The sequence below is a fragment of the Trichechus manatus genome, unplaced genomic scaffold, assembly GCF_000243295.1.
Source record: "Trichechus manatus latirostris isolate Lorelei unplaced genomic scaffold, TriManLat1.0 scaffold00023, whole genome shotgun sequence".
Classification (NCBI taxonomy): domain Eukaryota; kingdom Metazoa; phylum Chordata; class Mammalia; order Sirenia; family Trichechidae; genus Trichechus; species Trichechus manatus.
Genome location: NW_004443959.1, coordinates 16,327,686 through 16,399,774, shown reverse-complemented (window position 1 = coordinate 16,399,774; position 72,089 = coordinate 16,327,686). Strand labels below are relative to the sequence as shown.

The 72,089-nt window shown below is 42.3% G+C and overlaps 1 protein-coding gene across 4 annotated transcripts; it reads left to right on the top strand.

The window, feature by feature from the left end:
* Positions 1–16,301: 16,301 nt before the first annotated feature.
* On the top strand, positions 16,302–71,756 carry COLEC11 (collectin subfamily member 11). Of its 4 annotated transcripts, XM_004373083.2 has the most exons (6): positions 16,302–16,440; positions 34,227–34,298; positions 60,739–60,810; positions 63,748–63,801; positions 71,063–71,158; positions 71,365–71,756. In XM_004373083.2, the coding sequence occupies exons 1-6, from the start codon at positions 16,302–16,304 to the stop codon at positions 71,754–71,756; spliced, it is 825 nt and encodes a 274-aa protein (XP_004373140.2). The 4 variants fall into 4 exon arrangements, with proteins under 4 accessions (XP_004373140.2, XP_004373141.1, XP_004373142.1 ...); XM_004373084.1 differs by lacking the exon at positions 34,227–34,298 and having other exon boundaries at positions 16,311–16,440; XM_004373085.1 differs by lacking the exon at positions 60,739–60,810 and having other exon boundaries at positions 16,311–16,440.
* Positions 71,757–72,089: the final 333 nt, after the last annotated feature.

Genomic DNA, 72,089 nt, shown 5'->3' with positions numbered 1-72,089 from the left:
TAGGCTATGGTGCCTCGATTGATCAAACTCTAGGCTAGATGTGGCTGTGAAAGTACTTTGTAGATGTGATTAACATTAACAATCAGTTAACTTTAAGTAAAGATTACGCTCGATAATGTGGATGGGCTTCATCCAATCAGCTGAAGGCCTAAAGGACAAAACCTTAGGTTTCCCAGAGAAGAAAGAATTCTGCCTTAAGACTGTAACATAGAAATCCTGTCTAACTTTCCAGCCTGCTGTCGGGCTGCCCTGCAGATTTTAGACTCAAGATTATAACATCAGATCCTGCCTGAATTTCCAGCCTGCTGACCTGCCCTGTAGATTTGGACTTGCCAGTCCCCACAATCAAATGAGCCAATTCCTTAAAATCTCTCTCTCTGTCTCTTTCTCGCCCACTCACACACACACTCTCCCTCATACTATTGGTTCTATTTCTCTGGAGAACCCTGACTCACACCTGTGGTTTGTAAATGTTTTCTCCTATCCTGAAGCTTGTCTTTTCATCCTCTCTTAAAAGAGGATCTTTTATTTTTTTTTTATTTTGTTGTTATTGAGAATATACAAAGCAAAACATACACCAATTCAACAGTTTCTACAGGTACAATTCAGTGACTTTAATTACATTCTTCAGGTTGTGCAACCATTCTCACCCTCCTTCTCTGAGCATTTCCTCCCTCATTAACATAAACTCACTGCCCCTTAAGGTTTCTATATAATCTTTTGAGTTGCTGTTGTCGATTTGATCCCATAAAGATGGTTTGTAAAAGAGCATAGTGATCAAGGCAGACATTTTTTTACTAGTTAAGCTAAACTGTTATTTGGTCTTAAGAAGACTTCACGGAGTATTTTTGGTTTAAGGTTTAAAGATTATCTCAGGGCAGTAGTTTCACAGGTTCATCCACCCTCTGTGGCTCTAGAAAGTCTGGAGCCCATGAGAATTTGAAATTCTTTTCTGCATTTTCCCCTTTTGATCAAGATTCCTCTATAAAATCTTTGATCAAAATGTTCAGTAATGGTACCTGGGCACCATCCAGTTCTTCTGGTCTCATGGCAAAGGAGGCAGTTGTTCATGGAGGCAATTAGCCACACATTGCATATCCTCCTCCTATTCCTGACTCTCCTTCTTCCTCTTTTGCTCCAGGCAAATAGAGACCAATTGATGTGCGTTGGATGAGCACTTGCAAGCTTTTAAGACCCCAGGCACTATGCAACAAACTAGGAGGTACAACAGAAGCACTAAACACCTTTTTAGACCAATTAACTGGGATGTCCTATAAAACCATGACCGTAAACCTCCAAACCAAGGAACCAAATCCCATGAGGTTTTTAGTTGTACATAAGCAGCCTCAACAGCTACCCTCTTTTCTTTTTTTCGTTATTGTAAATATATCACACAACTTTTGCCAATTCAACTTTTTACAGTTGTACATCTTACTGATAGCGCTTACAATAATCAGCTGTGCAACCCTACCCTTAATCAATGTGATTTTTCCATTATGGTAAACCAAAACTCAGTACTCCATATGCAGTAACCTCTACTTTCCCCTTCCCTCCTGCCCCTGGTAACCACTAATAAATTTTGGTGTCTATACATTTGCCTTTTCTTGTCTTTTTATATAAGTGAGGTCATACAATATCTGTCCTTTTGTGATTGACTTATTTCACTCAGCATAGTGTCTTCAAGTTCCATTCATACTGTAGCATGTATCAAGACTTCATTTCTCCTATGGCTGAGTAGTATTCCATTGTATGTTTGTGCCACATTTTGTTTATCTATTCATCTGTTGATGAGCATTTAGGTTGTTTCCACCTTTTGGCTATTGTGAATAGTGCTGCAATGCACATTGGTGTACAAGACTCTGAGTCTCTACTTTCAAGTCTTTTGGGTATATACCTAGGAGTGGAATTGCTGGGTCATATAGTAGTTCTATTTTTAGTTTTTTGAGGAACTGCCACACTGTTTTCCACAATGGCTGTACCGTTTCCCATTTCCTACCAGCAATGGATAAGTTTCCAATGTCCCCACATCCTTGCCAACATTTTTTATTTCCTGTATTTTTTTAAATCTTAGCCATCCTAGCTTAAGAAGATCTTATGAGAATCTTTCACACAGCCAAAGTTTCTAGTTTTTTTTTTTTTTTTTGCATAATATTTTGTTACTTCTTTTTATAGTGGTTAGATTTGATGACTTTTGTAATCTGCTCTTCCTAAGAGCCATCAAACTTTGGACACATCTAACTATAGAGATACTAAGGCTGCCTCCTCAGTCCTTTACCCACAACCTAAGCCCACGGGAGGTAATAGTCATAGAAGTGCCAGAGACATTAGAAAATTGAACAGTTTCCTAAGTGTCAAGTGATTCAAATATTTTGAAATTATTGGCTAATTTAGGGATAATTGAACCATCGTGGGTAAATGAATTTAAAAGCATTAAATAAAAGTATAGTCTTAGAGGAAATACTTGTTATAGATCAAAGAATTACAGACATGGCTCCACAGAGATCTGGAAGTTGTCAAAAGTTTTTAGCTTTGATGATGGCTAATTTATTCATTTATAGATTGTGCTTTTGGTTTTATGTTTAATAATTCTTTGCCTAACCCTAGATTTCTAAGATTTTTCTCCTAAATTTTCCATAAGTTTTATCATTTTACATTTAATTCCATGATATATTTTAAGTTAATTTTTGTATAAGTTTTGAGACTTAAATTGAAGTTCATTTTTTTGCCTATGAATGTTCAATTGCTTCATCATCATTCCTTGAAAAGACTGTTTTCCTTCCATTTACTTTCTTTTGCATCTTTGTAAAAAATCAGTTGGGTATATTTGTGTGGGTGTATTTCTGGGTTCTGTGTTCTTTTACATTGTATAATACGTCTTGAAATTGAGTGGACTAATTATTCTTACTTTTTCTTTCTTAAAATTGTTTTGGTTATTCTTGTTCTTTTCCATTTTCATATAAATTTTAGAAGAATCTTGACTATAAAAATTATTTTTTAATCTATAATAATCTTATTTACAAAAACTATTGCTGGGATTTTGATATCAGTTGTGTTAAACCTGTATACCAATTTGGGGAGAATTGACATCTTTACTATGTTCACTCTTCCAATCCATGAACACAGTATGTCTCTCCATTTATTTAGATCTTCTTTGATTTTTTTTTTGTTGGCATTTTCTAGTTTTCAGCAAATAGGTCCTGTACATGCTTTGTTAGATTTACCCCTAAGTATTTCTTTTTTTTTTTTTAATGATTGTAAATGATACTGTTTTTTAGTGTCCACATGTTCACTGCTGGTGTATAGAAATACAATAGCTTTTTGTATGTTTATCTTATATCCTGTGACTTACTGAACTCAATAGTTCTAGGAGTTTTTTACAGATTCCTTGGGATTTTCTAAACAGGCAATCATGTCATCTGCAAATAGGGACATTTTTATGTTTTCCTTTTTGATTTAAATGCCTCTTATTTCCTTTTCAAAAACCTGTTGTCGTTGAGTTCATTCCAACTCATAGTGACCTGTATGACAGAGTAGAACTGCCCCATAGGGTTTCCAAGGAGCGGCTGGTGGATTCGAGCTACTGACCTTTTGGTTAGCAGCCAAGCTTTTAACCACTGTGGCACAAGCCTCTTATTTCCTTTTCAGAAGCCCTGGTGATGCAGTGGTTAAGAGCTACAGCTGCTATGAAAAAGGTTAACAGTTTGAATCCACCAGCCGCTCCTTGGAAACCCTATAGGGCTGTTCTACTGTCATACAGGATCGGTATGAGTTGGAATTGACTCAATGGCAATGGGTTTGGTTTTTTTTTTTTGCTTGTTTGTTTATTTCCTTTTCATGCCTTATTGCACTGGCTAAAACTTTCAGTACTATGTTGGGTAAGAGTAGTGTGAGCAGTCATTCTTAGGGTGTCTGATCTTAGGTGGTAAGCATTCAATCTTTAACCATTAAGAATAATGTTAGCAGTAGACTTTTGTCAACGCTTTTTATCAAGTAGAGGAAGTTCCTCTTCTTCTCATTATAGAGAGTTTTTATCATGAATGGGTGTTCAGTATTGTCAAGTGCTTTTTTCTGCATCAATGGATATGATCGTGTGATTTCTGTTAGCTTGCTAATATGGTGGATTACATTGATCGATTTTTTTGAATTTTGAACCAGCCTTACATTCCTGGAATTAAACCCCCTCTTGGTCACAGTGTATAACTCTTTTTATATATTGCTGAATTCTATTTGCTAGTATTTTGTTTAAGATTTTTACATCTATATTCATGAGAGATATTGATCTATATCTTTCTTTTTTGTACTTTTGTTGTCTATTTGTAGTATTAGGGTAATACTGGTTTCATAAAATAAATTGAGACGTGTTTGGTCCTTCTGTTATCTGGAAGAGATTATGTAGAATTGATGTTAATTCTTCTTAAAACATTTGGTATAATTTTCCAGTGAAAACATCTGGGCTTGGAGATTTCTTCTTCTTTTTTTTCTGGAGATTTTAATTTACAGATTTAATTTCCTTAGTCGTTATAGGGCTATTCAAATTATCTATTTCATATTGAAAGAGTTGTGATAGTTTGTGTTCCTTGAAGAAGTAGTCCATTTCCCCTAAGTTCTTAAATTTATGTGTGCTATTAGGCAGTTTTAACAGCATTTTTTTCATGGATTTTGTAAAGCGTATAGGATTTGTCAGTTTTTAAAATTTGTAATTTGTTATGATTTCTTGCAGTCTCAATATTCACTTTTGTACTACCTTTTGGTCATAATTTTGTATGTATCTTTTTTCTTAAATAAGATCCCCCAAATTGTATATGCTCCAGGCTACAAAAAACCAGGATTCACTTTGGCCCACTCATCCCAAAGACTGTATTGCATTTGATGAAACTTAAATGAATGGAGTAAATTTTGGGTCTCACATGGGTTAAATCTAGGCAAGCAGTAATTATGTAGTTAGCGCTTTTTGAAGTGAAACCCTGTGGGGAGAAAAACTGAAAGGACAAATGTCAGCCGTATTTATTTCTATCTGATTTGATAGCATGTGTTTGTTATGATTCTTTATACTTTTCTGAATTTTCACAATACTCTTGCTTATTTTTTTTCAAAAAAAAAAAAAAAAAAAGATGGAGGACTGGGGCATTTGGGTTCGAGTGAAGAGGGCACTCAGGAAGTGTCCCGCACATCTTCCAGTGGGGAACCCTGACATCATGGATATTTTTCAGCTTTCCCACACTCTCTCTTTACTATTGCCCAGCAAGACAGCTGATGTATTTCAAACAGGAAGCGGTTTGCTGATAACACTGCAGCCGTCCAGCCTGATTTGGTGGGCTGTCTGACAGCCCAAGGCAGCAGCTTTCTCTTGGCGTGGTGGACTGCAGGTCAGCCTCTCTGTAAATAGCAGCCATGAGGCTCCTGGGTGCAGTGTCCCCACAGGCCGGCGACGGTCAGGACGCCCCCTTCGCCTAGTGTGCCGCCTCAGGTAGGAAACACTTTGCCCGGTGACTTTTCAGGCCCAGAGAACAGAACTGTTGGTTTCAGTAGTAGTAAGACACGAGATAGGAAGTAAGGTTGCCAGCAGGGCGATAGCAAGGAATTACGATAAAGTGGGGAAAGATGGGGATTTATTCTCAGATCCAGGCAGAAGATTTGATCTGTCACATAAATCAGTCATCAGAATTCCAAGACTTTGATTAATTCAAGATAGTGGAAAATTCCTGGAAACCTACTGATGAGCTGCATTTAGGTTTATTAGAGTTATTTGATGATTGACTCAAGCTCTCTTGGTTTACATAAAATTTAAAGAAACTGAGGCCCAGAGAGGTGAAATATTTTTTTCCCTAATTCCAAATAGCAGGATAAGAAGTGACTGCAGAATGCAATCAATTATTTTTAAGCATCTTGTGCAGGATTTCAAGTATGGGATGTTAACTGCCTGAAGGTGAGGCATGGTGGACAGAAGTGACCATTGGCTACGTTTTGGATTCAGTAATGGAAATCGCAGGTGAAGGAAGGATGGGACTTGGGGAGGCAACTTCCAAGAAAAGGACTTTTTGAGTTCAAACAAGGTTTTCTTATACAGCTGGGGGCTGAGGTCATCTTATCTCCAAAAATTGGATAAGAAAAAAGTTGCATAGGATAGGCACCTCTCGCCTTGATACCTTGCAGTTGGAACTGGCTGGCTTGTTAGAGCTGAAGTTATGTAGTCTAGATTTAGAAGATAAAGTCCTAAAGCCATCACACAGTCATAACTGTGGCTGTTTAATTGGATGGGAAGCACTTTGCCTGCTGGTAGGCTGAGCAATACTCCAAACTTGCATGGTTATTTGATTTTTACAATTTGCAAATTTTTACAATTTAAAAAAAAAAAATCTATATGCCGAACAAGAAAACAAACTGATGGTTTGTTTAAAGCTAGGGAAAGATAACAGGGAAAAGGCTTTTTCTACTTTGTGGTCTTGGTAAAGAGATATGAAAAATTTGTGCTGTTGGAGTAGGAATAGGAATCTGTTCCATGCAGCAGCCGCTGGAGAAGACACAATGTCACTATAGGAAGTAAAATAGTGGGTGTGCTTGTGTGTGTACGTGTGTCGGGGGGGCTGTTGTCAGTTTGTCAGTAAGACAGGCTCCTTAATGCTGCCATGGACGTGGTTCTTGGTAACATGTTTATAGCGACCATAAAACGCTCGGCCCTGCTGTAGATATTTAATGAAAATGTGGAATGTGGAATTTTATATTTGGCAACTAAGTCACATTTTTCCCCCCTCATTGTCTTTTTCATTCTTATAACATATTTCTACAGAGAATTCCAAATTTAATCCCTTTCCCCCCGTTTGTAAAATGGGCCTCTTTCATTGAAGGGAGGGCCTAAGCCTCCTGAGCCCTGGCTGGGAGATAAGGATGTTGTTCTTAAAGAGATCCTGGGGTAGCTTTGGCTTCTCCGTTTATAAAACTAAATTCCTCTTCGAAGAAGGCAGTCAGAAAGCAAGAAATCTGGGGAAAAGGGCTCCTTAGTGAATGTGGGTGCCCCCTCCTGTGCCTGCCTTCCCTGATTTCTGCTGGCATGACCTGTTGATCCTAGACCAGGAGACTGAGAGCCCCCCAAAGGCAGGGTCTATGCTTTGTCCTGTCTCTTCAGAGCTGAGAGGAGCCTGGCAGCTAGAGGGTAGATAGGAAATGTTTAAATTAGTGACTAGGTGAGCAGATAAATAAAGGAATGGGTTGATGTATCAATGAACGAATGAATGAAAAATCCTAACATTATTCTGTTCACCTCTTTTCTTGGGAGATTGCAACTAATCTTTCATGGAGCCACTCTTGAAACTTCTAGGGAGTGAGGACAAGAGAAGTTTTTCTGAGCAACATGTTTTTCTCCTGACAGAAAATTTTTAGCTAGAGAGGAAATTCCCATGATACTTGACACGTTTAAAAAAAAATCTAAACCTAGTTTGCATTCAACAAATACCAAGAAGCAAGTATAGGCCTGATCATAAGGGTAGGTGGCATGAGTGTTTATCATTATTTTAATGGCTATATAACGGAAAGAACCAAAATATTCACTGCTAAAGCAGTGGCTAACTATGTTATAGTTGAGAACACTATAGAGTAATCAGGTCTGCCTATATAGTTTGCAGTGCTCCTTATTACAAAAATTATTAGGAATTTCAAGATGGTGATGGCAGAGCAAAAACCAAGTGTGAGGTTCTTCTAAGTGCAGACCTGTGCAGCGACACCTGTCACATGCCCGAGAAGCTAGCCATGGGAACATGGTATGGACATTAAAAATTATAAGGACTCTAAAATAAACCCAAAACCCATTGCCATCGAGTTGATTCGACTCATAGCAACCCTGTAGGACAGAGTAGAACTGCCCCATTGAGTTCCTAAGGAGTGGCTGGTGGATTCGAACTGCTGGCCTTTTGGTTAGCAGCTGAGCTCTTAACTACTGTGCCACCACGGCTCTAGGAACATGGAAAATCCATAGAAGAATAGCATCAACTTCTACCTCTATTGCATTATGAGCTTTCATTTGTTTGTTCATTCATTCAGCTTTGTTTCTGCTAAACTCCAGGCACTTGAGTGTTCCAGAGCTCTTTACAAGTTACAAAACTATTGTACACGCTTTAACTTACTTCAAGTACAAATTATTCACACATGGACCCAAACTTGAAGGGACCAAGGAAGAAGGAAAGGAGTAAAGTTGACCTGATGGGGCCCTGGGTTGTGGGTGAATTGGTGCTTCCCTTTTTAATTGTCTTTACGGTTAGAATATTGGTGTGAACGCAAGTGAGCAGGTCGAGTGGTCAGAGGAGGCAAGAGTGTGAAGAGGTGAGTTTGGAGTCAGAAACACCTGGTTTGCAAGTCTAGCTGTGAGATTTGAGATAGATTACTCAGCCTCTCTTTGCTTCATTTCATTTGTCTTTAAATTGAGGAATCCTAATACTTCACAAGGTTGTTTTGAGAATTAAATAAGATATGTGTGTCCATATTTAATGCACAATGAATACTGGCTTTTTTTCTCTCCATCAAACCTAAATACATACATATATACATAACCTATTACCTAGTGATTTAAGGAGCTTGGTGGGCTCTTACTTCGATGCATGGAAAGCTGACAATTGGACAGAATTAGGAAGTCAATGGCGAGAAGAAGACCTAGCTTTCAATCCCATCTTCACCACTTACCAGTTGTATAGTGCTGGGCAAATTACTCAATTTCTTTAATCTTTAGTGTCTTCATCAGTAAATGGTAATAACAATGCTAACCTCTGTGGAGTATTATATGGGAGTTATTTTCTCCAATCCAATGACCATTCCTCTTCATTCCTTGTTCCTTTACAATGTCAATTCTGTAAGTGACTATACATAAGGAAGTAAAGTCCTCATTTGGTGTGTAATGATCAACACCAAATGGCACAGGATGGAAACAACCTTTACTTGTGTCCATTTCACAGAAGAATTGACTGAAGCCTAGACTCTTTATGGGGGAGCATAGAACGTTCTTAGCTTAGAAACTCTGGCTTCCAGCTTCTTTATTTCTCTAGTAGCTCATTCTTAGCTGTGGGCCTCTGCAAGTTAGTTCAGGGCTACCCGGTAGTATGTAACTATAGTAATATCACTATCTATCATTTAGTGAGCACTTACTATGTGCCAGAGCTCTGGTGGTGCAGTGGTTAAGAGCTTGGCTGCTAACCAAAAGATTGGCAGTTTGAATTCACCAGCCACTCCTTGGAAACCCTATAGGGCAGTTCTACTCTGTCCTATAGGGTCACTGTCTTAGTTATCTAGTACTGTTATAACATAAATACCACAAGTGGATAGCTTTAACAAAGAGAAATTTATTCTCTCACACTCTAGTAGGCTAGAAGTCTGAATTCAGGGCGTCAGCTCCAGGGAAAGGCTTTCTCCCTCTGTCAGCTCTGGAGGAAGGTCCTTGCCATCAATCTTCTGCTGGTCCAGGAGCTTCCCAGCGCAGGGACCCCGGGTTCAAAGGATGCTCTCACCCAGCTCTTCTCGCTTGGTGGTAATGAGGTCCCCAAGTCTCTCTGCTCACTTCTCTTTTTTATATCTCAAAAGAGATTGGTTTAAGACACAACCTAATCTTGTAGGTTGAGTCCTGCCTCATTAACATAACTGCTGCTAATCCCACCTCATTAACATTATAGAGGTAGGATTTATAACACATAGGAAAATCACATCAGATGACAAAATGGTGGACAATCACACAATACTGGGAATCATGGACTAGCCAAGTTGACAGATATTTTTTGGGGGACACAATTCAATCCATAACAGTCGCTATGAGTTGGAATTGACTTGACAGCAACGGGTGCCATGTGCCAGGCACTGTGCAATGTGCTTCATGTGCATTATTATATCTGTTCCTCAGACTATCCTTGGGAGGTTATTGTCTCCATATTAAGATGAGGAAACAGGCTTATAAAGGTTATGTAATTTGGTCAAGGTGCTGGTGAATGGGAACCAGATTCGCAGTTTTCTGTTAAACACTATGGTAGATGGATATCAAAGTCTCCTGTGGTGGGTCTCTAAGTGACCACCCCGATGACTTCCTCAATAGCACATGGAGCGAGAATTGACATGCCCTCCTCCCCACAGCTACTGAGGATGAGCTCAGGACCAACAGCTGTATCCTTCTGTCCCTTCTACCTTCTATCCCTGTCCCAGCACAAATTAGTGACTGATGCTCTCTGCATTCATATAATTATAAGGAATAAACTACAGCCTCATGCAGCAACATGGATGAATCTTGGAGCATCAGGTTGAATAAACAAGGTAAGTCACTGACTACATACAATATATTGTTTAATACATATGTAGCAATCTTACAAAACAGCAAGAGAATGATAAATTCACCATTTAGAGTAATGGCTACTCTGGGGAGCCAGAGGGATGGGGTAGGGATGGAGAACACGGGCTCTATAGTATTGGCAGAAATTTAAGAAATTTAGTATTTCTTAAATTGGATGGGCTCACTATTTTTTTTTTTTTTTGGTTATACGTCATAGTTTTCATATAAGATGTATACATAAACACACACACTTTTGTATGTATTAAATATTAATGATGAAGAGCTAGAGGAGAATCCAAAGTAACCCCTCACAAAATAGTAATAATTGTTAAAGCTGGGTGGTAGATCCATGGAGGTTCATCACACTAGTTTTGTGTATATGTGAAATTGTCCATACTAAAAGTTAAAAAATAATAAAGCCTCATAGGCACGGTTCTAAGTGCTAGAAATACAGTGGTGAACAAGACAGACCATCCGTCAGGGAGCCCTGCACCGCTTGCTGGTCTTCCCTCTCATTCCGCCGCCCCTCGCCGCTCCGTGTCGGTTCTTCGCAGCCCGGGGCCGCGGGGCACCGTTCAACCTCTTCTGCCTGCCTTATAACTCAGATTTTCCCCCACCCCACCCCTCTTTTTTCCTTGTCTCTCATTTCTGCTTGAGAATTTCGATACGTTTACAGACTATTTTGGTTTAAATTTTTTTGTCTTCTGAAAAGCAGAAACTCAGTTGGTGTCACTCTTTGTCCCCCAACTTAGTATTTTTTCTGCTCGCTTCCCCGTAAGCCCTTATCCACTGTCAGGAAGTTATCTGTATTTCTGATTTGTCAGAGCTTTTGAACACTGGAATAGAAGGGGTGGAGTGGGCATTGTTAATTAACTTCTAGCTCCCCATGAATTTTTCCATTTCCCACTACTCTCTGCACTTCATGCGGAGAGAAAAACCCCATCCGATTCTCAAAAGCCTCCAGGTGGAAGCCTAGCCTATCAGGAGAGCGAATAACAGGAGCGCAGACTTTGAACAGGAAAGTCCGCAGTGAACAGGCTCGGTATTTAAATCAGGAGTTTCCAGTACTAACGCTTTGAATATCGTGTAGTCTTAGCTCATCCGGCTTTCTTTGTATTATTTTCAACTTTAAAATCCCCTCCCCCACCCCAAGCCATTTCAGGACACGAGGGATGAAATCTGGCTTTACCTTTCACATCTCTTGGTTTTTACAAAGCTATGATAAGTTAATTTTTTATTAAGGAGCCCTGGTGGTGCAATGGTTAAGTGCTTGGCCACTAACCAAAAGTTCTGTGGTTCAAACCCAACAGCAGCTCCATGGGAGAAAAGACCTGGCGATCTGCTCTCATAAAGATTTCAGCCTTGGAAACCCTACAGGGCAGTCTGCTCTGTCGTATGGGAAAGCCTGGTAGCCTAGTGGGTAAGGGCGACAGCTGCTAACCTAAAAGGTCGGCAGTTTGAATCCAGCAGGTGGTCCTTGGAAACTCAATGGGGCGGTTCTAATCTGTCCGGTAGGGTCACTATGAGTCAGAATCGACTTGACAGCAATGGGTTTGGTTGGCTTTTTTAAAGCCATTTCAGGACACGAGGGATGAAAAGTGGCTTTACCTTTCACATCCGTTGGTTTTAACAAAGTTATGATAAGTTAATTTTTTATTAAGGAGCCCTGGTGGGGCAATGGTTAAGTGCTTGGCTGCTAACCAAAAGGTTTGGGGTTCAAACCCAATAGCAGCTCCGTGGGAGAAAAGACCTGGCGATCTGCTCTCATAAAGATTTCAGCCTAGAAAACCCTATAGGGCAGTTCTACTCTGTCCTATAGGGTCGCTAGGAGTTGAAGTCAACCTGATGGCACACAACAACGATAAGTTCAATTTGCTTCAAATTTACATTCCACGGTGAGCGAAATTCTTTAAACCCTGATGTTACATTGCTCGATGCCTTTGTCCTTTTCTCCCCTTGCTTCCCTTCATTAACTGTTTCCTTAACTTTAAGTCAGCATTTAATATTTAATGTTCATAACTAATAACATAAAACAATGATCTCCACATCAGCTTGATTTCGTCACCACCAGTGGGGAATGCTTTTCAGGAGAGAGGGAAGAATTTTGAACCACTACCCCAGAGCAGCTGGCTGCAGAACTGCAGAGAACAGACTGGTTCCTGATCACAAGATGCAGTATTTTAAATATCTGTTGCCGAGGTGGCAGCATGTCCATGGCAGATTTCCTTGGATGTCTTGACACTTTCGCAAGTTTCTAAGAGGGCTCTTGGAAATGAGTGTAACAGGAATTTCAGGTCCTAAGTTTGTGAGTTGGCCGCAAAGTCCAAAGGTGGAGGGGAGGAGTCCCTCTCCAGACTCCAGAGGCATGTTTAGAAGGGGGTCATGAGATCGGAAGATTTGATGGGATCTCCGCATTAAAGATCATCTATTCTAATCTGTCACTTCCCCTCCCCCATCTTTTGTACCGGGCAAAGGAACAGATGATAGACCTAACCAGGTTATTGATTTGGGAATTCCCCTGCTTCAGAATGCCTTCTCTAACAGTTAACAAGACCTGCATTTTGGGTGTGACAAGGCTTCCTAGCCCGGAATTTATGGTGAGAAAATGCAGTGGCTCCGTAACTTTTAGCCTTGTCCTGACACACACCAAACCATTCCCAAGTACATTGAGGCCTCATAGCCTACTCGACATTTCCAGTTTGGTGTCTTATGAGCATCTCAGACTCATAATGTCTAAAATCAAACTGTTGATGCTTCCTGTAAGTCTGTTCCTCACCTCCCCGTGTTTTCCTCTCAATGATTGGCTGTACCGCTCTCCTTGTTGCTCAAGCCAAAAACGTGTCGTCATTTTTGACTCCTCTCCTGTTTCCCACAGTTAGCCCATCGGCAACACCTGTTACTCTGCTTCCAAAACTTATCCCAAATCTGACCTCTTCATCACCTTCCCCCTACCCTGCGGTCCAAACTATTTTCGCCCTACCACTGCAATCCATGCCACCACCCTCTCTCACCTGGATTGTTACTGTCACCTTCCCTTTGGTCTCCTGGCTTCCATTTTTATTCCCCTACAGTCTAGTCTGGTGGCGTAATGGTTAAGAGCTCGACTGCTAACCAAAAGGTAGGCGGTTCAAATCCACCAGCCGCTCCTTAGAAACCCTATGGGGCATTTCTGCTCTGCCTGTAGGGTTGCTATGAGTCAGAACCAACCTGACAGCACCTAACAACAACAACAGCAGTCTAGTCTCTAAAGAGCCAGGTGATCTTTTTATAATGTCACTTCCGTGATCAGAGTCCTCTATCCCATTTAGAAAAAGAAAAAACCCAAAGCTGTTACCACCACCTGCAAGGCCCCATGGGGAGTGGCCCATGGCTGTCCCTCAGTTCTTTGCTTCCTCTGCTCCCACTTGTTGCCTGCTTGTCTTCCTCATGCTCGCCCCACCTGCTTCAGTCTCAGGATTTCTATACTTAATGTCTCCTCTCCCTGAAATTTTTTTCCCTCTGATACACATCCCATAGCTTGCTTCCCTATCTACCTCAACAGCAAGCCTTCCTCGGCAGCTATAATAGCAGCACCCTTCACTCTGGATCACTATAGCTCTTGTGACCACCTGCCATTATATGTCTTTGTTTGTTTGTCTCTTCCAACCGGAATATAAACTTAACGAGATGAGGTACTTTGTTTTGTTCATCACTGTGCTCCCAGTACCAGGAACAGCGCCTGGCATACAGTACCAGTTGTCGTTGACTCCAACTCATCACTACCGCGTATGTGTCAGAGTAGAACTGTGCTCCATCGGGTTTTCAGTGATTGATTTGTCGGAAGTAGATTGCCAGGCCTGTCTTCTGAGATGATTCTGGGTGGACTCAAACCTCCAGGCTTTCAGTTAGCAGCTGAGTGCATTAACTATTTGCACCACCAAGGACTCTGGCATATGGTAAAAACACGCACACACACACAAACCAAACTAGTTGCCATTGAGTTGATTACAACTCAATGGCAACTTCACGTGTTACAGAGAGAACTGCTTCATGGGTTTTCAAGGCTATGACCTTTTGGAAGCAGATTACCAGGCTTTTCTTCCAAGGTGCCTCTGGTTATGCCATCCAGGACTGCTTGGGCATATAGTTGTTGTTGCTGTTAGGTGCTGCTGAGTCATTTTCAAATCGTGGCCACCCCACATAATAGAGTAGAACTGCCCTATAGGGTTTCCAAGGAGCGGTTGGTGGATTCGAATTGCTGACCTTTGGTTAGCAGCCAAGCTCTTAACCACTGCACCACCAGGACTCCTAACCATATGGTACCAAAATAAAGAAAAACAAAAAACAAACCCTGTTGCTGTCGAGTCAATTGTGACTCATAGCAACCCTACAGGACAGAGTAGAACTGCCCTACGTGCTAGGCATCCATAAATAGTGTTGAACGAATGAATCAGTGGAATGACTCTAAGAAGTCTCCCTCCCCTTTTTGCTTAACAGATGTTAATACTTTTAAGTGGCCATGGCACTCTCTGTGAGCATTTCCTTTTTGCTGCTCAGCCCTGGGTTCGGCCTAAACCTTTTATCTTTCTTTGCTGTGCTGCAGGGATTGTCAGCTCTCTTGTCTTCTCTCTCTCCCCCTCTCCCCTCTTTCTCTACTTCCTCTATGCCTTGGAGCTTTCTCTTCCTTCAAGTGTTGTGTCTCCCTTGCCCTTTTTGTTTTCAAAGTTTTAATGCCAATCATGATAAGGAAACAAATCCAGCCACAAACAACCCACCTCCCCTGGAAAGTCATGAAACTGATGAAGTCTTTTGTCCCAATTTAGGGCTCTCTCAGATGGCCCGAGTACCAGCTCCAAAGGGCTTGCCTCCCCGCAATTTCCCAACTCCGCTTTGTTGGGGAGGATGGGGCTCTCCTCTTCCTCTTACTCACTTTAGGACGGCCACTGTGCCTTTCTCTTCAGGATGTGTCTCCTGCCAAGCTGTCAATGCCCTTTGTCTCGGTGGTCCTCTACTCTCTGAAGCCTCCCATCCTGGGTTGCACCCTCTGGGCCCTTACTACAGGCATGTCATCATGGATTTCTTGTCTGTGAATTAAATAATTAAATATGAAGCTCCTATTATGTGCCTAGGCCCCTGGGTGGTACAAATTGTTTGTGCTGTGTACTAAGCTAAAGGTTGGTGGTTCGAAGCCCCCCAGCAACACCGCGGATGAAAGGCCTGCCGACTGCCTCCGTAAAGATTACAGCCAAGAAAACCCCATGGAACAGTTCTACTCTTGTAACGCATGGAGTCGCCGTGAATTGTAGTTGGCGCAACGGCAATGGGTTTTGTTTTTTATTATGTGCCTAGGTCATTTCCTCCTAGAAATTTTCTCGACCACCTTCCAAGCTCTCTCTTCTTTCCCGTCACAGCTCTGTATTGGATGTCCCACTTCTGTGCTCCCAGACATGCTGTACAGAGTCCCCTCTCTTTTCCCTCTGTATTGGAATTGTCAGTACTAAAAATGAGAATGTGAGCTCCTTGAGAATGCGGAACTTTGTTTTGTTCACAGATATATTCCTAAACACCACTCCAGTGTCTGACACATGGTAGGCATTTAATAAATGTTTATTGAACGTGGGCTGGAATTGCATTTTACTAAATGCACTGTGCTGAGTGCAGGGTCTGGCAATGGAACTGTCTCAGTGAAGGTTTATTAATAGATGCATTAATGAGTGAGTGAATGAACCAACCGATGCCTAGCATTGTTGAAGAGGTATGAAGAAGAAATAAGGTAGAGCTTACCTCTGGGAGGGGTAGTACTCACGAAAAGGAGAGCAGCAGTGTGAGGCTGTGTGGTAGAGAGAGATCCAGTGCTCTAGTGAGGTCCCTCTGGATGCACACATGGTGTCTCATCTTCCTGGTCCCACAGGAGGTCAGGCTGTGAGCCCAGGCCTGTGGCCCTGCACACTGGCGATCGCTGTTTCAAGTTTTCGGAATTCCCGTCACTGTTTATTCCTTCTTTTATTTAGGAGTCAATGACCTGCGAATGCTCATTATGAAGAGAGATCTGGCTTTTCTGGGCACTCTAATTAGCCTGACCTTCCTGTCGCTGCTAAGATCTGGTTATCCTCAACAGACTGCTGAAGAGACCTGCTCCATGCAGATTCTTGTCCCAGGCCTTAAAGGTAACGCTTCTGAATGTCTCCTCCCTTGATTCTGAGCCAGGCAGCTTCTGGGGTGCCTTGCCTGCCAGCTGGGCCCCCACGAGCAGTAACCACACCGAGAAAGCTCGCTCACTGTGTGTGGCCATCCTTTGCAGCAGACACAATGCGGGCACTGGCATTCCATGTCTGACTATCCCCGGCTCAGCAGCTTGCACACAGTAGGTATAGTTCTCTAGAAAAGGCTCCGAAGATTGGGTTCCAGTTCCAGCTCTGTGACAAACTATCTGATCTTGGGCAAATCTCCTCAACTCTTTGGGCCTCAGTTTACCTATTTATAAGATCAGAAGGTTGGAATACTTAATGTCTAAACTTTCAGATTATTTAATTCTGAAGATAGCAATTTATTTGCAACTCAGCCCTCTCCACTGGGCATCATGTGATGCTCATGATAAGATTAGTTTATTTAATCTCATTTTACAGAAAGGGAATGTTGAGGCTCAGAGAAATTTAGCAATTTGCCTAAGGTTGCATAGCTCTGAAATCTGTGCTTCATCTATGCTGGTTCTTGAGTGTCCTTTATGCGTTCCTTAAAAGATTTAATGTATTTTTCTTATTGCATTGGCTATAACTTATTTCCAAGTAAAGAGAGTTCTGCAGATCAGATACGGGATTCACAACAATATAGGAAAAAAGTACCCAAGGCTGTAGTATCTGAAGCCTTCAGAGTGGTATCTTCATTTAAGACAATCAGCATCAGCAAGAGATTCTGAAACTTTGTGATTCCTAAGCAGGATCCCTTATATAATCTGTGGATCCCAGAGCAGAATGAAAATGTGGGACTCTTTGTTCAGAAATTAAGCATTTCCAGATGGTGACAGCAGAGCCTCAAGCCGAGTGTGGGCCCTTCAGAGTGTAGGACCTGGTGTGACTGCACAGGTCACAAGCCAATGAAGCTAGCCCTGTTCCTCAGGGCAAGAAAGGAGCAAGACTGACCCTTATCAAGATGTAACCCTTGACCTATGACTTAGAGAAGTTTCCATGAACATTGGAGGAGATGAAGGGTGGCATACATTTACTCTCTGTATTCCCAAATTCAGTGTGGCCTCTTTCCTATCCCCACACGGACAGTTTGGGCAATGTGGGCTCCTAGGCAACTAAACAAAAAACCAGACCTGCTGCCTTTGAGTCCAACTCATAGCAACCCCATAGGACAGAGTAGAACTGCCCCAGAGAGTTTCCAAGGCTGTAATCTTTATGGAAGCTGACTGCCACAGCTTTCTCCTGTGGAGTGGCTGGTGGATTCAAACTACTGACCTTTCCATTAGCAGCTAAGCACTTAACCACTCTGCCACTGGGGATGCTTCTCCTATGTGTCTAAAAAACCAAACCCATTGCTGTTGAGTCTATTCCGACTCATAGTAACCCTATAGGACAGAGTAGAGCAGCCCTACAGGGTTTCCAAGGCTGTAATCTTTACAGGTAAAGAGCTCAGCACCAACCAAAAGGTTGGCTGTTTGAATCCACCAGCCACTCCGTGGAAACTGTGTGGGGCAGTTCTACTCTGTCCTATAGGGTCGCTGTGAGTCGGAATTGACTCAACGGCAACGGGTTTGGTTTTTTGGTTTTAATCTTTTCAGAAGCAGACTGCCATATCTTTCTCTCACGGAGCAGCTGGTGGATTCAAACCAGGACTTTGAACCAGTTCTTCCTAGTTCAGTCGTGGTCGAGGAAGCAAAACCGGAACAGACCTGAATTTTTAAAACTTGAGTGAACGGGAATCATAACCAGAATGGGAAAAATTACTGGTGGAAGCCTTGCTAGAAACTTAATCTCCCTCTTAGAAAACAGGGGCAGTGTACACATTGCATAGCAACCAAGTCTCCTGCCCATTGGATTAGTCGACAACAGCTTTGCCAAAGATGGCTGCCAACTGCTCTGCTTTGAATGTGCATTGCTCTCCTCAGTCCTGGCAATAATCCAGTCTCACACATCAGGCTCCTGAAAGGGCTCACTACACCTCTTCCGAGTCTCCCATTCCAGGGCATCAACCCTTCATTTTTCCCATTACGGTTATGGTTCCAGACCACCCAAATTTAAAAAATTTGCGTTTTGCTTCGTTGGCCATGGCTGAACTGGTTCAAACTGCTGACCTTTCAGTTAGTAGCCAAGCACTTAACCACCACCACCTTTCACCAGGGCCTAGAATGCCAGATGGTGCCTTTTGCGGAAAGGTTACAGTTTCTTTTTTTTTTTTTTCCAAAACAGAGAAAAGTAGATTCTTATATTTAGGAGCCGTAAAACAGAGAAAAGTAGATTCTTATATTTAGGAGCTGTCAAACTCACGATCAAAACAACCACTGCAAAAGACAAACTCCGGTTATCTCCTGTTGAACAAAATAAAGAGGTGCGACCCCTCGTGGGACATAAAGGCGATAACTGCATCCAGCTGAGGCTAGACAAGTTCAGTGACCCCAGTGAATTCAGGAATGGAGGGTGCATGCTGGGTCCTCTGCAGTCCCGACAGTGACTTCCTCTCCTGGCTGATGAGCAGGACAGCCAGTGTTAGAAGTGGGAAACCAGAAAGTTCTGCCGCTACAGGAAATTCTCTAGGAAGATAGTCTGTCTGGGAAGGTTCTTTTCTTTCGGCTGCTTTCCCTCTACTATGCAAAACCCAGGAAGACAATGCTGTAGCCCCTAAAAGCCCACTAGCTTTTTAAAAATTCTATTATAATTATAATAAATATGCTGACTCACTTTTAAAATTTTTGATTGTGTTGGAAGAAGTTTAAACTGTTCAACAGGTACCGTTTACTCAGAAGTTTTGGAGAGGGAGCAGTGACTTCATCATAGTAACCAAAACGTTTGAAAATGCAGACTAGTGTGGGTTTGTGAGTGAGACCTTTCATTTTACAGTTTGAAAATGTGGCCATGGGAGATACGCACTTTCTGCTTGTAGAAGTGACTTTCCTTATCTGGATCCCAGTGAACTCACGGGAGGCTCTGAACGTTCTCTCCACTTCCAACATTTCCAGCGCACGTGACTGTAAAGTGTATCTGGCCACGCGCAGTGGTGGGAGGAATGGGGATGGCTTCTCGGCCTCATTGCCTAGTTTTTTTTGTCTGTTGTGTTGGTGAAAATCCTTCTCTTTGCCAGCTGTGTTTTAGAAATGCTGGTCGTGAGGAGTATTTCCCACCATCCTATACTGTGCTAGGTCTCATGGGTGCTATTATAATTTCACATATTTGTAAGATCTCTCTCTGGTGGCTCAGTGGTTAAGAGCTTGACTGCTTAACCAAAAGGTCAGCAGTTCAAATCCACCAGCTGCTCCTTGGAAACCCTATGAGGGCAGTTCTACTCTGTCCTATAGGGTTGCTGTGAGTCGGAATCGACTCAGCGACAATGGGTTTGGTTTCTGTCTAAGAAAATGCAAGCAGTGGAAAGAACGAAGGCTTTGAAATATAATCGATCCCAGTTTCCCATTTATAAGCCCGATGGTTCAGGACAAGTTATTTATCCTCCTAGCCTCAGTTTCTTCATTTGTAAAATTGGCAAAATAATACCAACCTCACAGGATTTTGGGAGGATTAAATTGTGATGATGTTTTTAGAGCACATGGCACAAAACCTGACACGTTGTCAGTGCCCACAACACATTAGTAGGTTTATATAGTTAGTACTTAGATCTGGTCACTTGTTTGTTTTCTGCTCCTTTAGAATTATTTGGGGCCTGAGCACACAGCTCCTTATTCTAAATCTCCGATAACCTGGGAATACACTAAATGATAACATTTAAAAAAAACAGTTTAAATGTATATTTATTGTTACAGAAAGACTCAGTATATTCTAAAGCTAAAACAGTGGAATGCAAAAATTGAAATAGTCCATTCCTAATTGTATTTTCAAAATATCTGTGTCTATAGGAGTCCCTGGGTGGTACAAACGGTTAAATACTCGACTATTAGCCAAAAGATTGGCAGTTTGAACCCACCCAGTGGCACGTTGGGAGACAGGCCTGGTGATCGGCTTCCAAAAGGTCACAGCCTTGAAAACTCTATGGAGCAGTTCTGCTCTGCACTCCTGGGGTCGCCGTGCGTCTGAAATGACTCCGTGGTGACTAAGAACAACAACAGCATGTCTATATCTACATCTGTATCTCTGTGTAAAAGGGCTAGAAGGAAATACATAGATTAAAATGTTAAGAAATGTAATTATCTCTTGGTATAGAATTATGGGTATTTAAAATATTCATGGGGTAAACATCTAAATATTCTATAACTTACTGTATTAATTTAAAAATAAAATTAAAACAGCATTTCAGATATCTCTGTTGTCAAGCACATCTTGAGGGACTTCTGAGCCACATACTTTTCAAAATCTGAGTTAGTGACTGTTTCTGTTTTTCAGTTCTCTGCAGAGGCTTGATTGCCGAGGTTTCTGTGCCCCCCTCCACCAAAAAACAAAGCAACCCAATGCCGCTGAGCTGAACTGCCCCATAGGGTTTCCAAGGAGCGGCTGTGGATTTGAACTGCCGACCTTTTGCTTAGCAGTTGTAGCTCTTAACCACTGCACCACTTGGGCTCCAATTTCCTTCCTCTCTTCATAGTATGGCACACCTCCCAGGGCATATCTGCATCTCTTTTTAATCCATGATTTATTAACACTTTTAGCATAGTAAGTTTAGTGATGAGTCGCTAAGACTGCTAGGCTAAAGCATTGTCCACGCAGAGTTGTCTAGATATTATACTTGTTCCTTTCACATTTATTTATTCATTAATAATTTATTTTTATTTTTTGTTCTTGTTGTTGAGAATATGCACAGCAGAACATATACCAATTCAACAATTTCTGCATATACAATTCAGCATCACACATATTTATTGAATATCTGCAATGAGCAAGACATGATGTAGGTTCTTTAGAGGGTCTGGTTAAGTGCTACAGCTACTAACCAAAAGGTAGGCAGTTTGAATCCACCAGGTGCTCCTTGGAAACCCTATGGAGCAGTTCTACTCTGTCCTGTAGGGTCACTATGAATTGGAACCGACTCGATGGCAATGGTTTTTTTTTAACTATGAATTGGAAGCCCTGGTGGTGTAGTGGTTAAGACTTATGGCTGCTAACCCAAAGGTCGGAAGTTCAAATCCACCAGGTGCTCCTTGGAAACCCTATGGGGGCAGTTCTACCCTGTCCTATAGGGTTGCTATGAGTTAGAATTGACTTGACAGCAACTGGTTTGGGTTTTTTTTGCTTGTTTGTTTAACTATAAATCCAGGAGGCCTTGTGGTGGAGTGGTTAAGTGCTCAGCTGCTAACCGAAAGGTTGGTGGTTCAAACCCATCAACTGTTTCATGGGAGAAAGATGTGGCAGTCTGCTTGCATAAAGATTTACAGCCTTGGAAACCCCACGAGACAGTCCTACTCTGTCTTATGGGGGCATCATAAGTCGGAATCGAATCAATGGCAATGGGGTTTTCTTTCTTTTTTTTTTTAATTTTATTGTGCTTTAGGTGAAAATTTGCAGTGCAAATTAGTTTCTCATTCAAAAATTTATACGCAATTTATTTTGTGTCATTGGTTGCAATCCCCGAAATGTATCAGCACTCTCCCCTTTCCACCCCAGGTTTCCCATGTCCATTTGTCTAGTTTTCTTGTCCCTTCCTACCTTCTTGTCTTTGCTTTTGGGCAGATGTTGCCTGTTTGGTCTTTTATACTTGATTGAACTAAGAAGCACATCCGTCACAGGTGTTACTGTTTGTTTTATAGGCCTGTCTGATCTTTGGCTGAAAGGTGGACTTTGGGAGTGGCTTTAGTTCTGAGTTAGCAGGGTGTCCAGGGGCCACAGTCTCAGGGGTTCCTCTGGTCTCTGTCAGATCAGTAAGTCCAGTCTTTTTTTGTGAACTTGAATTTTGTTCTACATTTTTCTCCTGCTCTGTCCAGGACCCTCTATCGTGATCCCTGTCAGAGTGGTTGTTGGTGGTAGCCAGGCACGATCCATTTCTTCGGGTCTCAGGTTGGTGGAGGCTGTGGTTCATGTGGTCCATTAGTCCTTTGGACTAATATTTTGCTTGTGTCTTTGGTTTTCTTCATTTTCCTTTGCTCCAGACTGGATGGGACTTGTAGATGTATCTTAGATGGCTGCCCTCAAGCTTTTAAGACCCCAGACGCTACTCACCAAAGTAGGATGTAGAACATTTTCTTTATAAACTATATTATGCCAATTGACCTAGATGACCCCTGAGACCATGGTCCCCTGACAGTGGGATTTTCAATGGGGAACTATGAATCAGACATGGATCCTGCTTTCCAAGAGCTTATAGTTTACCGGGTAAAAGAAGACATGTTCATAAGTGATGACAACACTGTGAGAAAGTCTTAAGAGCTGTAGGCAAGATACACGTACGTTTCTATGGTGCATGCATTCTATATACATAGATTTAAGTAGCAGACAGGTTCATAAGACAGATTCTAGTCTGTCAATATTAAAGGGACAATTCTAGTAGAGAAACTTCTTAATATGTTTATTAAAGCCTTTAAAATCTGGATGTCTTATTCTGTCAGTAGAAACCAGGGGACGACACGCATTCCCTTTTTTGTGATAGTGAATATGCTGACTGAAAATAGAGCCTCCTTTATTTCAAAGAAAGAATTTTATTGTTCTGATTTAAAGCGGGCAGTGGGGGGAGGGTAGAGGAGGTGAAATCTCTGGCAAAAAAGCAAGACTGGGACTTCCAAGCAATAAAAACTCAGGTTTAATACAAACTTTGGTCAACTGCAAAATAAATAGATTGGCCTCAAAGAATCCCTTCTTTTGAATCTGCACCTCCTCTATTTTAAACCTCAGAGTGGGGCTTGCTGCCTTGCAGCAGTGTGGGCTGGTAGAAAGAGCACTGGATTAGATGTTCCAGCTCTGTGTCTTCTTGATTTGCTATTCTCTAGACATAATCTTAGGCGAGCATCTAGCTTAGTGGCTGGCCTGCAGTTGTTGCTCACATTGTCATTATTGAATCAATGAATGCTCACCTCGCTTCTCTGGAATATTTCTTCATCTGTATAACAGGGTTTGTAATATCAGTCTTACTGACCTTCAGATGGTACTGTGAAACCCCAACAATATAGTGCTCATGGAAGCATATAGAAAAGTGAAACCTGCAGCATAGAAATGCAAGAACTTTTGAATCATTAGGTTGTTCCACATTCTTTCAATAAAAATGTGGGGGACAGTTATTACTGTTCTGAATGGTACGTATTATGTGCTACTTCCATCAAATTCACCTCAGGCCAGGTACTCGGCCTACACAGAGGTGATGGACTCGGCCTCCCTTCCCTCCTCCTGGTCAGCCGACTTAAAAATCACTAGCAATGTACTGGGCAATGTACTGAACCACGGAAGTAGATAATGGTCTTCATCTAGCATGTGCCTAATGAAAATTAGCAGGTTAAGAGGTGTGCACAGGAGGGAAAGAGATTTTAAAAGGATTTGTTATACTATATGTGTCAGGAATTGCATTAGTTAATAGAGATAAAAATATAAACAAAATTCAGTTCCTGCTCTAAAGGAGAAATGTCGATGTTAGGTGCTGTTGAGCCGATTACCACTCATGGCGGCCCCATGTGACAGAGTAGAACTGCCCCATAGGGTTTTCTTGGCTGTAATTTTTTATGGAAGCAAGTCGCCAGGTCTTTCTCCCTGGAATGGTGGGGTGAGTTTGAACCACCACCCTTTCAGTTAGCAGCCGAGTGCTTAACAGTTTGCACCGTCAGGGCTCCTCGTTGTTGTTGTTGTTGGGTGCCGTCGAGTCAGTCCCGATTCTTAGTGACCCTACATACAACAGAAAGAATCACTGCCTGGTCCTATACCTTCCGCACATTGTTATGGTTGAGCCCATTGTTGCAGCCACTGTGTCAGTCCATCTCATTGAGAGTCTTCCTCTTTTTCCCTGGTCCTCTCCTTTACCAAGCATGTTGTCTTTCTCCAGGGACTGGTCCCTCCTGATAACACGTCCAAAGTATGTGAGACATAGTCTCGCCATCCTTACTTCTTTGTTTTTTTTAAATTGTACTTTACAAGAAAGTTTACAGAACAAATAGTTTCTCATTAAACAGTACACATATTGATATATGACAGTGGTTAACAACCCCATGACATGTCAACACTGTCCCTTCTCAACCTTGGGTTCTCTATTCAGCTTTCCTGTCCCCTCCTGTCTTCTAGTCCTTGTCCCTGGGCTGTTGTGCCCCATTAATCTTGTTTTGTTTTATGGGGCTGTCTAATCTTTGGCTGAATGGTGAACCTTGGGAGTGACTTCATTACTGAGCTAAAAGGGTGTCCGGGGGCCATACTCTTCACCATCCTTACTTCTAAGGAGCATTCTGGCTGTACTTCTTCCAAGAGATTTGTTTGTTCTTCTGGCAGTCCATAGTATATTCAATATTCTTTGCCAACGCCATAATTCAAATATATCAGTTCTTCTTTGGTCTTCCTTATTCATTGTCCAGCTTTTCATGCATATGAGGTGATTGAAAATATCATGGCTTGGGTCAGGCGCACCTTAGTCTTGAAGGTGACATCTTTGCTTTTTAACACTTTAAAGAGGTCTTTTGCAGTAGATTTGCCCAATGCAGTATGTCATTTGATTTCTTGACTGCTGCTTCCATGGGCGTTGATTATGGATCAAAGTAAAATGAAATCCTTGACAACTTCAATGTTTTCTCCATTTATCATGATGTTGCTTATTGGTCCAGTTGTGAGGATTTTTGTTGTCTTTATGTTGAGGTATAATCTATACTGAAAGCTGTAGTCTTTGATCTTCATCAGTAAATGCTTCAAGTATCTTTCTGCTTTCAGCAAGCAAGGTTGTGTGATCTGCATATTGCAGGTTGTTAATGAGTCTTTCTCCAATCCTGATGCTGCGTTCTTCTTCATATAGTCTACCTTCTTGGATTATTTGCTTAGCATACAGATTGAGTAAGTATGAGGAAAAAATACAACCCTGACACACACCTTTCCTGATTTTAAACCACACAGTATCCTCTTGTTCTGTTCAAATGACTTCCTCTTGGTCTATGTACAGGTTCTGCATGAGCACAATTAAGTGTTCTGAATTCCCATTCTTTGAAATGTTATCTGTAATTTCTTATAATCCACACGGCTGAATGCCTTTGCATAGTCAATAAAACACAGGTAATCACCTTTCTTGTATTCTCTGCTTTCAGCCAGGATCCATCTGACATCAGCAGTCAGGGCTCTTTAAAGGGAAATAGGCACAAAAACTGTCACCATTCATCCACTGGACAAACATTATTAAGGACTTACTAGGGCCAGAGTCAGTGCTAGGGAGGAATAAGCCCTTGCCTATTTATTTAAAGATGTTTCTTTCTTTCTTTTTTTTATATTATGCTTTAGGTGAAAGTTTACAGCTGAAGTTAGTTTCTCATACAAACATTTATATATACGTTGTTATGTGACCCTAGTTGCTATCCCTACAATGTGACCACACATTCCTCCTTTCCACCCCGGATTTCCCATGTCCATTCAACCAGCTCCTATCCCTTTCTGCCTTCTCATCTTACTTCTGGACAGCAGCTGCCCATTTAGTCTCGTGTATCTACATGAACTAAGAAGCATACTCTCACAAGTATCATTTTATGTCTTATAGTCCAGTCTGTTCTTTCTCTGATGAGTTGGCTTCAGGAATGGTTTTAGTTCTGGGTTAAATGAGAGTCTGGGGGTCATGTCTTCTGGGGTTCCTCCAGTCTCAGTCAGACCATTAAGTCTGGTGTTCTTACTGGAATTTGAGTTCTGCACCCCACTTTTCTCCTGCACCATCAGGGACTCTTTGTTGTGTTCCCTGTCAGGGCGGTCATTGATGGTAGCCGGGCACCATCTAGTTCTTCTGATCTCAGGCTTATGGAGTCTCTGGTTTATGTGGCTCCTTTTGTCTCTTGGGCTAATATTTTCCTTGTGTCTTTGGTGTTCTTCATTCTTCTTTGCTTCAGGTGCGTTGGGACCAATTGATGCATCTTACTTAGATGGCTGCTCGCTAGCTTTTAAGACCCCAGATGCCACTCATCAAAGTGGGACGCAGAACATTTTAAAGATGTTTCATTTAGTACCAGAACTTGGAAGGTTGCCTGTGGTCTGCAAGCACATGGCATACATGTCTCGCACTTTGCCCTTGGGAATGTAATAGTTTTTCTACTGAATCTAAACCTGTTTTTAGAATCTTTCTCAACATAGTATTCCAGGCAGCCACTATCAATCGATGGGTGTTGGTACTTGTTTTAAAATTTGTTATTACAAGTCTAGTAATAATAAATTATCTTTATATTTGGAGAGAGTAACAAGTCATTTTGATGGCACAAAAGTAGTCTTTCCTTAATGGTCAAAAACATTTGGTTGTAGGCTAGAAAACATTTATTTGTATTAGCAAGCCTGTTTGGAAATTTTGAAAGGGCATAGTTATTTTTATAGGTTTTATCAAATTCATTTAAAAATCATCGACTGTTGCCCCTTAAAATGAGGTTGATAAAGCCAGTAATGTGATCTGAATAGCACATACATTCTAGGAATTTAGCTCTTCTGAAACATGACACTGCTTGTCTGGGCCTGTTTCTTCTGTAAAATGGCCAGTTGTACTAAGATCTCTGAAGTGTCTTATCTCTTTGCTGTTCCATTGTTCTGTGGTGCTATGACATTTATACCCTGTCTTAGTCATCTAGTGCTGCTACAACAGAAACACCACAAGTGGATGCTTTAACAAACGAAAATTTATTCTCTGACAGTCTAGGAGACTAGAAGTTCAAATTCAGGGTTCCAGCTCCAGGGGGAAGGCTTTCTCTCTGTCGGCTCTGGAGGAAGGTCCTTGTCACCAGTCATCCTTGGTTGAGGAGCTTCTCAGCACAGAGACCCTGGTTCCGAAAGATGCACTGTTCTCCTGGCTCTTGTTTCTTGGTAGCATGAGGCCCCCATGTCTCTCTGCTTGCTTCTCTCTTTTATATCTTAAAAGAGATTGACTTAAAACAAAACCTAATCTTGTAGATTGAGTCCTGCCTCATTAATATCATAGAGGTAGGATTTACATCACATAGGAAAATCACATCAGATGACAAAATGGTGGACAATCACAAAATACTGGGAATCATGGCCTAGCCAAGTTGACACATATTTTGGGGGGACACACTTCAATCCATAACACACCCATATTACCAAGTAGAGATGAAGTTTGCTCACAGACTTGTTTGTTCAATTATAGAAGTAGGTATAATAGTCAAAGAACTGTCCATGGCACCAAAGTATCCCATGTTCTGCATTAAAATCATTGACATGTGCTTTCCTAGTTGGGTCAAGAATGACTCCAAATGCAACCTAGCCAGAAGCTGTTTGCTCATAGATTTATATGTGATTTGCAGAGAGTCAAGCAACTAGTAAATACTGACTACCTTTTCTTTTCCTTGAGGGAAGAGAGAACAGTGTTTTTAATGATGCCTGAAAATGAGTTAGACGGTTGAAATGTTAGCTACTCCTGGTAAGAAAATAATCTATCATTAGAACTTTATGTAGTAAATCAGTCCCAAATCAGTACCTGATAAAGAAAAGGACATGGAAAAAATGCTATTGCACTCCCAGGGTATGCATTATAAAATGCATATATTTTTTGAGTGGAGAGGTTTACAGAAATATTCTAACAGATTCCTTACCAGCAGGGGTATACAGCTTTATGTCCTCTGAGACTAGTGGACAACGAACACTTCGAACCCTACCCATTCATGAACAATGCTTGAAAACAGCCTTCGTTTTTAAGAAGCACACATAGAGTGCCCTGTAAGGAGAAGGTAAATAGGAAAGAACAGAACCAAGAGGCATACCTGCCATAGAAAATCTGTCTCTTTTTTGGTACTGCTTCTCCAGAATTAGTGATTAAAATGGTGACTGAGATCACATAACTTTTTCTAATAACAACATCATTCAATCCTCATCAAAGACAAGGAAACGAAGAGTTCAAGCAGCCTAGCTAGTAAGTAGAAAACTTGGACTTGAACCCAGGTTTTCTGACTCCAGGTCTGGACTCCATCTGTTCTATGTAGAACAATGAAGAGTTCAGGGTAAGTGTCATCCATGCTGGTTTAAATGCACCTGGCTCTGTGCTAATATGGGAAATGTCAATTAAGCAGACTCCTTGGGAGCACTGTGTTTAAGTGAATTTTCTAATTAGCCAAGAAATATAAAGAAAACTCATTTTAGGCCCCGCTCTTTAAAATACCTTTTTGTTTTTAACAACTTATATTCCTCTTTCCTGCTTTACTAAGTAGAGTTTGCAGGACTCAATTTAAGGATCTTTCAGTGTCTAAAAACAGCGTGGGGGCAGCATCTGACCTCCTCTAACTTCACAAGGGGGAAGGAGAATCAAGATCAGCAGCCCAAGGCTGATTCCTATGAGGCGGAGGTCAGACATGCCCCCGCTCTCTGCCGTCTTTACCAATTCTGACACCAACCTTCCCTCCCATGGCACTCCCTACTTCTCTGCTGGGTTTGATAATTCATTGCAATGGCCAAACGGAACTCATAGACAATGCTCGTGATTATGGGGTTTATTAGGGAAGTAACAGTTATAATTCAGGCTCGGGAACACTCAGGATACAGGTCTTCTATCAGGGCAGCCTCTTTCCAGCCATGCTCGCAGGCACACTTCTCCCTGGCCCTAGGCCTCTGCCCAAAGGCAGTCAGCTTTCTGTCTCCATGGGCCGGGAAGCCTACCGCTCTGTTTCCTGCTGCCGGGTCTCTGTTGCCGGTTCTCTGCTGCTGCTTCTCACTGCCTTCAATGTTACAGCTCTCTCTCCCTGTCTCCTGGTTCCAGGAGCTTCTCAGCGCAAGGGATCCTGGGTCCAAAGGACGCTGTCTCCGCTCCTGGCTTTTCTTCCTTGGTTATGGTGGGATCCTCTCCCTCGTGTCTCTCAGATGGCTCACCTCAAGCCCAGTGGGATGGCAAAACTGACCAATCCCTTTGGTTGGCCACAATTACCCTATCACACAGTCCCACCCAATCACTTGGGTGGGAGTTAGAAGACCATGGCTAGAAAGGCCACACAGAAGTGGTCAACTGCACCGCACAGTGCCTTGGGGTTATTACTGTGAACAATTAAAAATAAGACTAGAAATGGTTAAAATAGCAAATGTTCTGTTACAGATATTTTACAATTAAATTTAAAAAAAAGAAGAAACAAAATCAGATTAGAGACAGACATGTGGAAGCAGGTGGAGATGGGAGAGAATTGATTATGGCAGACTTGCTCCTGTTGCTTTCTCTCGTGAGAGGAGGGTAAAGCAGGTTCAGTAATGATACTGGGTGGTTGCTGGTTATGGTTAGTTCAGTCTGATTCTAATTAAGGTTTGGATGTACTAGGAAGGTGAGGTGAAAAGCCTCACGTTGGAGTGCCAGCTGTATCAACTGTGCGAACTTGTGCCAAGTCATTTAGCTCTCTGAGTTTGTGTTGTCGTCTGTACAATGGACATAATACCTGCCTCACACGGTTGATTTGAAGATTAAGTTATGTAAGATAAATTAATGTAGTTTATAAACTTTAGGAACTATCTTAATTAATAAAAGAAAAGCTAGAAAATATGCTTAGTATTAATTTTCTGTGAGTATTGATTGAGCACCTGGTACGTTCAAGGCCTTCTAGGTGTTCTGTGAGACTCAGAGTTGGATGAGATGCAAACTCTGTATCCAAAGAACTTTCAGTCCAGTAGAAGATGTGGAAGCAGATTACTGTAATATAGTTAGTGATAATGGGTCTAAGAAAGAAGCATTCTTTCTACCCTTGTCCCAACCAGAATCATTTTTTTGCCTAGACTATTGCAGTAGTGAAGCCCTGGTGGCGTAGTGGTTAAGAGCGACAGCTCCTAACCCAAAGGTCAGCAGTTCAAATCCACCAACCACTCCTTAGAAAACCTATGGGGCAGTTCTACTGTGTCCTTACAGGGTGGCTATGAGTCGAAATCGACTTGACGGCAACAGGTTTGGTTTGGTTTTTATTGCAGTAATATACTTACTGCTCTCCCTGCTTTAGTTCTTCTCTGCACATAAACTGGATTATCTTATTTCCCCACATGAAGCCGTTGATGGCTTCCCATGGTCCTTAAGAATAAAGTCCAAGTGCTGTCTACTGCTCCAGCCTCATCTCACCAGCCTGAGCTCTCTCACTCTGCGCTCAGCTACACTGACTTTGCTTCAATGCACCAATCTCTTTCCACCTTATCTTTGCATTGGTTGTTCCCTTTACTCAGAACACTTCTCTCCCTTCTCTGTGCCTGTCTAAATCCTCCTCACTCAGGAGGTCTCAGCTTAAAAGCCACATTATCAGAGAGGACTTTTCTGATTTCCCTATCTAGATTATGTCCTTTTGTTGAAGTTATTGCTTTGTTTTATTTTTGTACCAGTGTGGCTAATGAGAATACTTAAGCCGGTCTGATTCTCATTCACCTACATACAGTCTTTCAAGGGTTTTTTTTCCTCTTGGGTAGCGTATAGAATTGTCTCTTCATTCTTGATCTTCTGAAATATCACTCTGACACATCTAAGTTATTTTTTCCCTTATTTTTCCTGCTTGGTACTCTGCGGGCACTTTCATAGTGTTCTTTCATGTCTCTCCTTAGTGCTAGGAGATTCACAGCTATTAAATCTTCACAGCTATTAAGTCTTCAAATGTCTGTTCTCTCTTTCTGGAATTCCTATAAGACAGATACTAGAATTTATAGTTTTTCCTCCAACTCTCAATTTTTAACTTAAATAAAACAAAGCTTTCTAGTTGCTTGTCTCTTTGTGCTACATTGTGAACAAATTCCTTATCCCAATCTTTTGCTTCATTAATAAGCTCTTTATCATTGATGCATTCTGTTAGTCATCCTATTTATTGAGTAATTTATTTCAAAAAATTTCATTTACAAGATTTCTAGTTGGTTCTTTTCCATTGCTGTTTAGTCTTGTTCATAGATACAATATTCTCTCTTATCTTTATGAGGATATTCAGTATATGTATTTCAGAGCCATATTTTGGTTGTCCCATTAGTTCTGTTTCCTCTGTTGTTATTTCTTTTTCATGATGTTGATGCTCCTCAAATGTCTGCTGACTCTTGATGGTGCACTCATCTTGTTAATTGGTATTCCTTACTAGACTATCAGTGCTTCTCCAAGTATTGCTGTTGTCATATATATTTTTTTCTTTTAAAAGGTAAGAGATAAAATTTGAAAACTATCCACAGATTCAAGAGGCATGTTGTATATATGTTAACAGTATCAACTGTACAGGAGCAAGCCACAGTTATTCAACTGGTGGTTCGATGGACCCATCGTAGCCATAGTGGGTGACACAGTGACATGCTAGCTCTGTTAGCTTGTTTTTATTGGCACTCGCTTTGGTTTATTTAATTTTAATTAAATCTAAATTGCTTATTTAAATTTAAATTGAATGTTCTTTCCTTTAGGACAGATTATCAGCTCTGGGAATTTCTTTGGGGAATTTGTAATCTCAGTTTATCCAATCCCCTAGTCGAGGTGTATGAAATTATGAAGAATTAATTTTATTTGAATGTTGGTCTGCATTGTACATAATTGGGAAGATAAATTTGCTACATATCAATATCTATACACACTCTCTCTGCAGGCACTCACAGGAGGAATAGTACAACAGGTAAAGAGATAAGGCAATGTAAAAAAGACTGTGATGGTTATAGTCACCTAAGAAAAGAAAGATCCAGATGAGAGAGTCAGGAAGAGCTTCCTGGGGAGAATTAGGTGGAATCTGGACAGGTGAGCTGATTTTTTAAGGCAGAGGAAACAGTGTAAGTTAAGGCCTGGAGGTTTGAGGTGAAGACCATATTATGAAGGATCTTAAAAACTGGACATTATTTATAATTAAATTTAATCAGTTGGATTGTTAAATGTCTTTTGAGCAGGAGAATGACTTAATCTGACTCGTGTTTTTGGAAAATTATTTTGGTATGGATTAGAGTGAGGAGAGAGAGGAGGTGGAAAGACTAGACAGAAGGCTTGAAGTCCCCCTCCAGGCTCTTCTGTGACCCCCTTTTCTGTACTGCCACCACACCTTGTACATTCCTCTTCTTCACTTCAGTTATTTATCGACATATCCGTCTCCTTGACTGAGCAAATTAAAGTCAGGTACTATGCTCCATTCATCCTGTACAATTAGGAAAAGCAAGAAATATTGAGGGCTGAACTGGACTGATAGCAGGAAAATTGACAGCAGCAGAAACATGAGAGATGGCAGAGTGTTCTCTAGGGATTGACAGATGATTGCATCTGTTGGATGAAGGAGACAGAAAAATCCAAGATGATTGCAAGACTTGGGGTTTGGAATCTGGAAGAGTCAATGTTTTGATAACAGAAATAGGAAAGTTAGCAGAAGAGACTAGTTTCTGAGGAAGCAGGATTGGGTGGATTTTGGACATGCTAAGTATGGGGTATGTGAGGAGACTCAATAAATACTCCATTTCCCCTCATTTCAGCTCTGAACAAGTTAAGAACTAAAGCAAAGAGTAGTAGATGGGTGCCAAAACATACTCAGTATTGGTGAAGAAGACTAGGTGGGAGAATGCACTTAGTGAGAGAGCTGGATGAACCTGGCAGGTGAACCCCAGAATCAGTGGCCTTACTCACCCAGTCACAGGCAGCTCCTTCCATGGGAGGCTGCCCCAGAGGAGCAGGGCCATTGTGCTCTCTGTGGGCATCTTAGTTATCTTTTTCTGCTATAGCAGAAATAACACGGTGGGTGGCTTTAATGAACAGAAATGTATTTTCTCACAGTTTAGGAGGCAAGAAGTCTGACTTCAGGGCACAGGCTCAGGGGAAGGCTCTTGGCTTTGGGGGAAGATCCTTGTCTCTTTTCAGCCTCTGTTCTTTGGTTCCTTGGCGATCTTCATGTGGTGTGGCGTCTGTCTTCCCCTTCTGTACTTCTTGCTTGCCGATCTGTTCTTTTTATACCTCAAAAGTGATTGAGTTTAAGACACACCCTACACTGAGATGGCCTCAGTAACATAAAAAGAAAACGTTATTCCCAAATGGGGTTCTATCTACAGGTATACAGGTTGGGATTTACAGCACATATTTTTGGGACAGAATTCACCCCGGTAACAGTGGGCAAGCTCACGCTAAGAGGAATGATGGTGCTGTTGACATGAGCATCCAAACTTTATATCATATCATATCAAGCCTATCAACAAGATAAAGAGCGGAGAGAGGCCAGGAGTTACACTAATTATGTTCCTTTTATGTAGAAGGAAACCTCAAGACACTTCCTCTCAATATTGAGATGAAGGTAGCGGTGGAGGTGTAGCAGAAGCTCTTAGATTGGCTCTTGGGAGAGCATTTTGTGCTAGAGGGTGGACTGGGAGCCAGCAGAGCAGGGCAAAGAAAATAGGGACAAATAAATAAGTAACTGAAGGGAGGGAGAAAGTAGGGTAAGAAAAGAAAGAGTCCCAAGAACAGAACTTGGGGCTTCCCAAATTAGTGGGGCAGGAAGAGGCAGCGATGTTACAGATGGAGACCCTGAGAACCTGCACTGGACTGTGCCACAGAGGCCAGGGGAGGAGCGAATGTCAGGGTCCAGGGGAGTCAGACACCACGGAGGGATGGGGGAGGAAGGAGGCCAAGAGGCTGGTTGGTGGTACAGACAGGAAAATAACCTAGATTTTTTATTCTTTCTCTAATTTTTACTAGTCTACATTTTATATTAGAATCCTGAAGACTGTGCTTGCCAGAGCTAGTTCCTAAACGTATGTGACTTCTTCCACAGGGGATGCTGGAGAAAAGGGAGAAAAAGGTGCACCGGGACGGCCTGGAAGAGTTGGCCCTACGGGAGAAAAAGGTACACGTGGTCACTCAGGCCCTGCCAACGGGCTGGCCCTTCTCAACCCTCCCAGTTTTGTAAACAAATACACACCTGCTACACAGGCGTCTACAAGAGTGCTAGGGAAGCTGTGTTATTTTTCACCAAAAACACAATAAAATATCATTTAATAAAAAGAGAAGATGAGAATGGGGTAGTGCGCATGAGGAAGTGTCTCTGACCTCTTGAAGAGTGGGACTTCCAGTTAGATATCAGAATCGCAGATGGGTGGACGAGTCAGGCATGGCTGATGAGGCCATGATCTTTAAACTGTGCTCCTTGGTGCAAATCTGCAGTGCATGGAAGCTGGGTCAGTCTGGCTCAGCCACTTAGGAGCTGAGTGACCTAAGACAGATTACTTAACCTCTCTGAGCTTCATCTGCCCAGTGTGGCTAACAATGTTGAGGATGCCTGTGAGCGTTAAGTACATGTTATCTCACTTAACACCATTAAACGCTAAATAAGTTTGAGCTCTTATATATTTATATAATTAGGATTATATTCTAAATATGAAGGAGGCATGGAAGGAGAAAGAGTATAGACTTGGGTTAGGCATACCTGGGTTTACACAGAGACTCTCCCACTTAATAGCTAACTGACTCCAGCTGCTTGGAATCTATTTACTGATTAGTAAAATAGTATAATTCATGGGACTGTGCTGAGGTTTAGAGGAAGTAGAGGAGCCCTGGTGACACAGCGGTTAAAGTGCTCGGCTGTGAACTGAAAGGTTGGCAGTTCGAACCTACCAGCCGCTCTGTGGGAGAAAGATGTGGCAGTCTGTGTCTGTAGAGATGTACAGCCTTGGAAGTCCCATGGGACAGTTCTACTCTGTCCTTACAAGGTTGCTATGAGTCAGAATCGACTTGACGGCAATGGGTTTGGTTTTGGTAAAGTATTTACACGGTAAATGGTAGACGTTCGATAAACAGTAGTTATTATTAGCATCAATATATACTTATTTTTGCTGCTGTAATATTTTTACCAAGTCATTAAAAACTGTCTATAAAAGTGTTTTTTCATTATTTACACATTATTCTATGAGGATATATGTTGCAATTTATGTAGCCAATCCTCCAGTCTTGTAACACTGGACAGTTGTTTCCAGTTTATGTTCTTTTTTTATTATAACAACACAAATAGAAATCATTGCATAGATATGTATGTATACACATATATATACACACATATATATATCTCCATACACTTTTTTGAGTATAATTTATGTACACTATCCTGCTAAAGTACACAGTTTTGACAGATGTATACACCTGTTCAACCCCTGCCACAATCAAGACCCAAAACCTTTCTGTTACCAACAAAACTTGGTTTTTTTAAAAAAATAAATAATATATTCACATGGTTCAAATTTCAAAAGGTATAAAAAGATATATACAGTGAAAAGTCTCCTTTTTCCCCTTGTCCTCCAGCCTTCTAAGTTCCCATCCCCACAGAAAACCAGTGGTAATTTTTTATTTATCTTTACAGAGATGTTTTGTGAATTGGTAAGCAAATTTATAATATATTCTTCCCCCCCTTTTGGTACGAATGGTTGTGTTATATACATATTTTTCTGCATTTTGCTCTTTCACTTAAACAATGTGTCTTGGCTTTCATTCCATATGAGGACAGAAACGATTTTCCTCATGCTTGTTTTACAGTGATTTAGTGTTCCACGGTATGAATGTGTCATGATGTATCTAACTGGTCTCCTATTGCCGGAGATTTACATTTTCCCAGTCATTTGCTGCGTGAAAAACCTTGCACGTTTGTCATTTTTATGTGTATGAGTAGAGCTTGAAGATAAATTTCTAGCAGTGTAATTGCTAGATCAAAATGTGTGTACATTTGAATTTTGGTATAGATTTCCAAATTGCTCTCCAAAAAGATTGAATCAATTTACCCTGTCTCTGGCAAGGCACAGGATTGCCTGTTTCCCCATACTCTCCCTGACTTACCAAGAAAAGCCCCAAACCTGTTGCCATCAAGTCAATTCCGACTCATAGTGACCCTATAGGACAGAGTAGAACTGCCCCATGGGGTTTCCAAGGAGTGGCTGGTGGATTCGCCCTGCCAACCTTTTGGTTAGCCGCTGAGCTCTTAACCACTGCACCACCAAGGCTTAGAATGTTATCAATCTGGTTCTAGTAAAATGCTGCATCAGTTTGCTCTTCCTTTGCTTTTCTCTTATTATAAATGAAGTAGCATCATTTTTTTCAAGTTTATAATAGTCATTTGTATTTCTCTTCTGTTTTTTACTTTTTTGCCTTTTTATTGGACTGTTTTCTTCTCCTTGATATTTAGATTCTTTTGTACTTATATTTTCTGTACATATCTCCGAATATTTCCTTAGAATAAATTGCTAGAAATAGAATGATGAACATTAAGAAAGACTATGGCTACATATTTTCTAATGCCAGTCAATGTTTTTTCCACTCTGAATGAGCAGTATCTTTCCATCTTTTACGAATGTATTGCATACCACCCCTGGGTTCCTCCCCAGAGAGAAACAGGTCTTTATGCAACAAGATATCCTGATGTGCCAGGAGAAAATGAAGCAGAGCTGATCAAAAGTGAGAAAACGGCTGAGGAGGGACAGGGCCAAAGAGGGGCAGGCTGGCGGGCCAGACTATTAGCTTATAAATAGGGGAAAATGCCTCCACTGGTTCGTAATGTTCTTGAGTTACAGTAAATTAAAAGTATCTTAAAATTGCTTATTATTTTTGCTTTATTATACTTCTTATAAAAGTTAAAAGTGTTGTAGCTATATCATGTTTTTATTTTATTATTGAACTAATTATGAAATTTACACAGTGATAAAATGGTGTTCCTCTGTTTTCTTGTGTGGACTATTTCATGCTTCAGCAGTAGGAAGTAGCTATCTTCCCTGTTCTAGATGGTCGTAAATTCATTTTCATGATATCGGTAGGAAGTAGCTATCTTCCCTGTTCTAGATGGTCGTAAATTCATTTTCATGATATCATTTTATTAATGATTTTTCAGAGTAATGCTGTTACAGCTCAAAGCACTAGTGGTGTTAAGTGCCCCTGATTTTCCTGTTGGTATGCACTCTTAATCTGTTTTTGCTCATCTCTCATCATCATCATCTAACCCTCATTATCATCTTCCTCGCTTCTTCTCACACTCTAAAAGGTAATGCAAGCACGTGGTGACTATAAATGCTTTTATTATACCTTCTAAATCTTCTGACAAGAATTAACCTTGTTAGGCATGGAAACTGCCTGACTCATTGTATTTTTTTTTTTTTTTTTGATCATGTAACCACCATACTGAGTGCGTATTAAGTGCTGAGTGCTTTGAGGGACCCAAAGCTGAGGAAGGGTCAGTTCTTGACCTGGAGCCCCTGACAACCCAGTGGAGGAGACAGATGTGCAGGCTCACGTGAAAGTGAATCAAGGCAGAAAACCACAGGCAGTGCGGGCTAAATGGGTTGGATTAAGAAATTCCCTTGCTTCAAGTTTCCAACTAATTATTTCATATTTTTCTAATGTATAACAGTAACACAGGCTCATGAGGGAAATTTTATAAATACAGAAAAGTGATGAGGAAATCATTCATAATAAAATTATCCAGAGATAGCTACTTATTTTGGTATATTTCTTTTTTCTTAGTGCCTTTTTTTTTGTTTTGGCTTATTGTAATTATATTGTATATATAAGTTTGCATTCTATTTCTTAAATTTAATATTAAATTTAATCAGTTTTCATGCTACAACGTCTTGGTAAATATAATTTTAATGAATGCATAACATCCATGGGTAACTTTTAAAATCCCATCCCAGGAGTAGTGAGTTCTATGTTAGAGTCCTCTTTGGGGTATAGAGGAGGAGAGAGTAGACCTGATAGAAGGGCTAGTGAAGGTTCTATTTCAGGAGTAACCTGTTTAACAGTAATGATTCCAGTCTGAACATGGCAGGCCAGGAGTTGATAATTATTGGGCTTTACTAGGGGTCTGGCATTGCCACTGAAAAAAGGAGAAGCTTTGGTCTGGGGTCTTTACTACTTTGAAGTACGTAGAGAAAAAATTAATGCAAGTGCAATTTATTTGGATTACTGAATAGTGAAAAGAGTTATATTGAAATTTAAAACTATCGTTTTTTTTTAACTTCATTTTATTTAGTTGTTATTGTTGAGAATATACACAGCAAAACATATGCCAATTCAACAGTTTTCTATATGTACAATTCAGTGACATTGATTACATTCTTTGAGTTGTGCAACCATTCTCACCTTCCTTTTCTGAGTTGTTCCTCCTGCATAACTCACTGCTCCCTAAGGTTTTTGTCTAATCTTTCCAATTGCTCACTTTGATCCCATGCAGATAGTTCTTAAAGGAGCATAACGCTCAAGGCAGACTTTTTTTTACTAGTTAAGCTAAACCATTGTTTGGTTTTAAGAAGACATCAGGGGATATTTTTGGTTTAAGTTTTAAAGATTATCTCAGGGCAATAGTCTCAGGGGTTCATCCATCCTCATGGCTCCAGAAAGTCTGAAGTCCATGAGAATTTGAGATTCTGTTCTACATTTTCCCCCTTTTGATCAGGATTTTTCTATGAAATCTTTGATCAAAATGTTCAGTAATGGTAGCCAGGCACCATCCAGTTCTTCTGGTCTCATGGGAAAGGAGGCAGTTGTTCATGGGGGCCATTAGCCACACATTGAATGTTGTTGTTAGGTCTGTCGAATGAGTTCCGACTCATAGTGACCCTGTGCACAACAAAACGGAATACTGCCTGGTCCTGCACCGTCCTCACAGTTGTGGTTATGCTTCAGCTCATTATTGCAGCCACTGTATCAGTCCATCTCATTGAGGGTCTTCCTCTTTTGTCACTGACCGTTTACATATTGCATATCCTCCTCTTGTTCCTGACTCTCCTCCTTCTTCTGTTGTTCCAGGTGAATAGGGACCAATTGTTGTGCCTTGGATGGCTGCTTGCAAGCTTTTAAGACCGCAGGCACTGCACAACAAACTAGGAGGTAGTACAGAACATTAAAAACATTAGTAGGCCAGTTAACTGGAATATCCTATGAAACCAGGACCCTAAGCCTCCAAACCAAGAAACTAAATCCCATAAGGTGTTTGGTTGTACATAAGCAGCCTCAGCAGCTACTCTTTTTTTTGGTAAATATATCTCTCACACAACTTCTGCCAGTTCAGCTTTTTACAGATATACAACTTATTCACAGCAATTACAATAATAGGCTGTACAACAAATCCTTAATCAATGCAATTTTTCCATCACTGTTAACCTCCTTTTCCCCCTCCCTCCCACCCCTGGTAACCACTAATAAACTTTGATCTGTATACATTTGCCTTTTCTTGTCTTTTTATGTAAGTGAGGTCATACATTATCTGTCCTTTTGTGATTGACTTATTTCACCCAGCATAACGTCGTCCAGCTCCATCCATATTGTAGCGTGTATTAAGACTTCATTTCTCCTGCTGGCCGAGTAGCTTTCCATTGTATGTACATACCACATTTTGTTTATCCACTCATATGCTGATAGGCATTTAGCTTATTCCTACCTTTTGGCTATTGTGAATAGTGCTGCAGTGAACATTGGTGTACAAGTCTCTGTTCGAGCCTCTGCTTTCAAGTCTTTTGGGTATATACCTAGGAGTGGAATTGCTGGGTCATATGGTAGTTCTATTTTTAGTTTCGTGAGGAACCACCGCACTGTTTTCCACAATAGCTGTACCATTTTGCATTCCTACTAGCAATGGATAAGTGTTCCAATTCTCCACATTCTTGCCAACATTTGTTATTATTATTATTTTTAATTTTTATCTTAGCCATCCTAGTAAGAGTGAAATATTGTCTCATTGTGGCTTTGATTTGCACCTCTCTAATGGCTAATGAAGTTGAATATCTTTTCATGTGTTTGGTGGCCATTTGTACGTCCTCTTTGGTGAAAAATATCCCTTCTTAGGTGATTTTCAAGAAGAGGACTGGCCGTGCCATGATATAATTTGAATGAATCAAACCTGATGCAAGAACAGATGTGTAATCCATTAAATTTTTTTGGAAAAGAAATAAAAATATTACTAGTAGATATTTCTGAGTTATAGAATTATGGACATTTAAATTTTCTTTTTTTTTTTCTGTATTTTTTGTATTTCCTACAATGAGCATGTACTACATTTATGGTGTTAAGAAGTGCCCTATAAAAGGTCCATTTAACTGTGGCCTGGGCCTGTTGACAATGTAGATTTACCTGGAATGCAGGTATTCATTTGTAACCTCTGGCTGTCTCTCAGGCATCTGACCCTAGCTCTTCCATCCACATGCTGACCATTTCCCTCAGGGTCAGTGTGGCTGTACTTGGTTGTCCGTACACAGAACCACATGGAGAGTGGTGCTTAACCTCAGAGGTGCTAGAACTGGTTTCACACCAAGTAACCAAAGCTTGAGGTGAGTTGTGATCAAGAAACTGGAGTAGCTACTTACTCTCTGTTTTTCCACCCACATAGATGGAAACGTAGCTTTTAGAACTTCAGGGATCCTGGGGGGAATCATCTCATCCACACCCTTCATTTCATAGAAGACTCCTTTCAATGAGAAAACGAGGCACAGAGGGGACGTGGTTGCCGAGATCACACAGTGAGTCTGTGGCTGAGCTGGGACTGGAACTAAGACCTCCACGTGCCCTGTTCAGGACCTGCACTAGTTCCTTGACCTTATACTCAAAGAACCTCAGCTTCATCCTTCCAGACAGCAAACAATTGCAAAGATGATTCTTCCTCATTGTTTCCGTGACAATTGATTTTCTGCTTAAAAAGGTGGCATTAGTTATGTATTTTTTAACATGAGACATCATTTCACAAGGAGATCTCAGATTTGTTGCTTTTTGTCCTATAAAATTAGAGCTCTAGCATATTATTATTTCAGGAGTTGTTGCTATTGGTGGTGTTAGTATGTGTGTGTGTTGTGGGGGTGCTTTGGGAAAACATGAGTAAGCCATTCCTGTACCTGTGGATTTATCATGATGATACAAACTGCATTCCCTTGTGTGGACCCTTGGTCCCGCCAAACTAGCCGTCTGGGGGTTCCCCCAATCTGCCACCGCATGTCTGCCACCTTCAGCCGGAATGCTTTTCACCACCACTGCTTGTTGAATTGGATCTCCATGTTTACAAAATTGAAATTGGCTTGGAAACTTGTTTTCTACTCTGCTTAACTTTTCACCCACTTCTCCCTAATTCGTTTTATTGAATCTTACACTTCAGCCCAATAAACAGAGCTCCTTGGAGGCAAATGTCTTGTCTACTGATTGTATTTCTAGGGGAGCACAGTGCCTGCCACAGTAACTTTTGGCTGAATCAGTCAATGAACCACTTTTTGTTCTCCATGCTTTTCCACACTTTACTGCCTCTATATCAGCTTATGGAGCTCTGGTGGCACAGTGGTTAAGAGCTCAGCTGCTAACGAAAAGGTTGGTGGTTCGAATCCACCAGCCACTCCTTGGAAACCCTCTGGGGCAATTCTACTCTGTCCTATAGGGTTGCTATAAGTCGGAATTGACTCAGCGGCAACAGGTTTGGGTTTGGTTTTGGTATGGTATATCAGCTTATATGTCTATTGTTCCTTCTCATCAGATGCCCGCTGTCCCTCTCCTCAATTTTTACAAAGACTACTCATCCTAGAAGGTCAGTTCAGCTCACACAAAGCATCCTGAATTCTAGTAGCAGTTTGTCATTTTATTCAATTAAAATTTTATTTATGCTATGTTCTCTACTAGTTGCTATGCATGCAGTAGGAAACAAAACAGACACACCCCCTGGAGCTTAAATTCTAGTTAGACAATTAATAGATACCTAATTTGTTGGATGCTGACAGTGCTATGGAGGATAAGGTGGAGTAAGAGGAATAGGGATTGGACGAGGTCCTTGCTATTTATATGGTTGTCAGGGGAAGCCTCGCCAACCAGGGGACATTTGAGCAGAGCTTGGAGAAGGTGAAGGAGCAGGGGGACATGCGGGTGTCTGAGGGGAGCAGTCCAAGCAGAGAGAACAGAAAGTGCAAAGCCCCCAGGCTGGAGGGAATTTGGCACGTTCTTTTTCTTTTCTTTTATTGTATCTGTATCTCTTAGTTTTCTATTAGACTGAAATTTTCTTTTACAATGCCTTGCATTTAATCACTAATTGTGGTATGAACACTTCCTGATCTTATGTGATGACTTTTTTAATATGCACATGTCTTGTCTCCCTAATTGGATTGTAAACTCCTTGAGGGCAGGAATTTGTGGATCATATGCCCTTTGTGATCCTGCAAGTAAGTGATTCAAGGTTTGTTACACAGTGGCTTTTCCTAGTTATTTGACTGATGGATTTACAGAGCACCATAAAGCACATATTGACAATTAGCTGCAAACTACTCCAGCGGTATGGGATTAAAGTCTGGTAGTCTCTTTTTATCTTTAGCTTTCAAATGAGCATAATGAGAGGATCCACAAGCAAACATAGGGTGCTTATTCAGTGCTACAAGCTTTCTGTATTAAAATCTCTCCTTCCTTCCTTCTGCTCCCCTCAGACACCCGCATGTTCCCCTGCTCCTTCACCTTCTCCAAGCTCTGCTCAAATGTCCCCTGGTTGGCGAGGCTTTCCCTGACAGCCATATAAATAGCAAGTACCTTGTCCAATCCCTATTCCTCTTATTCCTCCCTGCCTCCCTCCCTCCCTCCCTCTTTCTTCCCACTGAAACACAACAAATTCTCTAAACCTGATTACACTGGGTTGGGAAGTCAGAGAGGATTTTGCGAGGGCTTTCAAATGCCTTAAACCCTGTGAAGCAGTGGGTACTGGATAAATATTAACTTGAGATGAAGCGAAAGCTCCACAGCATTTAAGTAAATGTTTCTGTCTCAATTGAGCCATGCTCTGCGTGGTATTTGGAGAAAAAAGGGCATTTTTTTTTTCAATAGCTTTGTTTTATTTATAAGAGCAGTGCATGTCCATGGCCAGATAAGAGAATACAAACAAAAAAAAGAAGAGAGGAAATATCTCAAAATCCAAAGTTAAGTAAAGTTAACATTTTGAGAGATAACTTCCTAGATATTTCTTGTTATGCATATTTGATGTTCCTTTCTTTCTTTTTTATTGTACTTCAGGTGAAGGCTTACAGAACAAATAGTTTCTCATGAAACAGTAGTACACATAGTGTTTTATGACATTGGTTGACAACCCCACAACATGTCAACCCTCTAACTTCTCAACCTTTTTTTTTTGGTGAAAATACACATAGCCAAAGATACACCATTTCAAAAATTTCTACATGCACAGTTCAGTGACATTGACTACGCTCTTCAAATTGTGCTGTTGTTCTCACTTAAGATGAAGGCTTACAGAACAAAATAGTTTCTCATTTAACAGTTACTACAAATGTTGCCCTATGACAATGGTTAACAATCTCATAACACATCAACAATATCCTTACTCGACCTTGGGTTCCCTGTCACCAGCTTCCTTGTCCCCTTCTGCTTTCTGGCCCTTGTCACTGGACTCCTGTACCTCGTTAGTCTCATTTGGTTTCACGGGGCTGTCCACTCCCAGGCTGAACGGTGAACCTCAGAGGTAACTTCACCACTGAGCTAAAAGGGTGTCTGGGGGCCATACTCTCTGGGTTTCTCCAGTCTCCTTTAGGCAGTAAATCTGGTCTTTTTTTTTGAGTTAGAATTATGTTCTACATCCTTCTCCAGCTCTGTCCAGAACCCTCTGTTGTGATCCTGGTCAGAGCAGTCAGTGGTGGTAGCCGGGCATCATCTAGCTGTACTGGACTCAGTCTGGTGGAGGCCTTGGTAGCTGCGGACAATTAGTCCTTCGGACTTATCTTTTCTTTGTATCCTGTTCTCTTCATTCTCCCTTGCTCCCGAAGGGATGAGACCAGAGGAGTATCTTAAATGGCCACTCACAGGCTTTTAAGACCCCAGACACTACTCACCAAGGTAGAATGTAGAGCATTGTCTTTATAAGCTGTGTTATGCCAATTTAGCTAGATGTTGCCCGAGACCATGATCCCCACAGCCAAAAAAGGGCATTTTTAAGGGGAAGCTCTGGCGTGAAGACTTTGATAAAACCCATTGCTGTCGGGTAGATTCCAACTCATAGTGACCCTACAGGACAGGGTTGATAGAACTGCCCCATAGGGTTTCCAAGGAGCGGCTGGTGAAGTCAAACTGCGGACCTTTTGGTTAGCAGCCGAGCTCTTAACCACTGTGCCACCAGGGCTCTGAAGGCTTTGATAGAGGAGTGAAAAATGACACAGAGAGAGGAGACAAACATACACTAACTGTGGGCTTCCGGACAGGACACTTGCCCCTGCTGCTCAGACCCTGCCCACATTCCCTCAGAGAAGGGCCCTTTTGACAAGCCTGCTGCGGAGACGCAGCATCCTCAGGGAAGAGGCATTGCCTGGAGTGAAGTAGGGCTGTTGGTCTCCGAGCCCTGACTCAGGCCTTGACGCTGGTCCTCCAAACAGTGGTGTGTTCTGGCTTATGCTCAGAGATGGTTTGCCTTGGGAAGGCTGTGAGAGGCTTCTGCTTTGGAAGGCAGGGTGATGGAATGGGACAAGCACGGGCGTTGAAGTCAGTCCATCTAGGCCAGGACTTCTGGCTTGGCTACTCACTAGTGTAGCTTTGCTTTAATGCTACTTATTTATTTTCTCAGGATTACCTCCAATATTTTGTAGCGTCATCTCTCCTTATGTAAGTTAGGAGAATATGACACGTCCTGGCAGTCAGTCTGCCTTCTTCATAGCATTTTTTTTTCACATCTAATTTCTATTCCAAAGTTACTGAATTTGGAGTGGGTTTTTCAGCACTAATAATAGTAGCACCACTATTTAACAAACACTTGGATAATAAATAGTTACCAAAACCAAACCTGTTGCCACCTAGTCACTTCTGACTCATAGCGACCTTATAGGACAGAGTTGAACTGCCCCATAGGATTTCCAAGGAGTGGCTGGTGGATTCGAACTGCCGACCTTTTGTTTAGCAGCCGTAGCTCTTAACCTCTGCACCACCAGGGCTCCTTGGATAATAGTTAGAGGAAGTAGAATAGATTTAAAATAATAACAGTAAATGCCAATCATCAGAATCACTGACAGACACCCCAATGGGTGTAAGCAGAATCTGGGCCTTCCTTATGACAAAAGGCAGAGGATACCCTGTGTCACTGTGTTCGATGAAGTGGCGCTGCCGCGTGACAATGGCGTCAATGTAATTTATAACGCTCTTGGCTCGCCGGCTCTGAAATAATGTGAGTAATAATTAATGAATTGTTTAAATGGGAGGGCTCCACCAAGTGTAGTGGGATTTTACTAATATTTTTATATTATGTTGCTTCAAATTTGTGTAATTCAAGTTTGCATGAAGTGTAAGTACTTTGCACCTGGGGAGTCATTGACTTTAGACAGCTGGGCTGGGGCAAGGGGGAATTTAATTTGACTTTGTGCAGTTGCAAAGAAGAGATACCCCAGGAACATTTACACAGCAGAGATTTATTATAAGACCGTCAGCTAACGATTCTGCTCTAGGGCTGGGCCACCAAGGCGTTTCTGCTTCCCTCCTTCCTTCTGTCTCCCAACCTCCTAAGCAGGGAGCACTTGCCAATTTGGGCAGAGGGTTTGGCTTAGGCACAGCTTCCTGGGGCAATCAGTTTTCATCAAGGTAGCAGGGTTGATTTTGCTGGAATCACAAGGCTTCTAGAAAGAACTGCGTGTGTCTAGTTTACTTAGAAGGGGCAGGGTGACTGGCAGGTGTTTTGAGGCATGGAAGTCTACCCAGTCCTGGAACTCAGGTGTGGACCTGGGCTTTCTGCATTCAAGCGAGGCCTAGCAGGTCACAGTTGTGGGGTGGGGATCTGAGGGGTGGGGCTAGATGGGCCCAAGAGCAGGATGTGGTGGAGAGCAACTGTCTGAGACTGGCCTTCCTCGCTGCTCTGTAGTAGAGTGTAGGACCAGAGCCTCAGCCCAAGCCAGGGGTGTGGGCAGGGCTTTGGGAAGCTGCAGGACTCTTCAAGGTTTCTGAAATATGGTGGGACATCGAAGGCATAAGTAGATGTGGCATTTGATATCCCAGGGAGACAGCTTGAAACCAAAAAAAATCCAAACCTGTTGCTATTGAATTGATTCTGATTCATAGTGAGTGACCCTATAGGGCAGAGTTTCCCAGGGACACCTACTGGATTTGAACTGCTGACCTTTGGGTTAGCAGCCATAGCACTTAACCACTATGCCACCAGGGTTTCCAGGAGGCAGCTTAGGTAAGTGAAGATGCCTTGGGTTTTAACATCACGGGGGAGTCCCTGGGTGAGGCAAATGGTTAATGTGCTCAACTGCTCAGATGAAAGGTTAGCAGTTCAAGTCCACCTAGATGTGCCTTGGAAGAAAGACCTGGTGATGTACTTCTGAAAAATCAGCCATTGAAAACCCTAGGGAGCACAGTTCTGCTCGGACATACACGGGGTCACCACGAGCTAGACTGAGTTGGTGGCAACTGGTTTTTAACATTAGAGTATGTAAGCTGTGTCACTTTCGGGCTGTATAATTTTATAAACATTGTTTAACTTTTCTGTTTTCTTAGTCATCAAGTGGGAGATATTATACTTACTTTATCCAACAGCAGAGTAAGTCACAGCAGCTCCTGGCAGGAATCTGCAATTGTAGAATTTCTACATTTGTAGAAATGGAATTGTGGAATAATCCACACGTTTATTTACATGGAACCTAAGACTCAAAGAGGGTAAGCGACTTACTTGTCCATGGTCACATGGTTAGTGAGGTTAGTGAGAAAACTGAGGCCCAAGCCGACATCTCTAGATCGGTAAGGTTTGCTGGGAGAAATAGGAAGGATGTGGTCATCATCTTCAGCTGAGCATGGATTTTGGAACCAGACAGATCTGGGTTTGAATCTGAGCTCCACTGTCTACCAGCCATGAAAACTTGTTCAGAACGCTTAATCTTTCTGAACTTCCATTTTTCCTTCTCTGTAAAATGGGGGATGATACCTACCTCAGAGAAATGTTGTGAGGGTCAGCGAGAGGATGGATGTAAAATGTGCACGCAGCAGCTGCTCGGTCCGTGGTGGTTGCTGTTATTATTATCTATTTGCATAGAAGAAAACCTATGCAAATATTTTGTAATTTTGCAGTCTATTTAAGGGTTGCCTTTGTACATGGAGAGTTCATTAGGGAATTAGCCTGACTTCCTGCTCTCTGCAATCACTAACTAAAGTTCTTTTTTCTGATAGTGGTGTCTTTCTGTCATTTAGTTAATAGTGATTAAGTGTTCTGGATAGTGTTTATTCTCAAGGACATTAGGTCATACGGAGAGAATGTAATATGTTTAGGTATTATGTGATATTTATGGGAGTAATTTACAGCTGTTTTCTTTCAAACACAGTGAGGTGACATGAGTTACCGTACTGAGATGCGCAGCCACCTTAGGCTGGAGATTCAGGCTCGCGGGTGCCCTGCGTTCACCCCACGTGGCCCTGAGGTCACTTAATAAGTGGTGCCTGGGAGGATTGTATTCAGAGCTCAGATGTGCCGGGAAACTCAGCCTCAGCATACCATTGACCTTTCAAAGATTCTCACTGGAACTCTCTTTCCAGCGTGGGGATGGCAGCTTTGCAGTATTTCAGAATGCTGCTATCCGCTTCTTCCACCCCGCCGCCCCCGCATCCCCTCCTTCCACGGAGGCGCGTTTCTAGCTCGGCGCCGTGTGCTTTAGCTGATTGCGGCGGTTTCCCAGGTGCGCCTATTCTCTGGCGAGATCGTGGTCAGTCACTGACAGGTGTCGCTTCCAAACGACTCTCGCTCCAGCCAGGACTGCACACGGAGAACAAGGGCTGTTCCAGGAACCCGGGGGGCCAGGACTTCCCTGGTTTTAGCATCCTGGGAACTCCCTCAGAGTTGGCAAACTGGGACGGCTGACTCGGTTTTCACTGAGAAAGACAGTGCGGTGGTTCTGGGTATACATCAAAGGAGCAGGGGTTTGGAGTGAGACAGACTGGGTTGAAATACCACCCTTGCCACTTACCAGCTCTGTGACTGCTCCAAGCTATGGTTTCCATACCAGTAAAATCAAAATAATATACTTACTAGGTATTATTGTCTACTAATATTTATTAAAGGAGCCCTGGTGGTGCAGTGGTTAAGAGCTCAGTTGCTAACCGAAAGGTCGGCAGTTCGAATCCACCAGCCGCTTCTTGGAAACCTATGAGGTGGTTCTACTCTGTCCTATGGGGTTGCTATGAGTCAGAATCGACTTGACAGCAATGAGGTTGGGGTTTGTTTTTTTTTTGAATATTTATTAAAGGATAAAATAGGAGAAAGATATAGTAAGCCTGGTGCATAGTAGGTGCTCAGTAAATTTAGTTGTTTTCCCTCCCCCTTCCCTTATTGCTCCAGTGTACCTTCACGTTCACCCCCGACCCCATTCGGCTTGAGTTTGAGGGTTTAGCCAAACATGCCTCCCTCACACACTCTAGTGATTCTTTTTTTCTTTCTGTACTGTGCTTTAGATGAAGATTTACAGAGCAATTTAGTTTCTCATTAAACAATTAATACGCATATTGTTTTATGACATTGGTTAACAATCCCGCGACTTGGCAGCACTCTCTCTTCTCGACCTTGGGTTCCCTATTACCAGCTTTCCTGTCCCTCCTGCCTTCTCGTCCTTGCCCCTGGGCTGGTGTGCCCATTTAGTCTCATATACATGGCTGTGCTACATGTATTATTGTTTGTTTTATGGGCCTATCTAATCTTTGGATGAAGGGTGAACCTCAGGGATGACTTCAGTATCCAGCAGTGATTCTTAACCGAGAGTGCACAGTGAAATCACCTGGGGATCTTTACAAAATGGTTGTTTTGACTTGAAGGATGTTTTGGATATTTTCCTTAGCAGATTACATGAAGCTGATTTAAATCATGTTTATGTTTAATGATAGTTAAATAATTTACACTTTATTTTTTAGAAATTGTTTTCACTGGTATCATTTTTTCCCATGTATTTTAGCAGACTCACTCACTAAGCAGTTTTTTGCTCTACATGAAATTGTACTAATCATAGCTCCTGCCATTTTCAGTTTTCTTTTGCATCCTTATTTCTGCCTGGTCCAACTCTCAGAAACCCCGGTGGCATAGTGGTTAAGTGCTACAGCTGCTAACCAAAGGGTTGGCAGTATGAATCCACCAGGCACTCCTTGGAAACTCTACGGGGCAGTTTTACTCCGTCCTATAGGGTTGCTATGTGTCGGAATTGACTCAATGGCAATGGGTTTTTGTTTTTTGGTCCAACTCTCTGGTTAAAATTTTCTAGATTTGCATGAGAGATGATTCTTCCATTAATTTTGAGTTAATGGCAAATTTCCCCCCATGTCGTTTTAGCTGTTGTCAGTTTTGTTTTGTGTTGGTTATTTCTACCAGTAACACTCATTACAAAATAGTGAGAAGACTAGTAGCTCCTATTTACTTTTTTGCTAGTTTCTGAACAAAGTAGGAGAAAGCCTCTTCAGATATTTCAGGATTGCTGTCTTGTCAAGATTTCCCACCAGCTTCAAATCTCCCCATTTCTACGCATTTCAGTTTCCTCCGTAATGACTCTTCCTTCAAACGTCCACCACATGCCCTTGTCTCTTCCTGATTGAATTCTTCATGTTCCATCAAGGAAGGTCCTAATCATAGAATGCTCTGCTCCAAATCCTGCTTGCTGTGATGCTACGTGCCTCGCTGTCACCACTGATTGCTCTCACCCCATCCATGGAGCCAACCAAGGGAAGGGCCGATTGCCACAGTGATTTGGGTGCCCCAAATGCACGTCACTGAACCAGTTTTAAACAGGCAGCAGCTGTGCTAGGTTGATGTCTGCTGAGCTCTCAAATGCACACAGTAGGTCCTTGAGCTCAACATCAAGGGGCCAGAGGGCCATGTTCCTTACCAGAAAATGTTTCTAGACCACTGCAGACTTACTCTATCCAAATCTCTGGGGAACAAAACCTGGATATTTTGAAGAAGCTCCCCAGGTTATACTGATGCACATCTTCATTTAAGAACCCCTGGTCTAAAACTGTCCCTAAAGCCCAACCCTTGCTCAGTGTGGATTAGATTCTAATACATAACCAGATTATGCTTTCTCTCTAACTCCTCTTGGGTTACAGGCACAAGATCCTGGACCACTAGGTAGTGGGTTCTTCCAATCCATTTTAGATAATTGTTCACATTCTGACACAGCATCAACCATTTGGTTCACACTAGTGGCTCTTGAGGGTACCCCCCGAGCCTCTCTCCAGCCTTTTGCTTTACCTTATCTAACACCTGCAAAAATGATCATACTTATACTGAAGTTTTACCTTCAACTTCTTCCAATTGCCTTAAAAATAGACTTTATTTTTTATGGCAGTTTTAGGTTTACAGAAAAATTGTGCAGTAAGTACAGAGTTCCTAAATATCCCCTTCTCCTACTCTACAGTTTCTCCTACTACTAACATCTTGTATTGGTGTGGTACATTTGTTACAATTTATAAGTCGATATTGACACATTATTATTAACTAAAGTCCATAGTTTACATTAGGGTTGACTCTTTGTATTGTACAGCTGCATGGATTTTGACAAATGCATAATGTCACGTCTCCCATTACTATATCACACAGAATAGCTTCACTGCCCTAAAAAACGCCCTGTGCTCCACCTATTCAGCCCCCTCCCCTAGCTCTGAACCTCTGGCAATCACTGATCTGTTTACTGTCTCTATGGTTTTGCCAGTTCCCTTGGATCTCTATGGCCCTGAGTTGAGTGACTTACGGTAATTTCTACTGGCCTTCTCAGTTCTTCTGGCACATTCTCTAGGCTATTCCCTATCCTCCTGTCTTGGTCACTGGGTGGGGTTAGATCCTTTCCTCGGATGACTATAAACCATTTTTATAAATGCCCTACATGCTCTTACTCTGACTGTAACTTCTTTCCCAGATCATCGGGCAAAAGTCATTCATTTTCCCTGACTCTCCCAAGCAGAGTGGGGTACTTCCTCTTGGAGCCACCACTATACTCGGTATTTACTTTTATTTCAATATTTTGCTCCCATATCTAATCAGTTTCTCTCTCCCTCGCTCTTCCTCCCCTCCTTCCCCATCTGTCTCCCTGTCTCTATCATGAGCTCTCTTCTCCACCCCCATTTTTTTTTCTGCTCTGTTTAAAGTGCAACAAATTACATTCAACTCAGGTAGAACATTTTGAATGGAAGTAAGAATCCATATCTATGTCAGGTTATTTAAACAAAACACACACCATGAGAGCCTGTCCGTTTGGCATGGATCTACAAAGGAGGATTTGAGTTCTCACCAATGCAGGAAGGAAAATACAATGAGTTACATCAGTGATTTGTAAACTTTTTTTTTTTTTAAGTAGTAGAAGCTATATGTAGTATACAATAGATGAAAGTGGAACTAGTATTCTTGAAGCAGATCATGGTGTACTCGGAGTCATCCATGGATCCTCCTTTGTCCCCCGAGCATCCTTGTACTCTTGGGGCTTTGCAGAGCATGCAGTTTGGAAACCTCCAGGTTACTGAACTCAGAATTCACTAGAGAAAACAAATCAGCTGCTTAAGATGCACAAACTGTTTCTGGCATTGAGGCCAGAGAGACATTTCTTCTGCAGGAACTTGAGAAGCAGACTGTGAGCTGTCCCTTTAATGCCACACGTATAGCAGATACACTGTAGGCTCACTGTAGGTGGCGCATCGTACCCATCTCTTCATATATTTTACTCTCCTGCAACACTGCAGGTGACTCAGGGTCAGAGGCCACGTCATTTTCACCTCTGCATCTCCAGTGCCTAGCACAAGACCTGGCACATGGAAGGCCCTCAATCAAATTTTTGGAAAATATCTTTGAATGTATCTTTGAAATCTGTAGGTGATCTCTGTCTACTGGTTGAAGGCCCCAGGTCTCTGTACATGCAGTCCCTTGCCCAAGGTGAGGGAGCTGCTCTACCTGGTTTTAGAGAACAGGTTTGAGGATTGAGACTTCTGGCCATGCCAAGCTCAGCTTCATTCTCTACTTGTCTGACTGACCAAAGGCTTTGTCTATACCAATGCTTCTCAAACTGCAACGTGCACACGAATCATCCAGGGATTTTGTTAAAATGCAGATTCTGATTCAGGAGGGTAGGCCCGAGATTCTGCATTTCTAACAACAAGCTCCCTGGTGATGTTAATGCTGCTGGTCTGCAGACCACACGTTGGGTAGCAAGCATCCAGACACCGTCCACCCAGGTGCTCTTCTTGCCTCAGCTTCAGCTGAATGCAAGCTGTGTCCACATGGAACCGGGTTTGCAGGTGGGAGACGCTGCTAATTGGCCAATGCATGGTGTGTGGAAGGTCTCCAGTTGACAAACCGCACACCTCCCCTCCTCCGCTAGGGGAACTCAAACAGCTGCAGGAGAAAGTGCATGCACAGCGCTGGATTGCCTTCTCTGAAATAATAGTAGACAAACAAATGGGTCAGGCAGATACATCCTGCTGTCCTTTGTCCTTTATTGAAATAAGAATAATTTCCACATTTCCAGCCTACACCACTGCATGAAAAATAGCGCAGAGAGCGCCTTTGCTGACATGACTTACTCAAAATCTGTCATCTCAGCTTTCCAGGCTTGGAGCCCCCAGAACATGCAGCCGAGACAAGAGGAGAAAAGCCGCCCTGGGCCCCTGCATCGCAGAAGGCTGGGGACCCTCCTGACACGAGAAGGTGGAGGGTCACTGGAACTTCAGAGATGGGATTGCTAGGCTTTAAAACGTGCCCGTTACCCTTCATTAAAAATCGCTGAGGAAGCTGAATTCCAAGTGCCTCTTTTTGCCCCATCTCCACTTTAAAGGACTGTATGATATCTTCGTTAAAATTAATAAGAATTACATTCCTGCTGCGAGTTGCTCGTGCTCCTTGTGCGTATCTCTTGAGGACAAATGTAAGCCCTTCACCACTTCTCATTAGTGTAGTGGAATGTGAGGATGGGGATATTAGATTAGCTCGCAGCACTCTGGGATGGCTCAACCAAAAGCTGTTTAAAACTTAAAGGGACAGGATGTAATTGTTTCTACTGCTGTTTCCAATCATCTCATAAAACTAGAGGGAGGGAGGTTTGTTTGCCTTCTGCAAAATGTTTATTGTCATTTGAAGGAGAAAGAAGACCTTCTTGGAAACAGAAAAAAGATAGCAGCGCTCTTGTTCTAATCCTCACTCCACTGAGAATCTTTGGGTTTGTAACCACATTACTTTTCTGTCCAGGGGTTAGTTTCCAAGAAAGGTCTGCAAGTTAAAACAAGTTTACTACCTAAAAGACCTTGGGTTGCTATAGAGAATGTTTTGACAAGCTCAGTCTATTTTAATGATTCTCACCTTTTTCTTCTTTCCCAACACACCTAAAAGATGTAATATTCCCGTTAAACAATGGCTCACAACAGCAGTAGGTCTCAGTGCGTGTACCTGTTACGGCGGAGGGGAAGTATGTAGCCTGAGAAGGCCCTCGGGAAATTCTGGTAGTCTGGATTCAAACCTCGCTCTGCCACTTAACCAGCTTTACAAGTTGAGTTGTGTGAGGATGAAAAGTATGTGTGTATGTATATGTGTGTGTATGTGTAATATGCATGTGTGTATTGCCTAACACCAAGCATCGCACACAGTGGGTGGTCAGTGAATGCTAGCTGGATCAGCAGAAGTACTATCATGGGGTGGGAGCTATGAATAGGGATGCATTGGCTCTATTCAGTGGATGGAATCGCCATTCAGCCACACCAGGCCCAGCTGTCCATAGTGCCTTCCCGTGGAAAATGTCAGGCTGTGAAGCATGAGCAGATCTTCCCATTTCTTGCAGGGTTCAAAGGAGAGCAGGGTTCAAAGGAGGAAACCATGAGTTTAGGATGGAAGTAGAGGCCTGGGAGTGAATGAGAAGGGATAGGAGAGTCCGGGGACCCCACCAGCCTTCTCAACTCCCCACTGGCCAGGTAACCTTGTTCACTGCCAAGCAGAGGCTAGTGGGCTCCAGGGGAATCTTTCTGGCATGGCTGCATTTCTTTGACTGATTTCTCAGTCACCAGTTACCTACCTTCTGTGCTGCAGGAGGGGTCGTTGTTTGCCTTTCCATAAGGATTGACTAGCCAGGTAAGCTGGCACTGTGCCTTCAGCCCTTGACACTTAGAACTGCAGTCTTTCAGTTGTGACTGAATTTGTGGAGAATCATTTTTGGTGGTAATATACCCTCTCCTCACTGATCAACGTGGCAAGTTTCCGAAGACCAGGCCATTATGTGAAACTGGCGTTATGTGAAAATGGAGTATCCATTTCTTTCATTTCAAACAGTTATACTGGTCTGTACTGTGAGAGGAACAGTAGCTTCCCAATAACCCTGAGGGGCAGAAAATGTAGATGGGCACTATATGTCCCACTGGTCATGTTAATGTGCAAAACAGTCGGGTGGTAGATTCTTTACTATGGTTGTAAATGCGAAAGTCGGATAACGAGAGAGTCGGTAAGTGAGAAGAAGGTGTACAGCTAGAAAGACCAGCAAGGCAGCACCAACAGAAATTCTAGATAGCGCATTATTCCATGGCTGTGGTGTGGCATTTGGAATGCTGAACTCCAGGTCACGTGACTTAGGTTTGCGTAAAATCTGCATTGTTATATGCCAAGCCCTGCGCTATGCTCTTGACGTACAGCAAGCTGTTTAGTCCTTGTGGTAACCCTGGAAACTAAATATTATTTTCGTGCCATTTTACAGTTAAGGAAACTAAGGCTTAAAAAGGATTGTGACTTGTCCAAAGTTACGTGGGTGGTGGAATGGGAATTTGGGCAAGGCTTATCATTAGATAGTACAGTTTTTTACCAGCTAGTTGTGTTACCTGTGGCGGGTCACTTCCCCCCCTCTGAATTCCAGTCTGTCTTCTGGAGGAGCGGGATCATAATGATATTAATATTGTGAGGTTAAAATCAATAAATACATATGAAAGTGCTTTCCTGGCACAGCATCGGCCTGGAAGGATTCTAATTTACCTCCAGAGATGGAAGCACTAACAGGATTGCCCTATAACTCCAAGCACCCATACTATTAACTCTCGTTAGTACCGGCTGCCTGTTCGGAGTGGCTCATGGTGAAATCTCAACCACACAGTTTCAGTGAGGGATGCCCTGCAGACTCTAGACCAGTGCTTCTCTAACTTTACTGCATATAATAGTCAACTGGGGAATGTGCTGAAATGCAGATTCTGGTTCAGCAGCTCTAGGGTGGGCCCAAGATTTTGTATGTCTGTCCAGCTTCAAGAGCCCTGGTGGCACAGTGGTTAAGAGCTATGGCTGCTAACCAAATGGTCAGCAGTTCGAATCCACCATCTGCTTCTTGGAAACCCTGTGGGGCAGTTCTACTCTGTCCTATAGGGTCGCTATGAGTTGGAATCGACTCGATGGCAATGGGTTTGGTGTTTGGTTTTGGTATCCAGCTCCAGAGCTCGGGTGATGTCTGTTTTCCTGGTCCATAGGATTACACTCGAAGCAGCAAAGTGCTAGAAGATCCTTCCCAACTCTGAGAGTTTCTGTCTTGGAATCAGAGATGAATTACCCAATAAGAAAGTATGCATGGGCTTGATTGTGCTTACCTACTAATCTGCAGTGCACAGTGTGGTGAAACCCAGGTGAAATTGTGCACTACAGATTAGTGAGTGAGCATAATTAAGCCCGTGTGTACCTTGCTTACTGGTTAATCCGCCCCTGCTCTGAACAATAATTATAGCAATGGAACCCACATGCCAACCCCTGTGTGCCAGGCCCTGTTCTGCATGGTTGTCTTGTATTTTCCACAACAACCCAATGAGATGGGCACTATTATTATCCCCTTTTTGTAGGTAAGGAAACTGAGGCATAGAGAGAAGATGGAACCCAGGCTCCAGAGTCCATGCTCTTAACCTCTGTGCCACATGCTTCTTATTTGGGGTAGGTCAGAGCAGCGTTCTGGGTGTGGAGTCACAGAGCAGACCATTGTCCTGAAGAAAGGAGGAATCTGTGGGAGGCCTTAATTATGCTACCTCATGGGGCCCTTTATTATAGGATACCATTTTGACAGATGAGAAAACTGAGCACAGAGAGATTAAGTAACTCACCCAAGATCACGCAGCTCTTCAAGGGCAGAGCTGAGATTCAAACCTCGGCTTGCCTTACTCGAAAACCTTGTCCTGCTTGGGATGACCTCCTAGTTCCTTCAATCTTCTTGTGTATTCCAAACTGCAGTGGCTCTCACGTATCAGCATGAGCTTCACCTGGGAACTTGTTAGAAATGCCCCACCCCAGGCCTATTGAAACAGAACCTCTGGGGGCTGGGCCCAGCCATCTGTGTGTTAACAAGCCCTCTAGGGGATTCTGATGCTCACTCAAGCATGAGAACTGCTGCCCTAGAGTAACCCACTTGGCCCTGTTTGCTTTCTCCTCTGGGCTTGGAACTGGTCTTCATCATGTCCTTGATGAATTGCTGGTTATCTTACACTGTATCTAATTCTCCTATACTGATGCCTGGTTTCTCAGAACCCCCTAAGGCAGAGACTGGGCCCTAATGCCTCTCCAAGGGCATGAGCTGAGCACAGTATTTGGCTGGTGACTGCCACTCCAGACTGACAGATTAAGGGCAGGGACAGGCCCCCAGTGTCAGCAACAGCCTTGAATTAGCATTAACACTTAGCTGTGAGATGTTAGAGACAGGCCAAAAGCCAAATGCTCTCCAATCATCCTCCAGTTATAACTTACGTACAACAGCAGGATGTGTGCTAGACGCTTCCTGAATCCTTCAGCTGATGAGATGAATCATTAATTAATAGTCCTGTTAAGGTGGGAAATCTTATGTGAGAAAGAAAAGCACCATACCAATTATATTCATGATGGCAGGTGTTTCTCCTCAACAGAGTCTCCTCCAGGGTCTCATTATCCTCTGTCTGCTTGTCTGTTTGGGGCCAGACCTCCCCCTCCGGCGCGGAGCTGTCTGGGTGGGAGAACAGGGAAAGGACAGAGGTCTTGTTTTCAATTCTCCTCTGCAGGGGTCTCTGTCCTGCTTCTCTTCTCCACCACAGTCCTCGAACAAGCCCCGTATCTCTGCAGGGGTCTCGGGTTGAAGGAAACCCTAAGGTTGGCAGAAGGCTCTGTAACTGCTTTCCTGGCTTTTTCAGACAGAATCTTAGCAAACAATAGACTTAAATGATGGGTTCACTCTCAGATCCCGTCAGGCCTCATTAAAGTAGCTTCGCAGACTGCTCTGTAGTATTTGCGCTTTTGCATGGGAAGGCAAAATCCCAAGGGCAGAAATTTTGGTTTTCATTTTCTGGGCTGTGGCAGCCCTCCCCCTTCTCAGGTTGGGAATTCAGCAAGGGTCAGGCGTACTGGGGACTTAACAGCCAGGCTTCTTACTGGAGGTGCTGGGAGGCGCTTGTTTCAGCCTCACGGTGTTGCTGCTGGGCAGTGGGATGTGGTAGAACATCATGGACTGGGAGAACGGTCAGCTGGCCCTGAGCCCCAGCTCTGCCAGCAAGAAGCTGCAGGAATGTAGATAAATCATTGTCTTTTGGGGCCTTTGTGTCTCCCCATTTGAACATATGGTTGATTAGATGGTCTCCAAGACCTCCTTCTCCTCTGGAAATTCACTGATTTTATGAAAGTGCTGTACTGAGCATTTGCTTAATCTAACTTTGCTTGTCTGAACTGTCCAATGAGGTTGGGGAATGAGGACACAATATAGTGAGTGTCGCAGGAGACTGTCAGCTGATCAGTAAATGAGCAGCATTAAAACAAGCAAAAATACCCCGACTTGAGGAGATGTAAACCTAAGAACTGCCACCTGTCTGCCAGTTTGTCATACTGTGGTGGCTTGCATGTTGCTGTGAGGCTGAAAGCTATGCCACTGGTATTTCAAATACCAGCAGGGTCACCCATGGTGGACAGGCTTCAGTGGAGCTTCCTAGGTTGAAAGTCATTCAGAACACACAGTGGCTACAACAATGGACTTGAGCATACCAAGGATCATGAAAATGGTGCAGGACCAGTCAAAGTTTTGTTCTTTTGCATATGGGGTTGCCACAAGTCGGAGCCAACTCAAAGGCAACTAATAACAACAAAAATAAGAAAAGCATCAAGCACTGAGGTTATGCTCCCATTTTATTCTGGGGCTCTGCCAAAGTTTTTGAGCACTAATGCTGAACTCTTCAGGACCTATGAAAGGGGGACACATTAGAAAGTTAAGGGATACAGGAAAGTTAGTCTTTTGAAAAATAGATTTAAGGAAGAAGGTTGTCCCCTACACTGGGCAGAAATACTGCAAACACCTTTTAGCTTCAGACCACATTAATGGATACAAGGGGTCCAGAACAAGGGAGGAGATGGTGGCCAAACTATGATTGGGGCATGCACTTTGGGTTGGGGTGTCACTCCTTCAGAGGAACACAGACTGGAGGATGCCCAGAGGAAAAGGCAGCCAGAATGGGGAAGTGACTGAGGGTTTTTAGCCAGGGGAAGGGAAGATTTCAGAGAGAAACAGTTTTAAGATATTTAAAGGACTGCCTTGTGGAAGGTGGATCCAACTAGCTCTACATTTGTCCGGGATACAAAACCAGGGCTGCTGGGTGGAAACAGCAGAGCGGAAGCTTCTAAGTTCCTTCAAGTCAATGAAGGAACACCTTTTAATACTTGGAGCTGTCTAAAGATGGGTTGCTTTAAGAGCTAGTGCACTCGCTGGAGGTGAAGTCACTGAAAGAGGTCTAGCGACCACCACTTGGAGATAGTGTAGGAAGTTGTCTTCAGGAGCCTCTGTGATCCCTTCAGTCTAATATTTTGTTCCTCCTTCAGCAAAAGAATAATGTCCCATAATCACATTCTAAGAGTAGAATTTAGCATTTCCCCCGATTAAAGTGAATTTTTGGCATATATTGCTAAGAGCCAATGAGTAGAAATGATCTCAGTATTATTTTTTCTTTTTCGGGTGCAAGATTACTAATAGGGTGAGTGCAATTTATTGATTAATTGGTTGATTGAAAACTCTGTCCTTGTTGTCTTTTACCTCTCACTGCTCGGATGTTTTTCTGTGAGGGAATTAATTACGTTGAAATAGTGTCATGACTCAAAACAGAAAGAATATATTCCATCAAGCCTGTTGTTGGGAATGCAGATCAGGTGATTATAGCAGGCCTGTTTCTTTTCCCCAGTTTGCCAGCTATTTATTGGTTTGGTTTGTGGCCCATGATGACCACCAACAGACAAGTAGCTGCAGTTGTCAAGTGTTTAAGAACCACTTGTGGAAGAAAATCTTAATATTGAGAAAATTCTAGTCATTGACTTAATTCATTCTATAAATGGGTAAAAACTGGCATTATTCAACCTTAGTCCAGTGATTAGAGCAGAGAGTTCTGTGGGATCATGGTGTGAGAATCATTCTTCGTTCTAGCTTGTTATTATGAACGCATGTGGAAGAGGCAGAGCTGCAGAATAGAGCGGTAACCTCTAAAATCCGCTTAACCCACACAGGCCATGTTGTTAGGCACTGACAAGTCACGTGTAACTGGGCATTTTGCTATTGAACTAGTCGAATTATGAGGCATGTAAGGGGGCATTGCTGGGACCCTCCTCCTTCTCTTTTTTTCTCTCATCTCCCAGCTTCATATTTGAAAGAGGCATGGGGTGGGTTACCCAGCAAGCAAAGTATGCATGGGTTTAATTGTTTACTTACTAATCTGTAGTGCACAATTTTACACGGGTTTCACCACATCTTTGACGTGGTGAAGAACAGGTGAAATTGAGCACTACAAATTAGTATGTGAGCGCAAGTAAACCCTTGGACACCTTGCTTATTGGCTAATCTGTCCCTGCTTACCTCTCCTCAGAGAGGACATCTTCAAACGCATCGAGAGAGGAGCTTTACTGGTTTACCATCTAACACACATCACAATATGGACCCAGTCCAGTTTATGAGAGAAGCCTAGTTATGCCTGTGTTTTACAGAATTACAGATAACTTGATTTGGTTTGGGTGCAAGAGTAAGATCTGGGAAGCACTGTCTTATTAGGATGGAGGAAAGACAGTCTTTTCTTCTCTTATACAATCATGGAGTAAATGAAGTTAGGTTGGGTTTAGGAATTGGGAATGTCCATCAAGCCTCCTCCATTCTATAATGTGTATGATTTTTTTAGGGAAAGTGTGTCTTTCTTAGGAAAATATATCAACAGGCAACCTGTGAAGAACATTACCGTGACAATCATGTGCATGATCTTGTAGACATTAAGATAAATACTACAATTTTTTTTAGTCTCCTCTAATGTATATGTGTGCGTATGTATGTGTGATGTAAAAAAGGTGCATCAACCAACTTTGATTTTATTGTTTTCTATAGGAGACATGGGTGACAAAGGACAGAAAGGCGGCGTGGGTCGCCATGGAAAAATTGGTCCCATTGGTTCTAAAGGTATTTGTGATTCAATTCTCCCTCATATTACCTCTTAGGCTCGTAGTATCTGGATACTCTGAAAGTAATTGCAAACTGAACCAACTTGCCTGATGTTCTTACTTAATTATATTTTGCGTGTGCATTATCTATGATTAATTCTGTCACAATGTTTACATTTTCTGAGTGATCAGAGTTAGTTGTTTGCTTTGTCCCCACTAGGGTGGGACAAAATGATCCCAATCCAGCTGGGATTTACATGCCATCCCCAGGCCAGAGATCAGAAGCTGTGATCTGGAGGCTTCCCCCGGTACTTGAGAAAGATTTTGATTTTTCAACTACAACTTTCTTAACAAGCTTAATAAAGCAATTAGAGCCTCATTTAAGTGACTAATAGACCATGCACAAGAAACACTATGTCTATTAATCTTCGGCTTTGGGTTCTTAGACATTTTGAGGATATAGGATGATTCTCGGTGAGAACAGGGCACATGATGGCAACAACAGGCATGAAAGCAGCAACACTCGTAACAATACCCTGGATTCAGATCACACCTGAGCTTTTCAAACTGTGTCCATCTCTGCTGCCTCATTTGACTTGTACACCCCTCGATGGGATGGTTGGTCAGGCGTTATTATTCCCATGATGAGGAGATTGAAAGCCAGGGAGGTTAAGGGATTGCTCAAAATTGACTGCTCTTATGTTCCTCTAGGGAGCCCTGGTGGCACAGTGGTTCAGGCGCTCAGCTGCTAACCAAAAGGTTGATGGTTTGAACCCATCAGCCGCTCCGCAGGAGAAAGATGTGGCAGTCTGCTTCCATAAAGATTTACAGCTTAGAAACCCTATAGGGCAGTTCTACTTCGTCCTATAGGGTCGCTATGAGTCCGAATTGACTCGATGGCAGTGGGTTTGGTTTTGGTTTGGTATGTTCCTCTCATCATTATTCAGTCAACAAACATCTTCTGAGTACCCGGTTTGGCCATACCTGTGCTAGACTCCAGAGTGGTGGCCAGACACTGAGGTGGTGAGGAAGGCATGAACCAGTAATCGCTGAATTCTTAATGAACTATCTCATTAAAATCACTCTACAAGTATTAAAAAACAAAAATAAAAACAAACCCATTGCCACCCCTTGTCGAGTCGATTCCAACTCATAGTGACCTTATAGGACAGACTAGAACTGTCCCATAGGGTTTTCAACGAGCAGCTGGTGGATTTGAACTGCCAACTTTTTGGTTAGCAGCCAAGCTCCTAACCACTGTACCACCAGGGCTCCTCTACAAGTATAGGTATTAGAGGAGTCCCTGGGTGGTGCAAACTGTTAAACCCTTGGCTACTCACTGAACGGTTGGTGGGTTGAATCCACCATAAATAAGGCCTCAGAAGGAAGTCCTGGCAATCTACTCATGAAAGGTCACAGCCATTGAAAACCCTATGGAAAAATTCTACTCTGAAACATAAGGGGTTACCATGGTCAGAATGTACTTGATGGGTTTTGTTTTTTTTTTTTTTTTTTTTTAAATACGTATTAGAAATTAGAAAACTGAGGCTGGAGAGGTTTAGACGTTGGTGCAAAATTACATTGAGAATTGGAGGCAGAGATGGAATATGACTCTGGTCTACCTGCTTGTGGTGCCCAGGTTCTTTCCACTTCATTAATCTGCCTTGAAGTGGGTTAACCCAGGAGCTGTTAGGTCAAGGTCGTGGTTTGATCTATGAATGGGTTCAGTTAGTTTGCTCTGTTCCATGATCACACACTTTACCTAAGCCCGGCCTTACTTGGCAGAAAGGGGTTGTGGTCAAGGGTGTGACCAAGAATGTGGCCGAATCAGCTCAACTGCGTCTTTCCTCCTGGAAAATCAGTGTGAAGCACCTGTCCTACTGATTCCCTAAAAATGCACACACATCTGTATGATAAAACAAGAGATATGTCTACTTTTATATACAACATGTGCTCTGGATGAATGTCAGTATCTACCCAAGTGAAACCTTGCCAAGAAGATCTTTATTTGGCTTAGCTCATTTGATTTGCTGTGTCTCTGAGATTACCATCTTGGGTCTTTGTCGAGCTAAGCTTTCAGCCATTTTTCAAGCCGCTAATGTTGGTGGTAAAAGAACACAAAGGAATCAGTTGGGTGGAGACCACCAAGCTCTTTTTCCTTCTCTGTGTAAATGAAATATGAACCCGCAGATGTGGATGTGTCTCCCCTTTCACTTTCTCATGTCAGTTGAGAGATTTAGGTTCTCCCAGTGAGAAGAAAGATAATGCTTCAGAATATTCATGATGACTTGAATATAAATTTTCATTGTTTAGCTTTAGAGTAGTTAGAAAGCTTTGTTGGCAGCATTTTGTTGAACCTCTTTATTTTATAGGTTGAGAAAAAATGAGGGCAGAGTGGTTAAGTGGCTCTTCCTGTCGAATGCGTGGTTAGGACTAATGCCAGGACCAGAACCCAGGTCTCCCATTTTTTTGAACTTTCTACCACACCATGCTGTTTCGTAGAGAAGGGTCAAGAAAACCTTTGATCTCAGCATGAGATTATACATATTGCTGACTATCTTTGCATTAGATAATCTCTAACACTCATTCCAGTCTAACATTATGTGTTGTCTGAATTTGCCTCCTATAATGAGGGACTTGCAAAGAGCTGGCATCAGAATTAGTTGCCACTTACCTGATGGTTTTACAGATTCATAAGTTGGTATCTGTAGTGTTCTATGAAATATACTGGATTTTTCAGAACTGACTTAAAGAGTGATCACCTGATAATCTCTAAAATTTCATGATATGCATTTATTCTGTATCATATAAGTAGATCCCTATAGTTCATAGAAAAAATAGGGCCAAGGAGAAATCCCAGGACATTATACAAAAAAGATTTAACGCTTTGACATCTTTGAACCAATGGAACATGACCACCTCTGCTCGGTAACTTTGATTTTGCTTTTCTTTTCAGGTCAAAAAGGAGATTCTGGTGACATAGGACCCCCTGGTCTTAATGGAGAACCAGGTATGGCATAAAGGGTACAAAGATTAAAAAAAAAAAGGCATTAAAAATTATACTTTTGAAAAAGTGTAAATCATTAACTCAAACTGCAATAGGCTAGAAAACAGGAAGTATATATAATGAAATATACGCCCCTTGTCAATCATATGGTCCTGTGGAATATTTTAATATTTGATTTTCTTTTGCCAGAATATTTTAAAAATAATTTTTAAAAATTTTGTTTATTTTGTTATTGGCGTTGAGAATATACACAGCAAAACATACACCAATTCAACATTTTCTATGTGTACCAGTTAATGACATGGATTACATTCTTTGAGTCGCGTAACCATTCTCACCCTCCTTTTCTGCGTTGTTCCTCCCCCATTCACATCAATTAATTGCTGCCTAAGGTTCCTGTCTAACCTTTCCAGTTGCTGTCGTCAGTGTGATCCCACATAGACGGTTCTTAAGAGAGCACAATGCCCATGCCTGCCTATGTTGATGTCCTTCTTAAGATCATAGTCTGCTTGACTGTTACATATTATTATACCTGTATGTGTTATTAGGCTCAGATACACCTGTCCTAAAGCTCTTAACACATCCCTGGGTACGACACTATTTCTTCCCTTCCTCGTACCACCAAATTTCTCAGCAAAGTCCATTTGTACTTCTTGGATTATTTACTCATTTTGCACATCCTTGCAGCTGGACTTTCCCTATTACCTTTCCACTGAAGCTGCCATCCCTCGGAGGTCACCAGGGACCTCTTAATCCAGCTCAGATGGACTTCGCTCTGGCTGGCTTCTCTTGCCAGGCTTGCTTCTGCAGTTTCCCTGCTGAGCATCCCATCCCGGATGCTGATGGGACCTGAGATGCTGGCGGAGGTCCTTGTTTCTCTCTGCCTGTCCTTTCCCTTTCTGTCTCCTTTGCTTTCTCTTCTCTTCTTTACCAAGTTCTGCCTGCCGCCCTCTCTCCTTTCTCCACACACATGGTAGCCATCTCTTCCTGTCCCCTGGCTTCAGCCATCCCTCCATGTGGCGGGTACCCAGAGGCCCTCGCTGGTGCACTTCCCCTGGTGAGGGCCCATCCCGCAGGTCCACTTGTCTGATGGCCATCTCCATCAGGAGGCGCTGCTGGTCCTCGTCTTTCCCACAGGGACCCTGGCCCCACCATGTTCCATATTTCTATATTGGTACTTTCGTCCTCCCATGCGCAAAATTGAGGCTTCCCCTGGACTCCTCCTTTTCCTTCTCTACCTCATTGTCAGGCGAGTTTTATTGCCCATCCCCATCAAACTGTCTCTCAAATCTGCCATTTTTTCCCCTATTCCCACCACCTCCACCTTGATTCAGACTGTCTGTACTTCTCAGGTGGATTACTGAAATAACACCCTAACTTCTCTTCATTTTTCAGTCCTGTTTCCCCATTAATCCACTCTCTAACAATATTATTTATGATTATTTATTGAGACTTATCATGTACCAAGTATTTTCTCAATTCTGGCTGTACAATAGAGTCACTTGGGGAGGTTCTTCAAAAATGCTGTTGCCCAGACCAATTATGTTAGGATATTTGGGAGTGGGCCCGGGCATGGGAATTCTTTAAAAAGCTTCCAAAATGATTCTAACTGCAGCCAGGATTGAGAACCACAACTATAAGTGCCGTACATGTTTTAACTTATTTAATTGTCTGCACAACTGTATGAGAGAAGTAGTATTATCATCCCATTTTACAGATGAGATAACTGAGTCACAGACAAGTAATTTGCCCAAGGTGAGTGGCAGAGCCAGGCTTTGAATCCAGATAATCTGTCTCTGCAACGGTTACGTGCTTAGCTGCTAACCCAAAGGGTAGTAGTTCAAACTCTCCTAGCGGCTCCATGGGAGAGAGACCTGGTGATTTGCTCCTGTGAAGATCACAGCCTAGAAAACCCTATGGGTGGTTCCGCTCTGTCACGTAGGGTCACTGTGAGTCGAAATTGACTCAACAACACCTAACAACGACAACAAAAAACAATCTGGCTCCATAGCTCGCATCCTTAAACATCATATTCTACACTACTGTGGAGAGATCGTTCTCTGGCACAGCTCTGATTTTATGTCGCTCAGTTACTTGAAAACTCCGTATTTTCCTTCTATTGAAGAGTAAGGCCCAAACTCCTCAGCTTCTCTTAAAAATTCTCCTCATGGGGGCCCTTGTCTTTCCATCCTTCTCTCCCCCAACTCCCCTTCACAGATCCTACACTCATGCCTGGAAGGAACTACTAGCCACTCCTGAATGTGCCCTAGGCTTCCTCCCACCAGGCCTTTGTTCAAGCTGTTTCCCTTACAGGGAATGCCTCTCTTAGTCCCGACAATGCCTAGTCACATCCTCACCTAACATTTAAAACCCATTGAGGCGTTACTCTTCCATGCGGTCCAGTATTTACCCAGTGCATTAGGGGTAACCTCGCGCTTTCTGTGTTCCCATAGCACCTGACTCTCCCCCTTTTCTGGCCCTTACCATATTAATTTTATCTTGTGCTGTTGTCTCATGAACCTTGTGATGTGAATGTAGTGCGGGAGGGCCTACCTGTTACTCACCTTTGAGTCTCTAGCACCTGGCACTCAGGTGCTGCACTACACAGCTGTTTAATTAAACCAAGTAAAAATGGCCGTTTTCTTATTGATGAAAGGCTTTGTTTTAAGAAAAGGTTGAAGTCAAAATGATGTTAGTGGAATCTGATTTTTCCCACAGGAACATGGATGATTCCGTGAGTTCAGTTTGTGGTAGAGAACGATGTGGGTGTAACTGGCTGAGAGGTTTAAATGTTCTTCAGTCCAGGTTAGGCTGAGAGTCACGTGTGTGTGTGTGTGTGTGTGTGTGTGTGTGTGCGCGCGCGCGTAGATATACCCTCAGATAGCGTTCATACTACATCCTTTGTCGTGCATGTATAACTGAGTTTGCTTATGTTTATACTGCACTCTGTAATTATCCATTACAGTTGGGTTGTGCTTTGTGGAAGGCAGCATGGCATGGAGAGATATTTTTTGAACTCAGACCGGTTCCATTTTGAACGCCCATGAATACTATGCCACGTGCCCATGAATACTATTCTGATTTTCCGATTCCTTATCAGAAAATGATGCCTCTTCACAAGGTTTCTGGAGCGATAACAAATAGGATAATGGATGTGAACGCTGTCTAAACTCTGAAGTGATAGTCAAATGTGACTTAAAAAAAATTCTTCAACTAGACCATGAGCTCCTCATGGGCAAAGCTATGTTTTGTTCATCTCGTTATCTCTTACTTATAGCACATGCCTGACATAATAGACGCTGAAATAATGCTCTGAATGAATGAATGATATGTTTAATAATGTGGTCGTGTTCTTTACCTCACTTGTTTCATACAGGAGGTAAATGATTCAAATATCATTAAGTGAGTTAGTAAAAGCATGGTGCTTAGCAGGTACTAAAAATGTACATAGTAGGCACTCAAAAATGTACATTTTCATTATTTAACAACATTTCAGTTATGCGATTATATTAACATCGCCTTTATTACCAACGAGGAAGCTGGAAGAATAAGTGACCAGACATTTAACCCAGTCAATGATTCTGTCAGAACTAGAACCCATGTATATTTTCTCCTGGATCCACCCCAGGTCCACACATTAGTCTATCAATGAGACTGTTTTCTAGTGGAAAAACAGTAGCATAAGCCAGGAAAACCTGGGTTAATAAAGTAACATGAGAAATTAGATTTCAAAATTACCTGGGAGGTATGGCTGAATCTTCTATGAAGAAATGCCCAATTCTACATGTCACTTATTTTTCAGATGTCCTTTACGAATGTGAATTTACTAAATGTTGGCAATGAACGAAAATTAAGATATCCTCGATTTAGGTGGAAGAGTTTAAGTAACTAGAATATTCTTTCAGTCAGACCCCAACCTTCCTCTCCACCTCCAACTAATAAGCTCACCAGTCAGGACCCAGGAGGCAAATCAGTTAAACCCGGTGTTGTTCCCAATGGGTAGCTAGTGACTGTCCCTTCCATATGGCTAGATTGCTGTGCCTGCGGAAAACATCCTAACTTCCACTTGCTAAAATCAGTCTTCCTTTCTCTCTCCTACATAGTGTCTCGCAATTTGATCTCATTCATATTAATAGTACCATTCACAAAGTAGTCTTTGAAAAAGACTTGACCATTGGAAAACTAGGGAGAAGAGTCATCAGATTTCTGAATAAAAAGCTTCTGATTAAAAAACTCCATCATGTGCCACAGAGATAAGGAGGAGCAATGGTGACATTAGAAATGTCGTTGCCCATGTGACTTCGTTTAGCATGAGTTTCCTTCAGTGCAGCCCACCCCTGTTGAGTAGATTCCAACTCATAGCAACCTCGTAAGGACAGAGTAGAGCTAACCCATAGGGTTTCCAAGGCTGTAAATCCTTGTGGAAGCAGACTGCCACATCTTCTCTGGTGGAGTGGCTGGTGGGTTCGAACCGCCGACCATTCGGTTAGCAGACAAGCGCTTTAACCACTGTGCCACCAGGGCTGCTTCAGTGCAAAGTGTGTCTGAAAACAGTCCATCCGTCAGTCACTGGAGATGACAGAGCACCAATCATGTGTGACCACCTCCAGTTACTCAACAAGTCAGAGTGAATAAGGCAAATTTTAAAGACATGTCTGTTCTCTGCAGAGACAGAAGGACCTGGTGTCAGGTGAAGGGCGGGACAAGGGGAGAGAACTTCTCTCAGATGAGCACGTTGCTGATAGGTGAGGGGCCTTGTCAGGCCTGTAGAGGTCAGAGTTCAAAAGGAAAATGAGGAAATAATCCAATCTACTTTTAATTTGTAGGTATCTCTCCAGAAAAACTCTATGTACCTCAAACCTCAGTGAACTTGATGAGAAAATTTATTTTAGAAATTTAACTTAGATAAAATATCCATTAAAAAAACAAAAAATAACCCAAACAACAAGAAGTTTCAAATGTCTTTCTTTTCAAAGTATGAAAAGAAAACCCCTATGTGTGAGAAGTGAGGGATATGTTTTGGACACTAAGTAATAGATGACTGCTGACATTTTAGAGATGGGATCAAAGTTCTAAAATACTGGAAGGTCCTACACATAAAACCAGAACTAAACCAAACTCGTTGCCGTTGAGTCTATTCCGACTCATGGTGACCCTGTAGGACACAGTAGAACTGCTCCATAGGGTTTCCAAGGAGCAGCTGGTGGATTCGAACTGCCAGCCTTTTGGTGAGCAGTCTGAGCTCTTAACCACCGTGCCACCAGGGCTCCATCCTATGCATAGGCTCACAATAATCAAAGTAGAGGTTGGGGGTGATCTGAATAAATAATGGTTCCAGTTCCTGTGAAAAAGTCAGAAACCAAGGCAATGCCTCCATGGAATTCCCAAAAATGCTGTTAAAGCTGAGTGATAGTTTGAGATGGCTCTTGACAAAGTAGAGCTTTTCATAGAAGGAAGATGAAGGTCATCCCTAAAGGGCCAGGATACTGCATATAGTCTAAGGAATGGTTGGCAAAACTGGGATTATTTAATTTAATTCAGTTTATCAGTAAGTCAATAACGATTTGTTGAGTGGCTCCTATGGTCTGGACACTATGCTGGGTGCTGAGGCATCAGAGGAATCAAGTTTCTTCTAGAAGCTTCTAATCCAGCTGGGGAGACATAGATAGGCTTTGGAGCTAGACTCTGCTAGATTGCCTGGGTTCAAATCCTAGCTCCTTCACTCACTGACCCTGTGATGATGGTCAGGATGATAAATACCTATGGGTTTCAGTTTCCTTATATGTAAAACAGGGATGGCAATGGCATCCGATCATAGGTTTCTGTGAAAATTAAATGAGTTAATATATGTGAAGCATTTAGAATGATACCTGGCTATGTAGGAATGCTCAAGAAATAGTATTATTATTATTTCATTGAAGGTGGTATTTTTTCATTTGTGCTCTGCATCCTGTCCCTTCTTGCCTCATCAGGAAACTTGCATTATTCCCTACTGTATATGAGGATAGATAGCATCTTAACACAAAAAAAAAACAACTTTTAAAAGAAAGAAACCCTCCCTAGGCTCTCCACTCTCCCTAGCCACTCCTGCTTCTCTGCTCCACATCAGATTTCATGAGTGTGGTGTTTACTCAGTGTTGCCATTTCCTCCTCTCCCATTGGCTTCTGCCCCACCATTCCACCCAAATGGCTCTCGCTGAGAAGTTCCAATGACCTCTATGTGGTTAAACCAAAGGACAGTCTTCAGTCATCTTCTTACTTGACCTTCATCAGCACTTAACAGTGTGGACCACACCCTTCTCTCCTTCTGAGACTTGCTCCCTCCTTGGCTTCCGTGACACCACATATCCCCATCCCCCTTGGTCATTCCTCCTCAGTCTCATTTCCCGGCTCCTTCTTCACGCATTACATGTTGGTGTTCGCAGTGCGGTGCTCTAAACTCCCTCCCTAAGTCGTCTCATTTGCTCCCACATACAGGCCAGTGATGCCCAAATGTGGTTGGAGCTATGGCTGCTAACCAAAAGGTTGGCAGTTTGAATCTACCAGCCGCTCCTTGGAAACCCTGTGGGGCAGTTCTACTCTGTCTTATAGGGACTATGAGTCGACATCGACTTGATGGCAATGGGTTTGGTGTTTTGTTTTGTTTTTTTTAGTGTATATCTAGCTCAGACCTCTCATCAGAGCTCCAGTTGGTCAACTCAAATTCTCCACTTGGATGTCTCATAATCACTTTTAGCTCAGCATGTTCCCCTTCCCAAAGCAAGCGCAATAAATGGTACCACCTTCCACTGAGTTACTCAAACCAAATACCTGGGTGTCTCTTTCAACTTCTTTCAGTTCACCTCAATATTCCAGCAATCACTGAATGATGTTGGCTCTACCACCACCATTTTTCTCAAAAGTTTTGACTTTTTTCCATCTCCACTGCAATCCTAATCTAAGCCATCATTACTACCTCTCTCAATTACTCTAAGAGTCCCTCAGCTGGTGTCTCCACTTCCTCTCTTGTCCCTCCACCTCCATTTCATTCTTCACACTGCAACCAGAATGATATTTTAAAAACAGAAATCTCACATGTAGCTTCCCTCTTAAAAATTTTTGTGGCTTGTCCTTGCCCTTAGGATAAAGTCCAAAATCATTATCACTATCTCAAAGATCTGCATGGACTGTTTGTTGAATAAAATGTATATTTAGGGGGAGAAGGTATCTACTTCTTTCTGGAACCCATTCCTTTGCTCACTCTGTATAACAATGGTTTCCGCAGGCATACCATGTGAGTGCAGCCAGCTGAGGAAGGCCATTGGGGAGATGGATAACCAGGTCACTCAACTGACAACTGAGTTAAAATTCATAAAAAATGGTATGTTCTTCCCAGCGCTTTCCCCTTTTCCCGTACAGCCCACCCTCCCTGCACCCCTACACCCCCAAAGACAGAAAGGCTCCTAAGTAATATGTCCATATTATCGCTCCTCTCTGCTGTCTGTGTCTATTTTGTGTGTGTGGTGTGCATTAAGTTTGTTTATAGAAATGCAAGTGCTCACTTTTCAGCACTGCCCTCCCCCGCAGCTGTCGCTGGTGTGCGAGAGACAGATAATAAGATCTATCTGCTGGTGAAGGAGGAGAAAAGGTACGTGGATGCCCAGCTGTCCTGTCAAGGGCGAGGAGGGATGCTGAGCATGCCCAAAGATGAAACCTCCAACGGCCTGATTGCCTCTTACATCACTCAAGCAGGCCTCACAAGAGTTTTCATTGGGATCAATGACCTGGAAAAAGAGGGCACTTTTGTTTATTCAGACCGATCCCCTATGCAGACCTTCAGCAAATGGCGGAATGGCGAGCCCAACAATGCCTATGATGAAGAGGACTGTGTGGAAATGGTGGCCTCTGGGGGCTGGAATGACGTGGCTTGCCACATCACCATGTATTTCATATGCGAATTCGACAAGGAAAATGTGTGAGCAGGTGCCAGCGTTGAATGGGAAACCAGCCTGTTTGAATCATTGCTTTTTATAGCTTTATTAACAGTGCTGTCTCCATGAGAGTGAAGGCAGTCGATGAGCTGTAATCTGTAAATAGGAGAGTTTTTTCTAACAGTGTTGTTTCCTATTCAGAAGCAAAGCGGTTCATTAAGTAAAGGGCCATTTCTCTGAACCTTAGAGAATGGTGTATGCTTAAAAGGAACAAAGGATTTCTGGGGTGCTGTATTTGAAGAAAAAAAGTTTTATTATCAGTATTGTAGCCAAAATGTTCATTATGTAATTATTACTCAGAATTGCTCCTTCATAAAGCTC

Coding starts and splice junctions, on each gene's coding strand:
- COLEC11 (XM_004373083.2), top strand. CDS start 16,302: ATGCTCATTATGAAGAGAGATCTGGCTTTTCTGGGCACTCTAATTAGC. Junction 16,441..34,226: donor TCTTGTCCCAGGCCTTAAAG/GTAACGCTTCTG, acceptor CTTCTTCCACAG/GGGATGCTGGAGAAAAGGGA. Junction 34,299..60,738: donor TGGCCCTACGGGAGAAAAAG/GTACACGTGGTC, acceptor TGTTTTCTATAG/GAGACATGGGTGACAAAGGA.